This window comes from Silene latifolia, chromosome 11 (assembly GCF_048544455.1).
Source record: "Silene latifolia isolate original U9 population chromosome 11, ASM4854445v1, whole genome shotgun sequence".
NCBI classification, from domain to species: domain Eukaryota; kingdom Viridiplantae; phylum Streptophyta; class Magnoliopsida; order Caryophyllales; family Caryophyllaceae; genus Silene; species Silene latifolia.
Window position 1 is genome coordinate 202430092 of NC_133536.1, and position 60948 is coordinate 202491039.

General features: G+C 39.9%; 2 protein-coding genes across 2 annotated transcripts; both read left to right on the forward strand.

Moving 5' to 3' along the window:
- The first annotated feature begins 32687 nt into the window (after positions 1-32687).
- Positions 32688-37981, forward strand: LOC141615331 (sister chromatid cohesion 1 protein 1). Its single transcript, XM_074433731.1, has 20 exons — positions 32688-32908; positions 33560-33628; positions 33716-33774; positions 33889-33933; positions 34038-34057; positions 34151-34227; positions 34309-34429; positions 34649-34718; positions 34836-34914; positions 35051-35163; positions 35350-35444; positions 35550-35714; positions 35825-35987; positions 36121-36203; positions 36332-36524; positions 36607-36685; positions 36821-36975; positions 37162-37246; positions 37336-37448; positions 37550-37981. Exons 1-20 carry the CDS (start codon positions 32856-32858, stop codon positions 37630-37632), a joined length of 1920 nt encoding a protein of 639 aa, XP_074289832.1. The 5' UTR covers positions 32688-32855; the 3' UTR covers positions 37633-37981.
- A 17330-nt stretch (positions 37982-55311) lies between these two features.
- LOC141612337 (uncharacterized) lies at positions 55312-60548 on the forward strand. Its single transcript, XM_074431088.1, has 4 exons — positions 55312-56009; positions 57797-58282; positions 59053-59565; positions 60143-60548. The coding sequence occupies exons 1-4, from the start codon at positions 55500-55502 to the stop codon at positions 60224-60226; spliced, it is 1593 nt and encodes a 530-aa protein (XP_074287189.1). The 5' UTR covers positions 55312-55499; the 3' UTR covers positions 60227-60548.
- The last annotated feature ends 400 nt before the right edge of the window (positions 60549-60948 follow it).

Below are 60948 nucleotides of genomic sequence, written 5' to 3' on the forward strand. Positions count from 1 at the left end.
TCTGAACGGAGTGCTTTAATCTTTCTACCCAGTTGGTTCTGTACCCTATTCTGGTATTCCTTAAATTTCTCAAAGGACTCACTTTTATGCTTCATTAAGTAGACATATTCGTATCTACTCAAATCGTCCGTGAAAGCGATAAAATATCTATAGCCATCTCTAGCGGTAATTGACATAGGTCCACATACGTCCGTATGTATGAGTCCTAATAGGTCACTAGCGCGCATTCCAACACCTTTGAAGGAAATTCGAGTCATCTTGCCAATGAGACATGATTCACACGTGCCATATGCAGAAAATCCGAATGAGAGAATAGTCCCATTATCGACGAGTTTCTTTACGCGTTTCTCATTTATGTGTCCCATTCGACAATGCCATAGATAGGTTTGATATTTGTCACCAACCTTTAATTTCTTATTATTCATGTGTAATACTTCCGTAGTTTGATCTAAGATATAAATTCCATTCATGGAAACTGCTTTGCCATAAATCATTTCATTAAAAGAGAAAATACAACTATTATGCTTTATTGAAAATGTAAAACCGTCTTTAGCAAGTACGGAAACAGAAATAATGTTCTTAGATAAACTGGGTACATAGTAACAGTTATTTAAAGATAACTCAAAACCACTAGGGAGTTGGATTACATATGTTCCCTTCGAGGCGCAGACTACTCGTGCTCCATTCCCGACTCGCAGGTCCACATCACCTTTTTCGAGAGGTATGATGTTCTTTAGGCCCTGCAAATGATTACACAGATGAGAACCACAACCAGTATCTAGTACCCAAGTTCCGAAACTTGCATGGTTAATCTCAATCATATGAATATAAGATGACATACCAACAGAACGACGCGGTGCCCTTAATGTCCTCACGGTAGACGGGACAGTTCCTCCTCCAATGTCCAGTCTTGTGACAATGGTGGCACTCTATGTCACCGCCCTTGCTCTTTGTCTTGCCCTGTGAGCCACTAGTCTCACCAGGCGCACTATTACCGTTTCCTGGCTTCTTAAACTTTGGTTTACCTACAGCTAGGTCGCCATGAGCCTTGCCCTTACCTTTACTCTTGTTGTGAATCGTGAGAACATCCTGCTTCATGTTCCCACTCAATTTCATATCCTTCTCGGTCTGTACGAGAAGGGAGTGTAGCTCATGAGGACTCTTTTTCAAGTCATTCATGTAGTAGTTTGCCCTGAAAAGGGCAAAACCATCGTGAAGAGAATGAAGCATTCGGTCAATGACAATGCTCTCACTGATTCTACAATTCAGTGACTCCAGTTTCTCGACATTCTCAATCATGTGAAGAATGTGTGGGCTAACCGGTTGGCCCTTCTGGAGTTTCGCATCAAAGAAGCGACATGTATGCTCATATGTAACGATTCTCGGTGCCTTTGAGAACTCGTTAGTGAGCGTGGTGAAAATCTTGTTTGCACCTTGGGCAATGAAGCGTCTCTGCAAATTGGTTTCCATTGCAAAGATGAGTACGTTCTTTATCGCACCCGCTTCCATAACGAAGTCACTATAAGCGAATGACTCGTCGGCTCCTGTATTTGGGCCTGGGTTGACCGGTATTGGCTCAGTTAAATACCCGAGCTTACCGTCGCGATGGGACATTCCGTAGTGCCGCCTCCCGATCCAAAATTGGACCCATCATTCTTCAGTCGAGTGGACTGATTCATTTGGTCCATGAACATTTTTAGCCAGGACGAACGATCTAGTGTGGCACTAGGCATTGGGATTGCGTTATTTCCAGCCATTTGTTATAACAGTATTATCGATAATAAACGTGTTCTACACTGCGAAAGAAGAATAAAATAATAAGCATGTGCATCGTTTTAATTTTAAGTCTAATGAGCTAATGTCATAACGCGAAGACTCAAAAACATTTATACAATTGACCTCCCTCAAGAATTATATAAATGACCCCAAGACTCAATTCTCTGTAAATTGATAAGCTAACCTTTTAGCTAATTCTACCGTTAGAATTCTTGGTCGATAAATTTCTGTAAATACTATCTTTAGTCCATCATAATCACGAGAAACTCTTCGGACTATGATGTTGAGGTAAACTAAGTCAACACAACTACTTACCCAACGTAGAAGGGGTCATATTAGGCCTACCGACGAAGAAGGGGTTCATAGATGTTTGCTCTTATAAAGACTAATCTCAATTTCCGTTTTAGAGAAAGATCCCATCAACTTTTTAATTCATTTTAAGTGAACTATAATCTAGCATGCGAGAATGATTTAAACTAAGGTGATGGCTTAAAGACTGTGACATATGCATGTCCATGAAAAGTGAAAACTAACATACAACCTATATGAGTCAATTTTCATGCATTTTAGTAGTAGGTGGTTTGGTTTTAGGCGGAATATGATGCAATTACTAGCATGTGAATGAAAAGCAATAAAATGAAAAACGTAAAGAAACCAGTAAAAGTCTTAGTGTGGCCTATCCTATCAAAATGAACAATAAATGCAAGTTTGGAATCCATCCTTGGACCCGAGAAGCTTGTCTTGATGTTCCATCTTGATCCATGTAGCGGGAGTGAGCTTGAATCTTCATCTTTAGTCTTCTTTGAAATTACAATAAATAAAATTACATAATTGACCTATTAATTACATTCTAATTTCAAAACCCAAAACTAAAATAAAGGAGATTCGAGATCTCATAATTACATAAAAATTATGTTTCCTTCATTACGAAAACATAATTGATTAAGGTCACACTAAGTATTACAAATTACAACCGATTGCAAAATTAAATACGTAAATAAAATTCATTCATTCGATTCATTCAACATAATTAAAAGCATCAACTAAAATAAATTAAACATACATAATACAATATATTAATTATGTTTATTAATTTATCCAAACCACCTATTTAAATTAAATTAAGTGACAATTCCGCAATTTAATCACATTAATTTCATTTCAATCCATATTAAACTTGTAATATGAATTTTATCCGTCAAAATTTTAAACCGCTTTAAAATAACTCGGTATCTTTAAATTGTGAACCGATTCACAATAACTAATTTGCCAAAAAAAAAACAAAAACAAAAACAAAAACCAATTAAAATTGGTTCGGCTGAAAAATAAACAAATTTTTTTTTTTAACAGCTACTTCACGGCTGATCATAAAAAAAACAGCCCCTTCCCCCTTTTTTTTTTAATTCGGCAATTAAGAAAAGAAAAAAAACTTTCCATAAATTTTTTTTTTTTTTCGAAAAAAAACTTTTCTTCTTTTTTTTTTTCTGATTTGGTAATAGAGAAAAAAATTAACCTAAAAACGTTTTTTTTTTCACGGCATACCTAAAAAAAATTGAGCCGTCAAAATTATTTTCCTTTTGCGGCAAAAAGCCCTAATACAAAAATTGATGAAGAACAAAGTTTATAGTTGCTAATAGAACATGGTTTAGCAAATGAATTAACAATCATGATTAATCTAATATGCTAAAACTATATAGCAAAAACAAGTTCTTGTATCAATGACATGATGATACTATATCTATTCTAACTTAATCTGCATTAAATCAAAATTTCCCAATACTTCATATGATAATTTTAACCGATTAAAACAATGATATGATCAAAAGAAATTGAATATAAATCATCAAACAAAAGGAAAAAACAAAATAAAAAAAAAACAGGCCGAAAGAAAAAAAAGGTCTCGGCTAAAGAAAATTTTCAACCGAAAAAAAACGAAACCCTAATTTATTTTATCGAAAATTAGGTTATAATTTACATAAAAAATTTATGAAAATCATCAAAATTAAAATCGTGGCCTAGTGCTCTGATACCACTTGTGGGAAATAAATCTGTATACTTCCTTTAAACTAGAAGGATTATAACGATTTAATAAAGATGATCTAAGGTCATAAAATAAAATACATAAACATAAGTAAAAAGATTTAGAATTAACCTTCGGTCCTAGCAAATATGGCCTAAGAACAATATCAAAATTGATATTCGCCTATTAGTTGCACCCAAGACGATCTGAGATATGCCCTTTGATTATGCTAGAAATCAATCTAAAATTTTCTGTAAAATTTAATTGTCTTTGTGTTGTTGTGATGAGAAAGAGGAGGCTAGGTCAAGAAAAAGCATTAGGGTAGAAATAATTCTCTACCTTTCTTTTTATACAGACCGAAACTTGGAGTCAATTAGGAAAAGAAAAACTTTTCCTAATTTCGGCCAAGTGAACCGAAATAAGGAGTATTTTTCTCCTTATTTTGGTCTTTCCAAAAATATATAAAGCGTGTTAAATTGTCATCTAGTGAGGATCGAACCCATGACCTCTTGGCTTGTGTACCCTCACTATTACCACTATGACACATTCAACTTGTTGATATTAAATACAACTGATTATATTTAACTACGAATTAACAGATTAATTCGTCCAAGCTAACATTATATATATTTAATTAAATATAACTTATTATATTTAATTTACGAATTGACAGTTAATTCGTCTCAACTTAATATTATTTAATTTTCATTAAATAATTATCTCATCAACACATTGACTAACTTTTTAGTCATTTTGGGCATCAATGTAATTATATTTCTATAACCACATTTCTCAAACACGTCCTATAGGTGTGACCTTTAGGGACCAGTTGATCACCGCCATCTGTATGATAATAACGTCAAACTTTCTAGCAAGCCAACCGTTATTAGGTAAATGTTAATCAACTGATTAAATATACGAAGTATACCCTTGTGAACCTGTAAGAGATTTACAAATGTTATCACACTAATTTGTGGAGGACACAAGCTCCAACATAATCAATATAGATGAATTAGTATTTACCAATAAAAAATCGACATGTGGGAGTAAAACTAAAAGTTTTAAGTAGCCTTTTAACTATATTGTATAGATACAAAAAAAAATTGTTTTCAACTTCATTTATTCTTTTTCGTTCTTAATTTCATGTATTCGGTTTTTTTTATTTCAAATAGATATAATACTACTCCATATGAAATATCTTGAAATTATTAACTTATAGTTAATGCGTATTTTTCTATTGTAGTTTTTTTTTTTGCGTTAATTAAGTTTAAAGCTAATGGAATATGGGTGGATTTTTAAAGGAAATAAGTGAATTAAATTAATGCAATATAATAATAAATTGATAATCCATGTCATATTAGTTTGTCAAGTCACATTGTTATTGCGTATGTGGCTTTTTTCATCCCACGTGGCATTCTTTACGTGGCTTTTTTAGGCTAGCTTTTTAATAATATTTTATAGATACGTATTTTTGTATTGTAGTTTTTTTTGAGTTAATTAAGTTTAAAGCTAATTGAATATGGGTGGATTTTTAAAGGAAATAAGTGAATTAAATTAATGCAATATAATAATAAATTGATAATCCATGTCATATTAGTTTGCCAAGTCACATTGTTATTGCGTATGTGGCTTTTTTCATCCCACGTGGCATTGTCTACGTGGCTTTTTTTAGGCTAGCCTTTTAATAATATTTTATAGATAGTATTTTCTTTGAAAATCTTAATTATAATATTTTAATTAAAGAAGAAAAAAAATAAAAAATCATTAACATAATTTGAAAAAAATTATTATTTGTAATCATTAGTTTTATGTTAAAGAAAAAAATCATTAAACATATTTTATAACTTTACTAACTCTTGAAGTTCATAGTTCATTTTTTTCTCATATCGAAATACGATGAGGTATATGAAAAATTAATAATGTATCAATTTAAAATATTTAAATAATAACTAAAAACAAAACCTCTATATATACCACAAATATGCGGAGTTTACACTATTAAATACCAATAGTATAATTGTTACATTCTCTAATATTCCTATCTAAAAAACCGCACATTTGCGCGAGATCTATACTAGTTTTAAGATCAACACCCTATGTTAACTCCTCCCTCGACCTTTATGTACCGTAAGGTCGTAACACTGTAGATTTGTGAACTTGTATGCACATGTGCATGATAGAGCCGAATAGCCGATATCCGCCCTCTACGTTCAATATTTCATTGTCTTTTTTTTTTCTTGTTATTGATAGTGAATTATTTAGTACGGAGTACATCATTAAGCTTTCTATTTGTAGAAATGAGTGACTGCTCTTGGACAAATTTACTACTGATTCAGTTGCTTGACGGAGATAAAATCTACAGGCACTGCTCGTTGCTAACGACTACCGCTTCCCTGACCAATTTCTTATTGCTTAACATAAGAATCAAATCAAACTTAATTTCACGATAAATACAATACTTGAGTGAAACGAGTATAACCCAAATATACATGAGATGGTTTTACGGAATAGTAAGACCCTGTTTTTTCTGGCTTATTTTCAGCTCATTTCGATTCAAATCGGCTCTATTCGATTCGATTCGGCTCGATTCGATTCGATTCAACTTCATTCGATTTAGTTCGATTCGATTCACTCCATTCGTTTAGTTCGATTGATTCACTCCATTCGATTCGATTCGATTCGATTCACTCCATTCGATTCGATTCGGCTTTCACTCCATTAAATTCAGCTCATTTCAGCTTTACTAATTTAAATAATAGTTATTACTCCCTCCTATTCATTCATTTTGTCCCCCTTCTATTTTGCACAAGAATTAAAAAAATGATTTTGGACCACACAAAACACTCTATTCCACTCTACCCCACATATAATTAAATTTGGACCACACAAAAGTTACCAAAAAAGGAAAGAGGGACAAAAATCCGACTAGCTTCGATAAGGAAAGATAGACAAAATGAATGAATAGGAGGGAGTATTAATTTTTCTAACAAAAATACTATTTTTTAATATTAATATTATTTATTATTTATTATAATTATAATTATAATTAATAATATTGTTAATAATTTATTTATTATTATTATTATTATTATTATTATTATTATTATTTTTATTTTTATTTTTATTATTATTATTATTATTATTATGATGATGATGATGATGATGATGATGAATATTATTATTAAAATGAATAATAATGTTATTAATGTTAATGTTAATGTTGTTGTTGTTGTTGTTGTTGTTGTTGTTGTTGTTGTTGTTGTTGATATTATTATTATTATTATTATTATTATTATTATTATTATTATTATTATTATTATTATTATTATTATTATTATTATTTTATTATTATTATTATGCGCGCAGCTTTCATTATAATAAAAATAAAAGGTTTACATGAAATTGGTGGGGAGCCGAGAGACAATCTGGGCTCCCACACCCTTAGCAATAGTAAAGCTAATACGAGTAAAAATGTAAGCGGCTACCCGAGCCCCAGCATCCTGAGATACCGAGAATTTCTGGATCCGCTTGAGCAAGGCAACAGCATCCGAACTCAACTCCCCGAGTGAAGAGAAAGAGAAAGGTAGGAAACCATAACCCTCTACCGCGCACAAATCCCCATACTTAGCACACTTTCGCTGAGCAGCATCAGCGACAACCCGGCCCGACACAAAATTATTATTATTATTATTATTATTGTCGTTGTTATTATAATTATTATTGGTATTATTATTAAAATTCATAACATTTATTGATATTATTATTAAAATTCATAACATTTATTATTAATATTATTAATGAGGCACACCGAACCGACTTGACTCACTTGCCAATACGGGGTCTTACAAGTCAACACGCTTGCCAGCATGGTTACAAATTCGCTTGGTACCCTACGAATCACAAATCGTTAAAAGCGAATTCTATCAAGTTGATTTCTGAAAATACATGTAACACATTTTCTATACGCGAATCGCGAATCGGTAAGGCGTATTCATAGCGAATATGGTAACCGTGCTTGCCAAACCATCATTTGAGGTACACATAAAACCTATAAATATCTCACTATTCACCAATCAATGGTAAAAACTTCTCACCAACAACTTCCTCTCTCTAGAAGTAAGACTACTCGAGCTACTACAAGAGGGCACATAGACCTTTGCTTAAATCAAGGTCCCGACTATCCACCATTACCGTAAGGCATTAGAGAAGGACCTTTTGCATACCCTCTGAGGCCTTTGTTACGCGTGAAAGATCCATCCGAAGAGAGCAAGCATTGGCTCGAGATGCCATATGAGAGTAGGGCGTTGACTCGACCTGAATTCGAGCAACGCTTACTTGAGTGTTTTTATTCTAAACAATTATTTTACTAATATCATCATTAATATGACATTATTTATTATTGTTATTAAAAATATTATTAGTATAAAAATACTATTTTTTCATTATTATAATTTATGATTATTCATATATAATATTATATTTTTTTCTTATAAATATTAATTTTAGTATTACTATTATACTATGAATATTAATATATTATAGTTGATAATAACAATAATATTGAATACTATTATTATTATTAATATGATTATTTCAGTTCAATTCACTCAATTTCAATTGACTTTATTGATTCGATTCGATTCGATTCATTTCTCGCTCTATTGATTCGATTCAGCTCCATTCGATTCGATTCGATTCGATTCGATTTAGCTCCATTCGATTCGATTCGCTCGATTCAGATCCAGCTCAGCTCCATTCCATTCGATTCGATTCGATTCAGCTCTCTAAAAAGCCAGAAAGAACAGGGCCTAAGGCTCTGTTCTTTCTGGCTTTTTAGAACTGAATTGAACTGAGCTGAACTGAATGGAGCTGAATCAATCAATCGAGCTGAGGCCTTGTTCTTTTCTCGGCTTTTTAGAATCGGATTGAATCGAAATAATCAATGGAGCTGAATCAATCAATCAATCGAATCGAATCTGAATCAAGTGAATCAATGGAGCTGAATCAATCGAAGTTGAATCAATCAATGAAGCCGAATAATCAATCAATGGAGCCGAATTTAATCAATCGAATCAACTTAATAGAGTGAATCAATTAAGCTGATTGGAGCTGAATTGAACTGAAATAATATTAATATAAATATTAATATTAATACTAAATATAATAATAATAATAATAATAATAATAATAATAATAATAATAATAATAATAATATTATTATTATTATTATTAGAAGAAGAAGAAGAAGAAGAAGAAGAAGAAGAAGAAGAAGAAGAAGAAGAAGAAGAAGAAGAAGAAGAAGAAGAAGAAGATTAATAATAATAATAATAATAATAATAATAAAAATAATAATAATAATAATAATAATAATAATAATAATAATAATAATAATAATAATAATAATAATAATAATAATAATAATAATAATAATAATAATAATAATAATAATAATAATAATAATAATTATAATAATAATAATAATAATAATAATAATAATAATAATAATAATTTGAATGATTAACTAGGTAGCCACCATGAACCACAGTTCACCATTAATCTAATTAGATGAAATAATAGAGCACCGATTTGCTAGATTGATATTCAAAGTCTAGTCGTTTATCATCCTAATTTGACTGATTATGTAGCTATCACGAAGCACCAACAATCCTAATTAAATTAATTAGATAAATAAAAATTGACAGACCCTAATTTCATTTTTAACAAATAAATAAAATTTGGTTGATTAATTAAAACTCAACAAATACTATTAGTAATTGATAACAAGTAAATTAATTTCTTATTTGATAAATTAGAATCCATCTTGTAAGTTTTAAGTCATTTGAACAATTAAATTAAGTTTTAGGGAAAAATATTGATTTAAGAGTTCACTTGGTTCAGTTTTAGGTGAAAAGGGTACAAAATAGAACATTATGAAAAAAGTGTATGTGAAAGAATAAATTTCGTATAAATTAGGTATTAATAATAGTAATATTAAAATTAAAAATGTTATTAATAATATTATTATTAATTAATATTCATATTCATATTAATAATAATAATAGTAATAGTATTAACTATACTAATATGAATATTATTGATTTTAATAACCATAATATTCATAATAATAACAATAATGAGGATGATTAAGTAGTAATAATAATAATTGTTCCGGGTGTAATTTCGGAGCAGGATTTGTTACCACGTAAGCTTGATGAATGACGTCTTCGCTTGACTCTTCCTTTCGGCCTCTCCTGAAACGATGAACAAACTGAGGGCTCGGCTTGGTACCGAGCGTACTCACTCCGACGCTCAAGTCAGTAAACTTAAAGAGATTAAGTTGTGTGTTACTTAGCAAAGTATATTGTAGAGAGATAAGGGAGTTTATACCAGATTAATAGTGAGTTTTAGGTTGAATTATGGATTATTGGATCGTTTTCTCAATGAGAATTGAGGAGTATTTATAGACTTTCACCTTTTGTCACGTAGTGGCCAAGTGGCCAAGTGGCTAGCAGGTGGAAAGACTGTTCTACCCTCGGCCGAGGGACCCATGGCAGGCCGGCTGGCCTGGTTGACTCCATGCCTATGGGACTTGGATGTGAGTACGCGGATATGTCTCCCGGCTGGCTAGTTGCTTAGCCGAGACCCAAGTGACAGGCCGGCAGGCTGAGTCGGTTAGGCTGTCTAATACGTTGACTTGCTGTGAATGTCTTTGACCTTGCTCAATATGTTGACTCGGTCAGCGGGTGCAGAATATGCCCCATCAATTTGCCCCCAGCGTAGTCTATGCCGTGGTATGGACCTTCGATGAGTGTTGAGCGTATTCTGCGCAAGTTGAAATTCTTCCCCGGCTTCTTCTTCCTCGGCTTGGTTCTGCCCAGGCCGTATCATATCCCCCCTCCACATGGATGTGTAATGGACATCAAATGTGGAAAAGAAAATGGCGCTGGCTGAGACCGAGGTTGAGAGTGCCGTGTGCTTTTGATTGCCCCCGGCCGGTGCTGCCAAGCTTGGTTGAACAGCGGGCCGTTTGGCAAGTAGATACCAAGGAGCGTGTTGAAGAAGATACATCGATTGGCATTCTGTCAAGGAGCGTGTTGAAGAAGATACGTCGATTGGCATTCGTGGCTGCATGCTTGACACGTGGCTCGGTGTTGATTGGTTGACGCTTCATGGGCTTTGCCCTGATTGGTCCGTTTCATGGGCTTTGCTCTATAAATAGAAGCGATTAGCCCCCGATTTTGGCCACCAAAAATTCATTTTCTCAAAAATTTCCTCTCTCTTAGTTTTCTTGAAAATTTCTCTCTAGTCTTCAAAGCGTTACTCGGCGTAGCACTTTTCCAAGGTAATCAAACAAATTTTTCAACTTTTATTTGTTAAGTAATTGTTGTCATGTCTTCTCGATGTCTTTGGACCCGATTTCACGCCGGGGGCGAACTGTCGCATCTCGATGAGCGAGGAGCCACTTGCCACCCCCGATAAGGTTCGGGGCCCCAGTCTCCTTCTCCTGAAATTGATGAGAGATATTTGGAGGGTATTGATGATGAGGATGATGAGGCGACCCCTTCCGCCGTAGAGAGGCCGCTTGTTTCGTGGCACGGTGATGCCTCGCCGATCGATCCCCCGATCGTGCACAGACGAACAAGTTCGCCGATTGTTCCGGTTCGAACTTTTTGAACACCATTACTCCTTCGGCAGGGGGTATAGAATTGTTATCCCTGAGGAGGGTCAGGCCGTCTGTTGCCCTCCCGAGGGTTGTATCGGCGTATACATCGGACACCGGAGTATGGGCTCCGGTTTCCTCCGAATGAATACGTTCTTTGCCATTATTAAAGCCATGAATGTCGTCGTGGCCCAACTGCATCCGTTGGCCATCAGGACGATTGTTGGTTTTGTATGGTTGTGTCTTTTCAAAGGGGAGGCCCCAACGGTGAACCTCTTTCGCCGGCTCCACCACCTTCGGGGACTACCCTAGGCGGCCCGGCCGGTACGAAGATATCGACCGAGCCGGGTTATATCACCGTCTCTAAGCTTACTTCTTGCAAGGACTGGAAGGGGCGGTGGGTATACGTTGAGGTTCCGGTGGACTATCCGCTGCCCCGGTCCTTCCAGGACCGCGTCAATTTGCGGTGCGAGAATCAAGAGGAGCATGACAGATACGTCTCCCGGAATAAGCTTAAGATGGACGTCTCGAAGGTCTATCTTAATGAGGACGAAAAGCGGGCAATGAGGTTGTTTGAGGCTGAGAAGGACGGCACGCCGAAAGGATGGATGCCCCCGACGCAGATCGTTCTTCAGGATGAGCTGCTTTGCCACGTCGGCCTCATACCGGCCCTCGAACAGGGTGAGTGGGGTCGGTGTGAGGCCCATCTTTGCTTTTTATGTTTCTGTATTTTGAATTTTGGTTTATTTCCTTTACTTAACTCCTGCTTCGTTTCTTCTGCAGACCGATTTGGCCCGGAACTGCCTGTCTCCGTCCTCGAGAGGTTGGGACTTGACGAGAACGGGAAAGTTGTTGAGCTGCATCCTAAGGCCGGACCACGTGATCGCAGACCGGCTCCTCACGAACTTATGGAGCAGCAATTGAAGGCATTGGATGTGACGGCGGCTCAGGCGCGGATTGCCGGTAACGTGCCGCGCCGGAGATCAAAGACAACGTCTGCGGCGGCAACGGCGTCAACCCCAGCTCAATCTTCAGTCCCTGTGGTCCAAAAGGAGCAGGTGGTGGTAGTCGTCGATGTTGAAGAGGAGGTCACCGTTGCGGAAGGTCCTCCTTCTTCAAACAAGAGAAAAGAGTCCGAGCCTGCCGTTGCTGCTGTTACCGAGGCTGGGAAAGGAAAGGGACCAGCCAACCCTCCAACCAAGAAGGCCAAGACTGGTACGGATCTAACTTATGGCTCGGATTTAGCAGGTTCATTAGGCATTCCTGATGACAGACTTTCTGACATGTCAATGAATGTTGACATGGATGCTTTGTCAGGGTTTTTTGTAGATCAGCCGCCGTCAGCTGTCGCTCTTACTGAACGGCAAATGGAGAAGCGGCCTGTGCAGAAGGGTGATCAGAATGTTACCGTCGACTCCTCGTCCCTGAAGCCTTCCCCCGCCCAGATTGCGGCGGAGGGTGCTGTAATACCCGCCCTTTTAGGGACCCTTTGACCAGCGTTGACTGACCTTGGGAGCGGGAATAGCCTTAGAGTTAAGTGCCGAGGTCATCGGAAGTTGAGTGAAAGAGTGGTACTCGATAGAGTAGAGGTTACTCGATCGAGTAGCTAGGGTACTCGATCGAGTAGGGGGTTACTCGATCGAGTATGTTGGGTACTCGATCGAGTGCCTGGTTTTCATTGGGGTTATATATCGCGTTTTGTTAAATCCGCAAATCACTTTCGCCACTTTCCTCCTATCCTTCAGCCGCCTCTTTCCCTTCCTTTCACCTCAAAACCTCCATGGATGCCTCTTGAAGATTCTTATGCCTTAGGAGGGCGTCCCTTGAGTCGGGTAGCGGTCTTTTGCCTTGTCTCTCCCTAATAGGTATGTCATAATCATCATCTGTGCCTTTGTCTCTATGGTTAGGGTTTGCTTGTAGTAATAGATATTTGTATGGTGATAATAGGCTTTGCTTGGTCGCTGGATATGTTGTCTGTCAGCGTGGATTGGTTGCGGTTGCTTAAAGGTAGGTTCGCCTACTCAGTTGCTGTAGATCGTCTAGTGTGTCGGTCGTTGTGATAGTATTGTGGTTGCTTGACATAGCAATTGTATTGTGTTGTGGTTGTGGTTGCGATCGTTGTGATGGTTCTCGAGATGCGTTCTCGGCTGAGTGGGGTCACTTGCGGGAGTGACTTCACGCCCTAGTTTCGCCCTTCGTGGAACCCGCCACGAAAGGGGATGTGCACATTAATGAGCAGGGTTATCGCTCGTGTGATGAGCGGGGCTTAGGTGGGAACGGCTGCGGTCCCCAGCTGCGGGGCCTGTCCAGTGGACGATCGATGTGAGTTTGGTTGGATTGTTGAGGTTGTAGTTGGGACTGGTGTCATTGTTTGTGTTGTCGTTTGTGGTTGTCTCGTCTTGTCTCAGTACTGACCTTGTGTGTTGTTTGTTTGTTATGTGTCTGCCGTGATCCCTTATGGTGACTACTCGGGGGTTTTCCATTCCTACGGGGTGGATCAGTCGACGTGGGGGACACCTCAGTCCTTCCCTTACGGTGGTTTGACCCCATGGTACTCGGGCTCGGCGAGCGGGAGCGGGGAGGGGATGCGGGGATCGGGTCATCGGGGGCAGGTACCTCGGGTGGTGGTGGTGATGAGACGATGTTCGAGCAGCAGCAGCAGGAGGAGTGATACTCCTTGTTTCTATCTTCATTCATGTTTGTTAGTAATAGTTGGTTCTCGATGTGGATATTGTTGTCAAACTTTAGCGGTTGGTTTTCCCTAGACTTTGTTAGACTTGTATTGATGGCCATAAGGCCGGATTTAGTACTTTGTCAGGTAGCAGGATGTTAGAAGTCGGGGAAGTCGTCCCGACTTGATCTTTATGAGACCAAGATATGCATTACATGATCCGTCGCAGTTTTACAAAACATCTCGACTGTAGGTACTAGATAGAGTACCTCGTACTCTATCAAGTAGTCATGGGGAATTAGAGAAGGAAAAGCTTCGACACTGTAGGCGCTCGATCGAGTAGCCAAAGCACTCGATCGAGTAGCATGGCACTCGATCGAGTACCGATACTTACTCGATCGAGTGTCATCATTCTGAGGGTTTTTGAAAATTCAAAATGTTCAATTGTTTTATAATTGCAAGTTTAATGTTTAAAGTTGTTGCGAGTGCATAGTAACGCCTTTGAGCCGTTAATTTCATACATTACAAGTCATGATTAGAATTTTATAAGCATAATTGTTACAATTGGTGATGTGGTGGTAATTTCTTGTTACGATTAGTGAAGCGGTAATCATTTTCTTGTTACTTTAATATGGCATACGCCTCATTACGATCCACTTATCGGAGTTGTAAATCCGCCTATAATTGTGCATATCATCTTTAACATGTGTTGTGAACGGTAACTAGTTATTCCGGTGACTCGTGTATGATTTCGAGATTAATGAGTATGTAATTAGCAAGTAATGTCCACAACAAATAATATGGTTCTCCTTAATGGTTAAGATGCAAATAATAATTAATATGCGTAATAGTTTAGGTGGTGAACTTCGGGGACGAAGTTCCTTTTTAGAGGGGAAGAGTAATGTCGCGGAATAAAAAAAAAAAAAAAAAAAGGTTGTTTTCGTACAGTGTTTTGCTGGTTAATAATATTGTTGGTAGTTGTTTATAAAGGGGTTGGTGTCATGTGTAAAAAAAAAAAATGAATAATATATATTTTGTTGTTGAATTATAACGACTTATTTTCTTTGGTTCTTTAAAGTGAGTGTGACTGTATCTGAATCATGTTGCCAAGTAACATGGTGGCATTAGTGGTACCACATGAAAGTTGATATGAGATATGCTCTAAATTGACAATTTGATAGTTGTTATGGTACGTTGGGGGATCATGAGTGACGTTTCGCATTGCGCGTTGAATGTTTTATATATATATACAAAATAAAGGTTAACTGTGATTAAGCTTGCATGATAGTAATAAGAGTCTTTAGATGTATGTGGTCGGTGATGATGATGACATGGGGGGGGATGGTATTTTCAAGAGGTATTGGTTTGGCCGGGAAGTTTGGTAAGGTCGTGTTGTTTCCATGTCGTGAGCAGGAGATAGGTGAGGTGAACTTCGGGGACGAAGTTCTTTTTAAGGGGGGAAGACTGTAATACCCGCCCTTTTAGGGACCCTTTGACCAGCGTTGACTGACCTTGGGAGCGGGAATAGCCTTAGAGTTAAGTGCCGAGGTCATCGGAAGTTGAGTGAAAGAGTGGTACTCGATAGAGTAGAGGTTACTCGATCGAGTAGCTAGGGCACTCGATCGAGTAAGGGGTTACTCGATCGAGTATGTTGGGTACTCGATCGAGTGCCTGGTTTTCAGCGGGGGTTATATATCGCGTTTTGTTAAATCCGCAAATCACTTTCGCCACTTTCCTCATATCCTTCAGCCGCCTCTTTCCCTTCCTTTCACCTCAAAACCTCCATGGATGCCTCTTGAAGATTCTTATGCCTTAGGAGGGCGTCCCTTGAGTCGGGTAGCGGTCTTTTGCCTTGTCTCTCCCTAATAGGTATGTCATAATCATCATCCGTGCCTTTGTCTCTATGGTTAGGGTTTGCTTGTAGTAATAGATATTTGTATGGTGATAATAGGCTTTGCTTGGTCGCCGGATATGTTTCCGTCGGCGTGGATTGGTTGCGGTTGCTTAAAGGTAGGTTCGCCTACTCGATTCTTTGTAGATCGTCTAGTGTGTCGGTCGTTGTGATAGTATTGTGGTTGCTTGACATAGCAATTGTATTGTGTTGTGGTTGTGGTTGCGATCGTTGTGATGGTTCTCGAGATGCGTTCTCGGGTGAGTGGGGTCACTTGCGGGAGTGACTTCACGCCCTAGTTTCGCCCTTCGTGGAACCCGCCACGAAAGGGGATGTGCACATTAATGAGCAGGGTTATCGCTCGTGTGATGAGCGGGGCTTAGGTGGGAACGGCTGCGGTCCCCATCGCGGATCGGTCCAAAGTGGACGATCGATGTGAGTTTGGTTGGATTGTTGAGGTTGTAGTTGGGATTTGGTGTCATTGTTTGTGTTGTCGTTTGTGGTTGTCTCGTCTTGTCTCGATCGACCTTGTGTGTTGTTTGTTTGTTATGTGTCTGCCGTGATCCCTTATGGTGAGCAGTCGGTCTTAGCAGGTGTTGATGTCGTGGTTAGCTGGAGTCCGGGCAGGGATGAGTCTTCTCGAGATATGATAGTCATAGCATGTAGTCCTTGAGTTGTACCTTGTATTGTATTTTGGTTTGAATCACTTGTAATAAAGCTTAATAGTTCTTTTATTGACGTTTGATAATTACTTACCTCGGCAACCGAAATGCCGGTAACGCCCTCATATGCTAAGGAAGGCCTAGTTAAGGCTCCTCTGAATATCGGGGTGTTACAAAGTGGTATCAGAGCGACGATTTTGGAACCTGTAACAAATGAACATAATGGATGTAGAGAGTCTAATAAAATGAACCTGGTGTATGTGTAATGGGAGCCCCGGCTGATGCTAGATTTTGGGTGAGTAGGCGCCCTCACTTCAAAATTTTGGCCCCATGACACTTAAGCCGATCACATGGGATGGTAAGGTGGAGTCCGTGTGTCTATGTGTGTTATGTATGTTAATTGTGCTGGAGCTACCTCCGGTTAAGTTTTGTTAGAATTAATAGAGGTGTGATAGTAATGTTTGGGCCGAGTATGGTAATTATTGATGAGATTTCTGAAGCTCGTTGGATGATTAGTGAGCTTATATGATAGCTAAGAGTTATGTGACGAAATTATACGTCATGGAGATGCGTGAAAGTGTGCATTTGAATGTGTAGTGTGAGTAGCGAACATGTAAGAGTTTGTCATAAAATTAATGATAATTATAGTATGGATGAGTAATAATCCGAATCACGGGATAGGGCAATGTGTATATGCTTCGCTATTTGGTTGAAATTTTCCGCTTCGTAATATTTGATTTGGGCAAAATAAATTGTTTGTGATAGAATGTGAAACATGGTAGATTAGTTTGTTTTGAAAAGTACGCATTTATGTAATACGTGAAAGAATGAACTAATATTGACTTAAATGTCTCAATTTAGTAGTAATATATATAAAGTAAGCTTAAAAGTAGTACGGTGATGTAATTATGTTTACGGAAAGTCGGTAGCAGGTAAACCGAGTAGGGTAAAGGTTGTAGTGTACGTGGGATAAGCTTCATTTGTTTGGCAATATGGTAGACTTTGTTAATAATGGTAATACGTGAATAAATTTGATAATGAGTGCCGAATTCGAACTTAGTGGAAATCGACACGCGCAAGTTGTTTTTTTGCGGAATCTTCAAGTTACTTCGTACTTTTGATCGAGCACTTAGCCATACTTGACCGAGTGCGAGTGCGTACTAGACCGAGTAGACCTCACTCGATCTAGTTAGGAGGCTATAATGTCGGAATGTGGGAAAATTTCCGCAGCTACTCGATGATTTAGCTCCTACTCGATCGAGTAGGGTGGTACTCGATCGAGTACCCAAGGCACTCGATCGAGTAGGTTCTTGTGCGCATAACTCCTACGGGTTTTCTTAAAACCCTTCACCTTTCTATTTCTCCTTCTATTTCCTCTATATCTCGACACTTTTACCCCTAAACTACTCTCAATTCCTTATTTCCTCTCAAATCCTCTCTTTCTCTTGGGTTAATAGTGATTCTTGGGGTTGATTTTCTTGTTAATTCGTTTCTTTATCTTGTTAATCAATCAAGGTATGTGATTCCTCTTAATTTATGTGATTTGTTATTTTTAAATGTGTTAAAAAGGAGTAATAATCTGAAATTTTCGATTATAATGGTCAATTTGATACTTTTAATTGTTGAAATATGATTCATATGCCTCCTTTTTCATGGTTGTTGGTGATTGTATGCTGTAAATTAGAGTAGGGATTGCATAGGTTGAACCCGAAATTTTTAGGGTTTCCAAAATTGAAAACGATTTTGATTGTTTTACATTGATTAGATGATGGAATTAAGTACTAAACATTGTTTACATCATGTGGAAGAATGAATTTTGATGATTATCACCTTAGAAAGTTGCCTTAAAACTCCGTCTTAAAAGTGCCTTATGGGAAATTCGTGACTTAGAATTGGAAAATTGATGTGGTAATTGACAATATAAGTATAAGTTGAACCTCAGTATGATAGTAGGAACGATTGATGATGAAAATTATGCCAAAATTGTCTCAGCTGTAAAGACCGTCTGAAAAATTTGTTTGGATTATTAAACATAATATGGAAGTGATGATGATATGCTATGAAATTTCTTACTATTTCTCTTAATTCGGTAATATGTGATTGGAAATGTGTTTGGAGTAACTTTAGAATCATGCTAGGATACTCAATTTGTCGAACATATGTGACCGCCATGATAATTTCCTTCACCACCGTGGCTTGTGAAGTAGTAGTAATTTGACCTGGTATGTTAAAATTTTAGAAACTATTGATAAACATGAGTACTTATCTTAATATTCAAGGTTAATAGCATGAGTTATGTGCTTCACATGTCAAATTTGTTGGAAAATTGTATGCTTAGCTGGGTGGGTAAATTCAATTACATGAAACAAGTGTTTGGATGTTTATATAAATTGTTTGAACTTATGTCTAAAGCAGATGCCGAGACTAAACCTTGGAACCCGTCAGAGTAAACGGGGAAGGGTTGATCCACTTGAGAGGGGGGAGGCTAGTGGACCGGTAGTACCCGCAGTGTCTGAGTACCCTTCTGTCGTTTTTGTCGACTTTAAGCAAAGAGAGCGTTTTGTAGCTTTACAAAAACGCAAGATGAGACCTACAAAGTGTATTGACACCGGTGTGCTAGAAGAGTTAGAAATAGAGACGGATGTCCGTCACATATTTGAAACCTTGGGTTTTACTGGTTTGTACCGGCTGAGGAAGCACACCTACCCTTTTCTTACCCTAGAATTCATGAGTTCCTTTAACTATGACCCAGCGGGTCAGACTGTGGAGTTCAGACTGATGAATACCAGTTTTCTTTTGACCATGGATTTGTTTGCCTCTCACCTTGGGTTGGCCAAGCCTCCCAAGGACTCCATCACCGACATTCCAGCTGAGTGCGGCGTCTGCCGCCTAATGCCTTGCTTGACTGGGAAGCAAGCTCCCACCGCGAGCAATATGCTGATTAATGACGTTCAGCACATCACCTTGAGAATCTTTCTCCGTTCTCTTTCAAACCTCCTCTATGATAGAAAGGATATCAGTAAGTTGAACAACCATGAGGTCTTACTTTTGATGTCGTACCTGAACCCGGAGCGGACCAAGAAAGTGGTCTTCAATGCTCCTTCCATAGTTTGTGCTGCTCTTGCCTTAATGGCTTCTTCTAATTCTCGATACCTGAGTTGTGGTGCCATTGCCACTCGGTTAGCTGAAAAACTAACCTCCTTTGAGGCTTCTTCGGCGCGCGTGCCACTTGCTACCCCGGTGCCTACCATGGATCGTGAATACTACCTCGACCTGAAGTGGTTGAGAACCTTGGCTGACGGCAGCCTAGCATGGAGAGTGTATGGCATGAGTTGGATGAAGATTCCAGCTCCTGAGCACCTCCCAGCCATAGAGCCCTTAGAGCCGGCAGTGGTGACTGGGGATGGGGACGACGACGAGGAGGAGGAGGAGGAGGAGGAGGAGGATGAGGATACACCCCGCCAGCTGCAGACCTATCTCATTGATGGCACGATCCTCCAGGAGATGCCGGAGCCGACGAAGGGCGAGAATGCGGAAGTCCAGAGGGTGGAGAGACCCAGAGTGGTGAGGGGACCCCGTCGAGTGAGGGAGAGGGCCTCGGGGACTAGGCCACAGCCGGAGGCGCCGCAGCAGCAGCAGCAGCAGCCTTTCCCGTACTACCCCTATCTTGATACCCCGGAGACACGGTCCAACTACTTGTCGGAGAGAGTGTCATCTACTTTGACACTCCGGAACATGCATGAGATGGCGTACACTCAGGGGATAGGGACCGAGGGACCGCATCCAGTTTGGTGGAGTGGAGTAGGAGACTACTCGGGGGTTTTCCATTCCTACGGGGTGGATCGGTCGACGTGGGGACACCTCGGTCCTTCCCTTACGGTGGTTTGACCCCATGGTACTCGGGCTCGGCAGCGGGGAGCGGGAGGGGATGCGGGGATCGGGTCATCGGGGGCAGGTACCTCGGGTGGTGGTGGTGATGAGACGATGTTCGAAAGCGGCGAAGCGGGGAGGAGTGATACTCCTTGTTTCTATCTTCATTCATGTTTGTTAGTAATAGTTGGTTCTCGATGTGGATATTGTTGTCAAACTTTAGCGGTTGGTTTTCCCTAGACTTTGTTAGACTTGTATTGATGGCCATAAGGCCGGATTTAGTACTTTGTCAGGTAGCAGGATGTTAGAAGTCGGGGAAGTCGTCCCGACTTGATCTTTATGAGACCAAGATATGCATTACATGATCTGTCGCAGGTTTACAAAACATCTCGACCTGTAGGTACTAGATAGAGTACCTCGTACTCTATCAAGTAGTCATGGGAATTAGAGAAGGAAAAGCTTCGACTGTAGGCGCTCGATCGAGTAGCCAAAGCACTCGATCGAGTAGCATGGCACTCGATCGAGTACCGATACTTACTCGATCGAGTGTCATCATTATTCTGGGGTTTTTGAAAATTCAAAATGTTCAATTGTTTTATAATTGCAAGTTTAATGTTTAAAGTTGTTGCGAGTGCATAGTAACGCCTTTGAGCCGTTAATTTCATACATTACAAGTCATGATTAGAATTTTATAAGCATAATTGTTACAATTGGTGATGTGGTGGTAATTTCTTGTTACGATTAGTGAAGCGGTAATCATTTTCTTGTTACTTTAATATGGCATACGCCTCATTACGATCCACTTATCGGAGTTGTAAATCCGCCTATAATTGTGCATATCATCTTTAACATGTGTTGTGAACGGTAACTAGTTATTCCGGTGACTCGTGTATGATTTCGAGATTAATGAGTATGTAATTAGCAAGTAATGTCCACAACAAATAATATGGTTCTCCTTAATGGTTAAGATGCAAATAATAATTAATATGCGTAATAGTTTAGGTGGTGAACTTCGGGGACGAAGTTCCTTTTTAGAGGGGAAGAGTAATGTCGCGGAATAAAAAAAAAAAAAAAAAAAGGTTGTTTTAAATGCAGGTGTTTTGCTTGGTTAATAATATTGTTGGTAGTTGTTTATAAAGGGGTTGGTGTCATGTGTAAAAAAAAAAAAAAAATGAATAATATATATTTTGTTGTTGAATTATAACGACTTATTTTCTTTGGTTCTTTAAAGTGAGTGTGACTGTATCTGAATCATGTTGCCAAGTAACATGGTGGCATTAGTGGTACCACATGAAAGTTGATATGAGATATGCTCTAAATTGACAATTTGATAGTTGTTATGGTACGTTGGGGGATCATGAGTGACGTTTCGCATTGCGCGTTGAATGTTTTATATATATATACAAAATAAAGGTTAACTGTGATTAAGCTTGCATGATAGTAATAAGAGTCTTTAGATGTATGTGGTCGGTGATGATGATGACATGGGGGGGGATGGTATTTTCAAGAGGTATTGGTTTGGCCGGGAAGTTTGGTAAGGTCGTGTTGTTTCCATGTCGTGAGCGGGAGATAGGTGAGGTGAACTTCGGGGACGAAGTTCTTTTTAAGGGGGGAAGACTGTAATACCCGCCCTTTTAGGGACCCTTTGACCAGCGTTGACTGACCTTGGGAGCGGGAATAGCCTTAGAGTTAAGTGCCGAGGTCATCGGAAGTTGAGTGAAAGAGTGGTACTCGATAGAGTAGAGGTTACTCGATCGAGTAGCTAGGGTACTCGATCGAGTAGGGGGTTACTCGATCGAGTATGTTGGGTACTCGATCGAGTGCCTGGTTTTCAGCGGGGGTTATATATCGCGTTTTGTTAAATCCGCAAATCACTTTCGCCACTTTCCTCATATCCTTCAGCCGCCTCTTTCCCTTCCTTTCACCTCAAAACCTCCATGGATGCCTCTTGAAGATTCTTATGCCTTAGGAGGGCGTCCCTTGAGTCGGGTAGCGGTCTTTTGCCTTGTCTCTCCCTAATAGGTATGTCATAATCATCATCCGTGCCTTTGTCTCTATGGTTAGGGTTTGCTTGTAGTAATAGATATTTGTATGGTGATAATAGGCTTTGCTTGGTCGCTGGATATGTTGTCTGTCAGCGTGGATTGGTTGCGGTTGCTTAAAGGTAGGTTCGCCTACTCAGTTGCTGTAGATCGTCTAGTGTGTCGGTCGTTGTGATAGTATTGTGGTTGCTTGACATAGCAATTGTATTGTGTTGTGGTTGTGGTTGCGATCGTTGTGATGGTTCTCGAGATGCGTTCTCGGCTGAGTGGGGTCACTTGCGGGAGTGACTTCACGCCCTAGTTTCGCCCTTCGTGGAACCCGCCACGAAAGGGGATGTGCACATTAATGAGCAGGGTTATCGCTCGTGTGATGAGCGGGGCTTAGGTGGGAACGGCTGCGGTCCCCCATCGCGGGCCCAGTCGGTCCAAAGTGGACGATCGATGATGAGTTTGGTTGGATTGTTGAGGTTGTAGTTGGGACTGGTGTCATTGTTTGTGTTGTCGTTTGTGGTTGTCTCGTCTTGTCTCAGTACTGACCTTGTGTGTTGTTTGTTTGTTATGTGTCTGCCGTGATCCCTTATGGTGAGCAGTCGGTCTTAGCAGGTGTTGATGTCGTGGTTAGCTGGAGTCCGGGCAGGGATGAGTCTTCTCGAGATATGATAGTCATAGCATGTAGTCCTTGAGTTGTACCTTGTATTGTATTTTGGTTTGAATCACTTGTAATAAAGCTTAATAGTTCTTTTATTGACGTTTGATAATTACTTACCTCGGGCAACCGAGCTGGTAACGCCCTCATATGCTAAGGAAGGCCTAGTTAAGGCTCCTCTGAATATCGGGGTGTTACAGGTGCAAGGTTGTCCAAGAGGCTGGCGAAGTGGACTGACATAGCCGGCGCTCACATTATGGAGCAAGAGAAGCTCATGGCTGAGGCAGCTCTTGCGCTCAAACGGCTTAGGCTTGAGCTTGCTGCTTCTAAGCAAGAGGCCGAGAAGGCGAAGAAGGACTTCCAGGCCGCCGAAAATGATTTCCTCGCTGAGCGAAAGTTCAGGGAGGACGCTGAGAAGGTGGTCCTAGCCGAGAGAGCCAAGCTTGAGGCTGCGTTGGCTGACGCCGCTAAGCTGCGGGAGGAGAGAGAGAAGCTTCAGGGCGGTTACGATGCTGTGGTTGAGCAGAGGGCCAAATGGAAGTCCCTGCATCTGACCGAGGCGAAGGAGCACAGGAACACAAAGGCTATCCTTGCCCAGAGGGAGAAGGACATTGAGACGCTCCAAACTGTCATCATCCCTAACATGTGTGCCCAGTACCGGGACCAGGCCGAAAATGCCACCAGGGAAGTAATCAAAGAGCTCTTTCCTAAAGACCCCTTCCCGTGGCAGGATTTTGACCGGCTTCTTGATGAGAAGGCGGCTGCTGCGGAGGCAAAGACTGCGGAGAAGGCAGAGGCGGCAAAGGCCGCTGAGGAGGCAGTGGAGAGGGCGGCCCGGGATGCCAAGGTAAAGGAGGCCAGAGAGGAGGCTGATAGGGCAAGGGCACGTGAAGCTGCCAAGCCTTCTTCTGGGCCGGCCACCAAAGATGATGCTGCTACTGCCGGTGGCGAGCAGCAACAAGCATAGGGAGACGGGCGGTCGTCACTAGACTCACCTGGCCCTTCGGATAGCTTCAGCTGTTCGGGGGCCAACTTTTGAGCCTTCTCTCCCTGCCATCCTTTTGGCGCTTCATTGTCTCAATGTGATAATTTTTGTTGTTCCTTCTTCTTTTTTTGTAAAACTTTGGTAGGTTGAGTTTAGGCTATCCTTATTGGGACGGCCGTCGACTTCGTTTTGTATCACCTGTAAACATGTTTAATAAAGTTTGTTTATTTGCCCTTGGCTTGGCCGGGGCTTTGATCACAATCCTTCATTCAGTTGTCTTCTTACGTTTTTAATTGAGCGCTTTTTTTTTTCGTTTTTACATTCGGCTTGGCCGAGGCAGTTAGAATGCGTATTTCAACTGTACTTAAACGTTTTTAAACATGTTGGCATGTCGGTCGCTTCCTCCTTCACTCTCGGTCTGGCCGAGGCGTCAGATTTGCGCTTCCCAACCGCCGTTGAGAACATGTTAGCGTATCGGTCGTTGTGTCCCCGTCACTCTCGGCTTTGGCCGAGGCAATCGGGGTTACGGCTCGACAGCGTTCGTATCTGTAGACATGTTGATCGCTTCCTCTTTCACTCTCGGTCTGGCCGAGGCGTCAGATTTAAGTTTCTCAACCGTACTTATACGTTCCTAAGCATGTTGGTCGCTTTCGCGAGTATCAACTGTTGTCGGCAAATCGCGTTTCCCTCGTCACTCCCGGCTTTGGCCGAGGCAACCGAGTTTACGTTTCGACTGCTTTCCGTATCTATAGACATATTGATCGCTTTCTCTGCCACTCCCGGATTGGCCGGGGCAGTCAGATTTGCGTCTCAACAGTGCTTATACGCTTTTATACTTCGGTAGTGACTGCCCGACTTTGGCCGCGGCGTCTATTCTGGCATGACTATGGAGGGGACAAGTATTTTGATGGAAAACTTGGATTATTCTTCATAAGGTGTAATCATGCGTTGGGGTGTCCACAACGGTCTCGGACACCTCCGCCGTTATACAAAATATTTCCTTAAGTTGTCCGTGTTCCAGTGGCTCATCAAAGGCACTCCCTTCATGTCTGTCAGCCGGTATGTCCCCGGCCTCATTTCTTCAACCACTTTGTAGGGTCCTTCCCAGTTGGCCGTCATTTTACCATGGATGTTTCCTTTGTTGGTTGCGGCTGACTTTCTTAGGACTAGATCTCCTACTCTTAAGTCTCTTTTGTGGACCCTACGGTTGTATGCTCTTCTCATTCGGTTTTGATATACTGCCAAGTTAAGCCGTGCCGTGTCTCGGCTTTCTTCGACCAGTCTAGGAGGCTCTCGGGCCTTCCTCATTTTCAACCGGGTCAAAGGTTTGCGTTCGAATGTCGGCACCGCCGCTTCAATTGGCGGGACGGCTTCGGACCCATAGACTAGGTGGAATGGATGCCCGTTGCTTCTTTCTCCGTGGTTCTAAGGGACCACAGACGCCGGTAGTTCATCACCCACCTTCCCTTTAGATCTTCAACCTTCTTTTTCAGCCCGTTTAGGATTGTTTTATTAGTCGCTTCCGCCGCCCGTTGCTCGAGGGTGGCGGACGGAGGAGTATGCGAACTTGATACCGAGCTCCTCTAGCCAGTTCATCACCATGTCACTCCAAAACTCTCGGCCGTGGTCAAATACCATGACTTGGGGTAACCCAAAACGAGTTATGATGTTCTCCCAGATTACCTTTCTTACGGCCGCCGTGGTCTTGGCAGGTACCGCGACAGCTTCGACCCATTTGGTGAAGTAGTCAACGGCGACGATCAAGTACTTCCTTCCTCCGGAGGCCGTCAGAAAGGGTCCTAGCAAATCCATCCCCCATTGTGCAAATGGCAGGGGACTAAGTACCGGTTGCAGGTCTCGGGAAGGTGCGTGTATCACCGGAGCATGCATCTGACAATTCTTGCACTTCTTGGTCTTAGCTCTGGAATCCTCAAGCATGGTAGGCCAGAAGTAGCCGGCTCGGAGAGCTTTGTGGGCTAGCGTTCTTGCCCCCATGTGATGTCCACAGATGCCTTCGTGAATCTCTGTCGGTATGAGCTTCGCGTCGGCTGGGCCGACACATTTCAAAAGTGGTCTTATCACGGACCTTCTGTATAGTTCTCCTTCGAACACCAAGTACCTTGCGGCGATCCTTCTTATCTTCTGGGAGAGACTGCGGTCCTCCGGTAACTCTTTTGTTAGTTTGTATTTCATTATCGGAGTCATCCACGTCGTCTCGGCTTCTATGTCGCCCACCATGCCGACGGTCTCGGTGATGCTTTTAGCATTCCCGATATCCACCAAAGACGGTTGGTGACATTCTTGATGGTTGAACTGCAAGTTTTGAGAGAGCGTCGGCTCGGTTGTTCTCGACACTGGGATGCATTGGATTTGGAAAGATTTCAATTTAGCGGTGTCAGCTTTTACCCTTTCCAGGTATCTTACCATCCCGTCGTCTCGAGCCTCATACTCTCCTCTGATTTGATTAGTGACTAAGAGTGAATCTGTTTTCACCACAACATGCTCCGCCCCGGCAGCTCTAGCTAGCTCGACTCCAGTTATCACCGCCTCGTATTCGGATTCATTGTTTGAGGCCGAGAAGGTAAACTTCAAGGCGTACTCAAACTCGTCCCGTTTGGGGCCGATGATAAGGATGCCGCTCTGAGCTGTTCGCCGTGGAGGACCCGTCGGTGTATACTTCCCACACTCCGGGATTTGGTTCTTCTTGATATGTGCACTCGGCCAGGAAATCTGCAAGTGCCTGTCCCTTTATCGAGGGTCTCGGCTTGTATTGAATGCCGAAGTCGGATAGCTCTACTGCCTATTTGATGAGCCTGCCGGATTTTTCGAATTTTTCCAATGCTTTCTCCAATGGCTGGTCGGTTAGGACCGTCACGGGATGTGCGTTGAAGTAAGGTTTCAGTTTCCTTGCGGCAACGACGACAAGAAAAAGGCGCTTTTTCGATCGATGGGTAATTTCTTTCGGCGATAGTGTATGGGTGATAAAGTAGATTGGGTGTTGCTTTGCTTGTCTTCTTCTCTCGACGATTACGAGATCGACCGTGGCCGAGGTAATCGCTATGTATAGATATAGCGTCTCCCCAAAGATCGGCCGGACAGGTCGGGAGAGTTTGAAGATGAGCTTTCGGTTGCCTGAAAGCCGTGCTCTGTTCCTCCCCCACCAAGTCTTTATTCCCCTTCAACACTTTGAAGAATGGGGTGCTTTTGTCGGCTGACCGAGAGATGAAACGGGCGAGAGTCGCCATCCTCCCGGTCAACATCATAACCTCTTTTCGATTCCTCGGCTCCGGTAGGTCCAGTATTGCTTGCACTTTCTCTGGATTGGCATCAATTCCCCTGGCGCTGACAAGCACGCCAAGGAACTTACCTGCCGGACACCGTTGCATTTCATTGGGTTAAGTTTCATCTTGTATTTCCTTAGTGAACAAAATGTTTCGCTCAAGTCGGCCAAGTGCTCGCTGTCAGACTTGCTTTTTATAATAGCATCGTCGACGTAAGCCTCGATGTTTCGCCCTTTTTTATCTTGAAACACTTTGTCCACCAGCCTAGTGTAAGTTGCGCCAGCGTTTTTCAAACCGAACGGCATCATTTTATACATGTATGTACCGTGTATGGTGATGAATGCGCACTTAGGCATGTCTTCTTCGGCCATGAATACCTGATGGTACCCTGAGAAGGCGTCTAGCAAGCTTAGCATAGTGTAGCCTGCCGTTGCGTCAATTAAGCTATCTATTCGAGGCAAGGGATAGTAATCTTTAGGGCATGCTTTATTAAGATTTGTAAAATCAACACACATCCTCCACCCCCTGATGACTTCTTCACCATTACAACATTTGCTAGCCACTCAGGGTAAGTACAAGGCATGATAAAGCCTGCCTCTAACAATTTGTCTACCTCGGCCTTGATGGCCTCGTCTTTCTCGGCCGAGGAGTTCTTCATCTTCTGCTTGACAGGGCGAGCGGTGGAGAGCACGTTTAGCTTGTGAACGATCACCTCTCGGCTCACGCCTGGCATTTCGGCGGCTGAGTACGCGAAGACGTCTTTGTTCTTCCTCAGTAGGTCTAGGAGATCGGCTCTGAATTTTGGCTCCAGGCCGACACCGACAGTTACGGTGCGCCCTGGGTCAATTTCCACTTGCTCGGTCTCGGCTCCTTCGACCATGCCGACGGTGTTCATCGGATCACCCTCCTGTTGTAAGGATGGGCTCTTCCCTTTCTCTGATTTCTTCGCCACTTTGAGGGATTGCATGTTACACCCTCCGCGATATTTGGACATTGACAATTTCGTCCCTCTCGTCCTTTGAGACGAGCTTTTGGCCTCCCCCGGTCCGAGACATACATCAATGTCGGGGCCCGATGGACATTACAAAGATCGGCCTCGCTCAAAGTAACTCGGCCTATCAGAACATTGTAGGCGGACGAACCATCAATGACCACGAACTCGATAAAACATTCTTGGCCGCATCCGCTGGCGAACATCACCGCAACCTGATTGACCCTGTGGGTACCAGTAGGCCCCGAGAAGTCGTATAGTGGGTTGGTGCGGGGGCTCGGTCCTCAATCTTGAGACCGAGATTGAGGAAGCATTCCCTGAACATGATGTTCGTGTAGGCGCCCGTATCAATTAGGCACCTCTTAACCAAGTGGTTGGCTATGTCCAGGTGGACTACCCGGTCGTCATTGTGCGGGGCTACGACTCCTTCGTAGTCTTTCTTTCCGATGGTTATATCGGGGACGGTGGAAGCGGGGATCGCTGTGGTGGGCACAAAGTTGATGGCTTGGTAAAGCTCATTTAGGTGCCGTTTGTGCCCATTAGCTGACCCTCCATTCTCGTTTCCTCCGATAACAACCTGGATCACTCCCATCCTCCGGAATACGATTTCTATTCGCCCGTCGAAGCTTGTTTCGGGGCCCCGCCTACGTACTTGCCGAGGGCCCTTTCGGATCGCTCCTCGATGGCGTTCTTGAGATCTTGCCGACGATTGTCGGTCTTATGGCCGGCCCGGCGTGGTAATCGCAAAATTGGCTTGCGTCGCCTTCCGCCCTCGTCTTGGGGGTCTTGCCCACTTCTGCCCTTCATTCTTGCTCAGGGCAAAGACCTCGGCCGGAGATTTGACCAGGGGGGTGAGACCGCCGTATCCGCTTCCGGGGTGTATGGTCCCGAACTCCCCGGCGCCCGCCGGTGTCAAGTTTCCTATTGAATTTCTCAGGTCGTGACCTATTCATGTCACGGCGTCCTTCGTCTACGTTGTCCCGGCGGCTCCTTCTTTCTCGGGTGCCCACTTCACCGTGGCCTACCCGGGTCTTGTGGTAGTCCTCCACCCTTACGGCTCGGTCGGCCATCTTTCCGGCGAGTCCGGGTTGAGGTCATCGCACTTGATCGGCTCATTTTTGAGCTCGCCTTTCGGGAGGCCTTTCATCGGTCTGCGAAGGCCGCCGGTTCGGTGTTCACTCACGGATCTGCAGAGCTTTTGCGTCGAACCTCTTCACATAGCTTCGTAGAGACTCGTCCTCCCCCGTCGGATAGTGAGGAGATCCGATGTCTCCACGACCCTTCTCTTGTTGCGGGCGTCTTTGGGCTATGAAGTTATCCCTTAGGTCGGCGTAGCAAGATATCCGAACCATTAGGCAGCCCCTTGTACCAACTCTGGGCCATCCCATGCGGGGTTGTTGGGAAGACTCGGCACCATACCTCATCAGGTTGCTCCCATACCGACATGTAAGACTCGAAAGCCTCGGCGGGGTCGGTTGGGTCACTTTGTCCCCTTTGTATGATAGGGACGGCGGCTTGATTTGGTCGGCACGGAGACTTCGAGGACATAGGCACCGAGGGGTTGGGCTGTCGACCACGTGTCGAATGACACGTGGCGATCGGCTCCTCGCAACCCTAGTCCTGGCTTCTCTCCCCCGTGGCGAGAAGGGCTTCTTGTTGTCCGAATTTGGAGAGTCGGACTTCTTTCTTCATTTCTTCGGGGGTGGCCTCGTTGTTGCCGCGGCGACGCTGTCCTCCCGCGAGTGGGGGAAGGACTTTGGTCCGCCATCGGCGCACGGGCTCCGCCGGCGTCCTAGTATGCATGGCTCCTTGTATCGCCCCGACAAGTTGTTCGCGGTCACTTTATGGGCCCCGGTCACTGTGGGTGTCTTTGCCCGTCACCGTCGTTGCGGCGGGGGTGATCGGCGTACTATCCATCGTGTCCAGGAATAGCTTCGGTTTGGCCGCATCGACCACATGTCCCATGACAAAGTGACTTGGCCGGTGGGCGCGGTGTTTCGCTCTCTTTGGCATCCCGTACTTCACCGGCTCAATGACTCGGCCGGTGAGGGACTGCCCGATCTCAGAATTAGGAAACGTGTCATCCTAGTAGAATGCAGTTTCGTCGCTCACTATTATTTCTTGTTGTTTTGACATCTTCTTAGCTCTTTGAATGGTTTTTGGTTTGTTTTTTTTTTTAAGGTAGGTGACCAGCTTTTAGTATGGTTTCCCACAGACGGCGCCAATTGTTCCGGGTGTAATTTCGGAGCAGGATTTGTTACCACGTAAGCTTGATGAATGACGTCTTCGCTTGACTCTTCCTTTCGGCCTCTCCTGAAAGGATGAACAAACTGAGGGCTCGGCTTGGTACCGAGCGTACTCACTCCGACGCTCAAGTCAATAAACTTAAAGAGATTAAGTTGTGTGTTACTTGGCAAAGTATATTGTAGAGAGATAAGGGAGTTTATACCAGATTAATAGTGAGTTTTAGGTTGAATTGTGGATTATTGGATCGTTTTCTCAATGAGGATTGAGGAGTATTTATAGACTTTCACCTTTTGTCACGTAGTGGCCAAGTGGCTAGCAGGTGGAAAGACTGTTCTACCCTCGGCCGAGGGACCCATGGCAGGCCGGCTGGCCTGGTTGACTCCATGCCGAAGGGACTTGGATGTGAGTACGCGGATATGTCTCCTACCGGCTAGTTGCTTAGCGAGACCCAAGTGACAAAGCCTAAGTCGAGCCTAAGGGTGTCTAATACGTTGACTTGCTGTGAATGTCTTTGACCTTGCTCAATATGTTGACTCGGTCAGCGGGTGCAGAATATGCCCCATCAATAATAATAGTAAATAATAATAATAATAATAATAATAATAATAATAATAATAATAATAATAATAATAATAATAATAATAATAATAATAATAATAATAGTAATAGTAATAGTAGTAATAATAATAATCTGGGTAAAGTGGGTCAATGCCTACATTCTCAAGGGGGGAAGCCTATGGGACTTTAACATCACCGCTGCTCATTCCTGGGTTTGAGGCAATAGCATCAAGGCCAGGGACATATTACTGCAAGCAGCTGGTGATAGGCTGCAGGCAGAATCTTTGCTTATGCAGCCGAGTTATAAGCTTCTGATCTATGATAAGCTAAGGAACACTGGGGCTAATTTCTTTGAGCATAGGACCTTTGGGGACTCCTTCAATTACCCAAAACATAGGGTGATAGGACTCCTTGCTTTCCAAGGAAAGCTCCCTACTGTTGATAACATTTGTAAACGGGGGCTTGTGATGGTTAACAGATGCGCCTTGTGTGAGAGGCAGGCTGAATCTGTCAAGCATCTTTTCTTTAACTGTGTATTTTCTTCTGAGATTTGGGCTACTATCTCTACCTGGATTCGTGTTCCTTATAGGAGGGATTTGAAAGATATTCTGTTTTGGTTCAAACACCATAATAGAAGGAGGAGTTGGCTGAAGAAACAAAGAAGGTGTGCCTTGCTTTGCACCATCTACTTGCTATGGAATGAAAGGAACAAACGTATTTTTCGAGATGCAGTTTCCTCTTCCTCTTCTCTCACGTGGAAAATCAAGTATCTAGTTTTGCTGAGATCACGCTGTTCTGACGAGGCTTTCAATTGTCTTGCTATCTAGCTTGGCTTCTTTGCATTTTATTTGTAGGTTATAGGGGGCTATACTGGCCTCCTTTGTAGATTGTAAGGATCTGTACCAAACACTCTAATTTAATTTTAATAAGATCCTAATTTTCTGCAAAAAATAATAATAATAATACTAATAATAATAATAATAAATTAATAATAATAATAATAAAAATAATAAAAAAAAAATATTAATATTAATACATATATAATATTAATAATATTAATAAAAACTATTAAGTTTAAGATTCGCAAAATTGAAATTGGCTGAATTTAGTGGAGCCAATTGAATAGAATTTGAACTAAATCGAAATTTGAATCAATCAATCGAATAAGTAGAGGTAAGTAATCAAATCAAATAGAAATGAAAATGAATCAAATGAATCGAAAATAAGCCAAAAAAGAAAGGCTAACAGTCCTAAAACACTAGAACCAGCTGAGTGAAAAAAATATGAAAACGGAGAAATAACCGTGGCACTCCTCTCTCATTATTGTTGGGTTAAAAAAAGAGAATCTCTACATTTATTACCACGCACTCACAACTTTCTGCAATTCAGTTACACAACCAATTCTGGTGTTTTCCCTTTTTCTTTTCTCTCTCCTTCCTCTCCACTTTCTCTTCTTCATCTCCTTCTCTTAAGCTCCATTTCCTTGCTCCACAAGCAATTCAACGTACCTAATTATTAATTAAAAATTAATTAATCGATTAATTAAGCGAGAAAAATGTTCTACTCTCACCAGTTACTTGCTCGTAAAGCTCCTCTTGGCCAGATATGGTAATTTATCTTCATCTTCGTTATTTTTACAGTTTTTTTTTTTGAGTTTACGGAGAATGATTTACTCGTACTTCGTATATGCTTAATGCTCTGTTTTTCAACGTTTTTTTTCCGAAATTTTGGTGAATCGTGCTTCGGAATATTACGAGCTCCATATAATGTTGATTTTACGTCGATTTCATTACATTGCTTGAAATTAGTAGCGGAGTGTTTGTTTCTGTATTATTTGTAATGTTTTGATGAATTTTGAAATATAATTTTGATTTTAAGTTTATTAAACTCTTATTTGCTTATTTGCTCTGTTTTTCAAAAAAAAAAAAAAAATTAACGGAAAATTTGTTGTATAATCGAACCTCGGAATATTAAAAGCTCCGTAAATGTTAATTTTATGTCGATTTCGTTTACATCGCTTGAAATTACAGCGATATATCCTTTCTGTGTAATTTGTGATGTTCCGACGAATTTTGATTTTTTTTAAGGATGATATCGTATGTTTAGTACAATTTTTATGAGAGAGATGTAGTGATTTAAGAATACTGAAGGTTAGAGAAGTGTTTAATGAAATGCTACTGAATAATGATGAATAATTAAGTAATTAATTAACTGTGTGAGGAAATTTAATGGTGTCATGGTGTGTGTGTGAAATGAAAGGATGGCGGCGACAATGCACGCGAAGATGAACCGGAGGAAACTCGATCAAATCGACATTATTCGTATCTGGTATAATTTTCTCCCTCTCTTGCTCAAGCTTAGTTATAAATTTTACCGGCTGTTAATAAAATTTCATGTGAATCCGAAATATTACAGCGAAGAAATCTTGAATCCGTCTGTTCCAATGGCGTTGAGGTTATCTGGAATTCTCATGGGTATAACACACACCACTTCATTAATTATTATTACTAATTTTATATTTGAATCGAGTAATTTTAGGATTTCGACTCGTTATTTGTTGATGAATTCTCTTTAATTTTAATTTGCAGGTGGCGTTGTTATTGTCTATGAGCGGAAAGTCAGACTTCTCCATGGTTAGCCCCTATTTAACCCTAAAAATACTCTGTTACAAAATTGATTTTCCTGTTAATTCGCGATTTTATTTGATAACTAATTGGCACTGTTTGGTGTTAAACAGATGATGTAAATCGATTTCTGGTACGTTTACTGTTGACGTTGTGATGATAAATGTTAGTAGTGGTTTGATATTTGAGTAAAACAGTAATTTGTTGTGGTAACTCTTTTTTCCAGCTTGAAATTAACTCAGCGTGGAAGGTGAAACCAGCAGTGGATCACACAGTTCTTCCCAAAGGCAAAAACCAAGCAAAGTGAGTCACACGCGCCATATACACCTCGATTTTACGATGAAACATCCGTTTTTGCTTAAGTTGAAATCGGTTGAGTTGCAGGTTTGAGGCAGTGACATTGCCAGAAAACCATGATAATGTCGGGGATATTGAGCAGTCCCTTGACTCCTCTAACAAAGTTGCGAGCAGTATGGGTTTTCAGCAAACTGCTTATATTGCAATGGTATAACTCAATTTTGGATTCCGTCATATCAATTGTTGGAAAATTAGTGCCAATCTCCCAATGCGACTGGGAATAACCAACCAACCATCTAAACACATGTCAATAACGTCTATTTCAGGACACTCGGTTACAATATTAGTTATTAACTATATTTCCGCAACTAGTTTATGGGATAGTAGTTTGTATCATTCTGACAGTTAATTATGTGTGATGATACAGCGATTGGATACTATTGATGAGCTTACTGAGAGCTTCAAAGAAAAAGAGCCAGACCAACAACACCATCAAGGTTTAATTTCTTTACCAATTTGCTTAATTGAACCATCTGAATGCTTGTGAAATTGTCTGTTTAGTTTGTAGTCTGTATAGTGACCATGTCCTAACTGTTCTGCATATTGTTTTTCAGTTGATGCTGCTACTATTACATTAGATGATCCCTTTGATTCATATCAAGTTGGCTCCGGACTTTACAATCGGTTTGAAAGGTAAACTAGGCATCAAATATGAAATGGTTTACAAGTCACTTGTACCAGATACTCACTGTTTATTTTGCTGGGTTACATGCTCATTTTTTACCCAAGTTTGGTCGAGTTTCATACAATTGAGTTCTGTTCTTTGCAGGTTTGACATTGAAGGGGATGAAGAAACGACACTATTTAACATCCCTTCACAAGAGCAAAATATCCCACCTCCAAATGCACACTCTCCACCTCCGGCCATGGAGCCTCAAACAGGTTTGTAGCACGGTATATGGCATATGTCCGTTTGTCATTCGCTACTGTGATGCACCATCAATCATTCAATATTGCAGTTGCACTGCAATGCTGACGTATTTTCTGAGCGTTAGGCAATAAGGAAAAAACATTTGAGTTTACATGGTTTAGTATGAGTTTGAAAATTATCATATTGTCTATATGCAGACTACAACACAAGGGACTTCTCTAGAGTAGACGATGTTCATAATCCGGAAAAACAGTATGATGAATCTTCTCCTCAGCTTAAGGACGGTGAGAAGGTAAACTGTTATTCCTCCGCTATGATCTATCTGTTATCCAAGCAATAACTGTTGTTGCTGATAAATAGCGACACTGTGCTAAAAGCAACTCCGTACCAATTTCAGCAACAGCAGCTAAGTGCCCAGAAGCAAAATCAAGCTAGAAGGAAAATAAGAAGAAAGGCCCATTTCATTATGGATAATGAACAAACCATGATCCCTAGCAATTTATACCAGTCTTGGCTTCAAAATGCTGCCGACATCTGTAGCAGCAGACCCAAAGTCGGAGAGGTTTTCCTTTTTGTCAACAATGTGTCTTTCATTATCTTGTTCTTACGCAATATGGAGAGGAAGTCTCCTGTATAACTTCAAGATGTTAATTGCAAACATAACTTTTACAGGATTCGGATCTAAAACCAACCGCAAAAATTGCAAAACTAATGAATCTACCGCCAGTAGCTATATGCTGTGGGTTAATCGGAAAAAACAATGAAGTCCATTACCCGATGCCACTTCTGAAGCTGTGGATGACAAGTACGCAGCCACCTCATGATTCACCGTCTGGTTAGTTTTTAAAAAGCCTCCTGTAGCCCTTCTATTATCTTCTTGTGAGAAATGTTGCAGCATATTCACCGTCTGGTTGATACTTGGTATTAGATGATTGAGTTTTTGTGAACATTTTGAATCTTCCATGCAGCAAGGACTAGCTCACCTCGTGCACCAGAGCCATCATCATCCTCACCTCCCAGTGGTCAAGGCTATCATGATCCACCTGAAATTGTAAGAACTTGTTCAAATAGGACGAGAAAAATTTGTGTTACCGACAACTGTTGGCTCAAGGCCTATAATAAAAATATTTGTGTTACGATTAATTCGTGTAAGGTGTAACTGATATTGAGATGGAACAGCCCATGGGAGACTTTGGCACTGGAGTGGCAGCTGGAGATTTTGGCACTGGAGTGGCAACTGAAGGGATGTCGTCAAGGGAAATAATTAGACGCCAAGAGCGCAGAACCACCGAAAACCCAATACCCAATTTTGACGGGGTGCTTTCTGCTGGGGGAACAACTAATAATCTAATGGCATCAGGAAACGGTTCTGGTATTACAGCTATCTTTTGCCTGTTTCCAAGAGAGTCATTGTAGATTCAGATTGAATTTTACGGCTTAATTTTGTATTACAGATAAAAGTGTAAGATCAGTGCCTAGCCCAACACATGGAGACGATGTCTTTGTGAACACTTCCGACAACAATTCAGGGCGGTCAGTTCACAGTTTTCCATTTCAGTGTATCAGACTGAGAATATACTTTGATTTGACTAAGGAAGAATTTGATTATAAAAGGATTTAGTACGCTTTCAGAAAGTGATTTCTGAAATTTTTGAAATTCTCATGTAGATTGAACAAAAGAAGGGCTTCATCCAGACTCACTGATACTGGCCTTGAGGCACTTGATGAGGAGAACCCATGGTTCGAAGCAGGAGAACCCAATTTTGAAGTGCGGAATTCCAAAATGCCAAGACGCTCTAACTATGGCCCAACTCCTGATCATGGTAATCAATAATCCACATAAAAGGTCCCATTATCGAATCCCTGGGGTCCTCATACACTGGAATACTCCTTTTTTTCGGACAATCTTACCACTATCTTTCAACGGGACACTTGGGAGTCAATTTTGTAGGTGCGCGACCTGTGCTAACCAGAAAGCGGGCATTTTCATAATTGTTTGAACTTTGCAGAAATACTAGTAGAAACGGGAACTACTCAGACTCAGCGTCCTGTAATTGATGAGGAGGCCGAGATAAGGACTAATAATATTGCAACGTATGTCAACCTTATTGAATTCTCTGAGGTTATACTCTCGATTTGTTATAGTCAATACTGATTACTGATGTGTGCTAAACATGATGTAGGCAACTGAAGACATACTTTGAGACGACTGGAGCACCTCAGACCGAATCATTAAACCAGCTTGCTCTTGGGATGGTCCGAAAACAAGCAGCTCAACTATTTTATCAGACTTGTGGTGCGCGCATCAATCTTTCTACTACTACGCATTCATCCTGATCTTCAGTAATTTCACTGGTGCCAAGTCAGTGTGGTTAACTTTCTTCATTTACCTTGCAGTTTTAGCAACCCGTGATGTCCTAAAAGTAAAGCAGACATTGGCATACGGAGACATTATCCTCTCTAGAGGAGCTAAGATGTGACCAAGTAACATTCACAGCTCTACATCATGGTACAAAATAGCATACTTCTACATTGCAACATGGATGAGTAGGATGACCTCCTTTAATTAACATATATACTCCCTCCGTTCTAATCATTTGTTTACTTTTGATTAAAATACTCTTCACAATGAATATAAAAGGTAAATAAATAACTGAGACGGAAAGAGTACTTAACATATACCAGAATCTGGCTTTTTGAGGCAGAAACAGAAGCCTAGCTACATTATGTTGCTTGAATTTTGGATATTGGATAAGTTAGAGTTGAAACCTACACATTTCAGCAGCTGATCATGAATTATTATTTTAATGCTTAATCATGTCTTCATGTTATTCCATTAATTTTGCATCATCACCACAAGTTCTGCCCCTTATATTGACATATATAGGAGTATATATCAGTTGATCTCACTTGTGACGGTTCACAAATGTGATCATTTTTATGATAAAAGGTAATCATTTACAATTTTTATTTATCAAATAATGCTTACATTTTATCATTAAATAGTCACATTTCTCCGTCACAAACGAGAATTTGAGTGTATATTAAGACGTGCCATAATGATGAAACCAACACAATGATGTATATGATCCTCATTTTGCAAATCATTTTAGCATATTGTGTTCAAGTCACTTTATGCAAGCTCTTCTATATGTCATATTGTCATGTGAGTGACACATGTTAAAAAGCATTATTTTGTGGGTGTAGGGTAATTAAGAAGAATATTCAGTCTGATTTTACACGGTTTAGAACAACTCATACCTTCTAATCTAGTTGGGATTATATTAATAGAAGATGTACTTAGCTGGCTGCACATGTTCCTTTTCTTGCTAAATTTTACTTCATCCAGGCATCCAGCTCAAGTACTATTCCTGATTACAAGCATGTATATATTTGAGTCAACATTATCTTAGCTAGCTAGCTAGTCAAAGATCAAGAATCAAGTTTATGAATTTTAAATTATATACTTTTGAAACAAAAATCGAAATATTTGTCTTAAACTTAGACGAGTCAAATATATATTAAAAGAGCTAAAAGTAAAATGCTTCGCGAGTCATTATTTATCTCATCTTTACAAATGATATACTGCATATTATTTACCCCTTTTTTATTTAAAGATGGATAATCCATTCTAAGAGAAACTAGTTGTAAAATATGATTCAAAAAAATTCTTCCAACAATACTTAGCAATGTGGTTGATCCATTGTGCTTCCTTATATGGCACGACACCAACTGGTGTCAATAATCAATAATTCAAAGGAGCTGCTTCAATGGTGCTATACCATAAAACTTATAGTAGTAAAATTTACTGTTTATATTGTGGTCCTAAAGTATTCCTAACCAGACCAGGTAAGTGTAACCATTTATGACTTATTGACTTTAGCTCAATTTTATTTTATGGTGTAGCAACTTTTTTCAATGTTTATGGCTTATTGACTTTAGCTAAAATGAGATTCGTCTCATTTGTATGTATCAACTCTTATCTTGTGTTCCATTAACTATATTTTTTTTATACATAATCATCCAAAAAAGCTACGGTTACACCCGGTTAACTGTAACATCTTCCCATAATCATCTACCCATGATATTTACATGATTATTTTCTATGGTTAATGTTTATTAGTCATTCTGTCAAATAGAGGGATAATGAGACACAAGTGGAGACATGCAAATGGGACATGTAATTCAGACTTAGACACAACTAAGTTAAAAGAAGCTCTGAGTCGATTAACATAATATCTTTGAGATCCACTGAGGATTTAATTAAAAGAAATTTCAAGTTGTTGAGAAATTACGATTTCCTAAATTAATAAACTTGATTTTTTACCCTTTTAACATATTATCTTGTATAGAACAATTTTGGTTAGAAATCTATATCGATCTTCAAATTACTTTCTAAGTTTGCCTTGTCTTTCCTAATTTCCTTATATCAAGATTCTAATCCATTAAAATATACAACAAATCAATCAATAAATCATCTCATACATTATAGGAGTACATACAACCACATCAACTTGCTGAGACATTTTCCCACTAGTTAATCTTCGTGTCTGATGGGGCATATTTTGCACCCGCTGACCGAGTCAATATATTGAGCAAGGTCAAAGCTAAAAGACAGCAAGTCAACATATTAATGACCCTAACCGGCAAAGCCTCGTCGGCTGTCACACTGGGTCTCGGCAACTAGCCGTGAGAGGCATAATCCGTGTACTCACATCCAGTCCCCTCGGATGGAGTCAACCAGGCTCGCTGTCATGGGTCCCTCGTCCGAGGGTAAGACAGTCTTTCCACTTGCTACGCCACTTGGCCACTTGGCCACTACGTGACAAAAGGTGAAAGTCTATAAATACTCATCATCTCTCATTGAGAAACTAACTGGAATATCTGGTATAAACTCTTTTATCTCTCTACAATATACTTTGCCAAGTTCAACACACAACTTATCTCTCTAAGTTTACTGACTTGAGCGTCGGAGTGAGTACGCTCGGTACCAAGCCGAGCCCTCAGTTTGTTCATCTTTACAGGAAAGAGTAAAAGGAAGAGACGAGCAACGACATCATTCTACAAGCTCAAGTGGTCACAATCCTGTTCCGGAATTACACCCGGAACAATTGGCGCCGTCTGTGGGAACAACAGCCGGCGACGGCTGATCTATAAAAAAACCCAGACAAAGCATCCATGTCAACATTCATCGACATATCAGAAAGCCTGTCATCAGGAATGCATAAGGAACCTGCTAAATCCGAGCCATGGGTTAGATCCGTACCAGTCCTGGCCTTCTTGGATTGAGGGCCGGCTGACCCCACCTCTCTCCCTGCCTCGGTAACAGCAGCAGAAGGCGTTGTTTCTTTCCTCTTACCAGAGGGAGGAGGACCCTCCAGAACGGTGACGTCCTCGTCAACATTGACGACCACCTTATCCTTTTGGACTACGGGGATTGGAGATCGAGTTGGAGTTGACGTCGTAGCCGCCGCAGACGTTGTTTTTGGTCTCCGGCGCGGCACGTTACCGCCAATCTCTGCTTGAGTCACCCCCACATCCATTGCCTTCAGCGCCTGCTCCATGAGTTCGTGCGGGGCCCATGCATGATCACGCGGCGCGCCTTAGGGTGCAGCTCAACAACTCTCCCGTCCTGGTCAAGTCCCAACTTGTTTAGGATGGAGACAGAGAGATCCCGGCCAAATCGATCTGCAAGAAACAAAGTCAACAGTTAAGCGAAAGAAATAAACCGAGGCCCAAACATCGAAGCATAAAAGCAAAGAAGGGCCTCATACCGACCCCACTCACCCTGGCTGAGAGCCGGTATGAAGCCGACGTGGCAAAGCGGCTCGTCTTGAAGGACGATCTGCGTCGGAGGCATCCATCCCTTCGGCGTGCCATCCTTCTCAGCCTCAAACATGCTCATTGCCCGCACTTCGTCGTCTTTAAGATAAACCTTCTTGGCGTCCATCTTAATCTTATTACGGGAGACATATCTTTCATGCTCCCCCTGACTCTCACACTGCAAATTGACGCGCGCCGGAAGGACCGGGGCGGTGGATAGTCCTCCGGAACCTCGACATATACCCACCGCCCCTTCCAGTCTTTGCAGGATGTCAGCTTGGAGACGGTCACATAGCCCGGCTTGGTCTGCACGCTGTACCACCCCATGGCGCCTTGGGTAGACAGCCGAAGATGGTGGAGCCGGCGGAAAAGGTTCACCGTTGGGGCCACCCCCTTAAAGAGACAAAACCATACGAAGCCTATAATCGTCCTAATGGCCAACGGGTGCAGTTGTGCCACGACGACATTCATGGCTTTGATTATGGCCGAGACACGTTCATGAAGAGGAAAACGGAGCTCATACTCCAGATGCCTAATATACACGCCTATACAGCCTTCGGGAGGGCAACAGACTGCCTGATCACCCTCAGGGACAATAATTCTATACCCCCTGTCGAAGGAGTAATGGTCTTCAAAAGGTTCAGGCCCGGAGACACTAGCGAACTTGTTCGTCCAAACACGGTCGGGTTTAATCGAGCAGGCTTCGCCGTGCCACAAGTAATGCGGCCTCTCTGAATCAGATTGGGTCTTTTCCTCCTCATCATCATCAAAATCTTCCAAAAATTTCTCATCAATTTCAGGAGAAGGCGACTTGCGACCCCCGAACCCAACCGGGGTGACAACCAGTGGCTCATGTTCATCAGGATGCGGCGGTTCGCCCCCCGGGGTTGAGGTACTGGCCGGAGCGTCAGCAGCAGACATGGTGGCAAACGAATACTTAACAAATAAAAGTTGGGGAAGAATTTGTTTTTACCTTGAAAGAAAGTGTTACGCCGAGTAACGCTTCGAAAATTAGAGAGAGAAAGAAACTCTTCGAAAACTAGAGAGAGAAAATTTTTCTTGAAAATGAAATTTGTACGACAAAATGAGGGGCACACTGCTCTATTTATAGAGCAAAGCCAACTAGCCGACCGAGAGGCATAATCCGTGTACTCACATCCAGTCCCCTCGGCATGGAGTCAACCAGGCCTGCCGGCCTGTCATGGGTCCCTCGTCCGAGGGTAAGACAGTCTTTCCACCTGCTACGCCACTTGGCCACTTGGCCACTACGTGACAAAAGGTGAAAGTCTATAAGTACTCATCATCTCTCATTGAGAAACTAACTGGAATATCTGGTATAAACTCCCTTATCTCTCTACAATATACTTTGCCAAGTTCAACACACAACTTATCTCTCTAAGTTTACTGACTTGAGCGTCGGAGTGAGTACGCTCGGTACCAAGCCGAGCCCTCAGTTTGTTCATCTTTACAGGAAAGAGTAAAAGGAAGAGACGAGCAACGACATCATTCTACAAGTTCAAGTGGTCACAATCCTGCTCCGGAATTACACCCGGAACAGTGTCTTTATTGTATCACTTGAATATTTGTTCACAATAACTAAAATTAACATTCGTCATTATATGTTGAAAGATTTAGACCTTGTTATTTTCGGCTGAAATAAACTAAATTTAATGGAGCTGAATTTTACTAAGGTAAGAGTTAGGCCCTGCTTTTTTTTTACTGAAAAAAACTGAACTTGAAATGAATTAAAATTAAGTCATAAAGAATACCCACGTTGAGAAAATTATTCACTATTAACACTTATGACAATAGACACCTCTCTCCATTTGTTTTAAAAAAATTGAACTTTGAAATCAAGTCCACCTAAATGCAAGTACACATTTAAACACTAATGACTAATGATTCACCTAAATTAGTTCTTGGCAACAAACGCTCGTGCATAAGAATTGAACTACACTACACTACCCAACAATAATAACACTACTAGTCTGAAGTTTGAAATGAAGAGTAGTAGTCTAAACGTTAAATGCTGAAAATGCTCTCTAAAGTCACGAGGATAATGAAGCACACGCCAGAACTGGTACCCACACACACCACATTACCCCACGCCCGCCCCACGCTATTCCAACACCTTCTCATTAATCACTCCCTTAATTATTAACTCCCCCTCCCGCTAATCTTGCTTATGACGAAACTATCCGTCTTAATAATAAAACAGGTTAAATACTATTTCACATTGATATACAAGTTTTTTCAATGTATATTTTTTTTTTCAATGCATTTTGTTTTTCTTATCCTTTCCACATAAATATTATTTAATCCGTTTTCAGCTCAAGACGAATATACCCAAGATTTTACCCTCTTGCTTATCACAAAATCTTGTTTGTGACGGCACATATCCGTCACTCTTGAGTGGCGGATACCATTTTACCTCACAAAGTACCCACTTTTTCTCTCTCTGCAATACTATTCATGTGGTCCCCTTTCTCCACTAACCCATTTTGTTACCATTTTATCTCACAAAATATCCGCCACAAATGGTAACCCGTCACAAGGGGGACCAATTGCTTGCTTATATATTAACACTCAATTTGGATCATTTTCATTACTTTCTCTTCATTTCCTCTCTAATAGACTCTTATTCTAATATATTTTCTCTCTCTATTCATTAAATCATTACTTTTATTAAATAAGTACAACCATTAGATTGTCCCAGAATTTTAATCTGGACGGTTCAAAATAATGGAGGTTCATTTCTTTTCAAGTAATGAAGAGAATCAGAAGCGATTAACACTATATACACCCAACACCCTTCGCTCCACCCTCACACCACTTTCATAACTCAACCTCTCAAATCACTTCTCTCTCTAAAACCCCCAAAAAAAAACCCAGAAAAATCCCCAAAAAAACAGAAAACCTAATTAAATGTTGGTACAATGGATGAAGAGATCATCCTCTACACGCGTCCACACCAGATCTCCTTCCTTCACCGACAACCACCACCACAACCACCCTCCTCAAACGACGCCGTATCACTCCCCTTCCCCAATCCACAAACACTCCGTCTCTTTCAAAGACATTGAATCTCTCCTATCAAATTCCCCAAACTACCCTTCTAGTCCACTCTCCTTAAAAGACATCCATACCCTCTTCTCCGATCCGGATCCCCCGACCCGGATCCACCCTTCCATCTTCCACCGTGCTCGCGCCTGGGCCCAACGCCAAACCCAACCCCAAACCCTAACCCTAACCCAAACCGAACCGCCAGACTGTCAGAACAAAGTCGTCATTTACTACACCGGTCTACGGGTTATTCGTCGGACATACGAAGATTGTCGGGCTGTCAGATGGATGTTAAAAGGATACGGAGTGAAATTAGACGAACGAGATCTATCAATGGATTCAGCCTACGTGGATGAGCTGGTTAAGGTTGTTGGAGGTGAAAGGAAGGAGAAAGTGGTAAAAATGTTACCGTTGGTGTATGTGAATGGGAAGTGTATAGGTGGTGTTGAGGAAATAAGAAGGTTACATGAATGTGGTGAATTGAAGAAGGTATTATCGACGGTGCCGCGAATCGAGAAGGGTAGTAATGGTGGTGGTGGTGGTGGGTATGGTGGTGGATGTGAGGTATGTGGTGGATGTAGGTATGTGGTTTGTGAGTATTGTGATGGAAGTCATAAAGTATTTGTTGGGAAAATTGATGGGTTTAGAAGTTGTAGTGTTTGTAATGTTAATGGTTTGGTTAAATGTCCTTGTTGTACTTCTGCTCTTTTGTTTTGATCATTTTCATGAATTACAATTAGTTTACAATTAGGGATCAAATTAGGGTTTAATTGACTTTTCAGATTACTGATTAGAAGAAGATGAATGTGTTTTTTAGGGATAATGCTGATGAGATGATTAATGTAAGTACAGTACAATTTTTGCAATTATATCCAGTGTTTTTTTTTTTTTTTTTTGGTTATCGTGTTGTTTGTTGTCTTGATTTTGCTGTCTTTGTTATTGGATTGTACTAATGGCGCCTCTAATTTTAATGAGAGCGGATTTTCTGTTGCAGAAATGTGTTTCATCTCGTCTCCCACTATTTTGCTGTCTTTGTTATAGGGATGTGCTAATGGTGCCTCTAATTTTGAATGAGAGCGGATTTTCTGTTGCAGAATAGTGTTTTATCTCGTGTCCCACTATTTTGTTGTCTTTGTTATTGGAATGTGCTAATGGCCTCTAATTTTGAATGAGAGCGGATTTTTTGTTGCAGAAATGTGTTTCATCTCGTGTCCCGCTATTTTGTTGTCTTTGTTATTGGAATGTGCTAATGGCCTCTAATTTTGAATGAGAGCGGATTTTGTGTTGCAGAAATGTGTTTCATCTCGTGTCCCACTATTTTGCTGTCTTTGTTATTGGAATGTGCTAATGGCGCCTCTAATTTTGAATGAGAGCGGATTTTCTGTTGCAGAATAGTGTTTTATCTCGTGTCCCACTATTTTGTTGTCTTTGTTATTGGAATATGCTAATGGCCTCTAATTTTGAATGAGATCGGATTTTCTGTTGCAGAACAGTGTTACATCTCGTGTCCCACTATTTTCTTTCGTTGATTTCTTTAAAAAGAGAAGAGCGGGACATGAGATGGGTAATTTGATCATCTAATCGGTAAACAAATGACCCGGACAGCTGCGATTGTTTTTTGGGGGTGCGCTCCGGGACAGGTGATTAAGATAGTTAGATTTACTAATAATAGGAAATGTGATTGGTAAGACATTTGAGGCAAAATCATGTGCTAGTGTTATCAGTATGTTGGGTATCAATTTACTGTCAATATCAAGTTAGGTGCTCTTGTTGTAACTAAGATCCTCACCATTTCTTCCGAGGAAATACTGTACATGATTAGTCTCGACTCCGGACCATTGATTTGGTAATTTAGAGAGGAAATGGAGAGAAAAATAAACGGTCTTCTTGTTGTTAGACTCCTGCACATCTCCTCGTTTGAACTTTTTCATAGTTAAGTTACCAGTAGAATTGCTTGACGTTTGAAATTTGAATAGGGAAGGTTATGGATACTGTATATAGTTAGTTAGAAATGCAAGTATTATTAGGTAATGTAAGTGGTTGGGTGGTTGGTTACTGTGAATGTGATTGTATCAGTCTTTTAACTTTTACTGTGTTTATTTATTTACTCAACTGTTTACTTAGTTGCCTTGAGAGCTTGATATACGGAGTATTCATTTTTGGGACATGCAGTAAATAGTTCATCTGAAATCTGAACATGAGAGAATGTTGATGTTTACTGGGTTTTACCCGACTATTTTTTTTTTTAGTATTTTAGTTTGGAGCGTTTCGGAGAATTGTTTGACTTCCTTTTTCGGAAATGTACTTTATGTGTAAATGGATCGTCTACGAGTAATTTTTGTCGACTTATCAACCATCAAAAATAGCTACACTTGAATTCAATATTGCTACTCCGTATTTTGTAATGCGGTTTTTAGGAGACGAAAAACATCTTTTAAGTTTTTAACTTGCCTTTTGATACGGATTTTTGAAATATGGGGGATTTTGAAAGAGTTTGAAGTAAGTAAAAGGATAAATTACAAATAACCACCATGTATTTACGTATTTTTACAAATAACCACCTTGTATTTCTGTTTTTACAAATAACCCCCTTACTTTAACGTATACTTCCCAATCACCACCGTATATTTGAACCGATACTCGGTTTTATATTTTCCTACTCGTTAACAAAAAAATTATACTTTCAAACCCTAAATATCAAAATCCCCAAAATCAATTAATCAATTCAATCCATTGAATCAATGATAGGTATTGAGTCGTTTTCTCTTGTAAAACCGTCCATTGATTAATATAATTGAAAATGAATATATCTACAATGAAATCAGATAGATGAGGAAACGGTTCCAATGAAATTGTTTTACGGTATAATATATTTATGTAAGGCATAACAGAGAACTGCCATTTTTTCCAACTGAACACATGTCTAAAAACTTGATCAGTACAAACAAAGTATTGAATACCACATGGTTTAACCATGATGGTTATAATCAGAAGTTTGCGCGCAAAGTTTTGGCATTATTGATAATGTTTCTTCAGGTTCCGGTTTTTATCTTGTACTACTAATGTCTTATGATGATAATTGATAATTATTGAAGAAAAAAAGATGGATGTAAAGCAGCAGTCTCATGATTGGTGGTTTGATTTGGAGGATTTTGGGATTAGGATTTGAGAGTATAAATTAATTTGGGGTAATTGGGGAAGATGTAATTGAATATGTTTGGCAAAGTTAGTGAATGTAAGTAAGTGGGGGGTAGTATGGGTATTCCACGTAAATTTTTCATTAACGAGTCGGAAAATATGAAAAACGAGTATCGATTTAAATATACGGTGGTGATTGGAGAGTATACGTTAAAGTCTACGAGTTATTTGTAAAAATAGAAATACATGGTGGTTATTTGTAAAAATACGTAAATACATGGTGGTTATTTGCAATTTATCCAAAAAATGTAGAGGACCGTTTATATACAACACCATGCATATGTGATTTCTTTTTTACAGAGTTGGTAAGTAAAACTAAAACCAAAACCAAAACCGATAGTCCTTCCTTTGCGACAACCTACCCTCACTTTGAGTTTCGAAAGACAAAAACTTTTATATGATATCATCGATAAATAAATTTATTGGAAGACCAACTCATCTACACATTTTACCGCACTTGTGTAAATGAATATTAAGTTGGTCTAACAATAAATTGTTACCATACGTCTTACAAAAATGGCTCGCCGGAAAAGAAAACATCTTGACGATACCCCATTTCCATTTGCGATCAACAGCTCAGTGTAATTATGGAATAACATTTAAGACATAGTGGAATATTAGTCATCATATACCAAAAATACGTGAAAGTGGATGTTGGTTGAACGGATAAATTTAAAGCAGGTTGTAATAAGACAACCCTATATATATACCCCCCAAACATCTCACCAATTTATTTGTCTCACTCTCTCTGAAAACACTCAAACAACACATCCCACAAATATTGTGGAATAGACTACAATTTAATTGTAGTCTATTCCACAATTAATTCCACAATTTAATTGTAGTCTATTCCACAATTAATTCCACAAATATCCATGTATAAACCCACAAATTTGTAGCGATATTTATATTGTTTGTTTTTTATTATTTTCCATATATTGTATTTATTATATATTATATACTATATACTATATACTATGTTTCATGTTACAACACCGAATTTGTGGATTTATACAGAGTATTGAAAGCTTAAACTACCCAATTTTATGGGTTCTATGTATGTTGTATCACTTGTATGTATGAGTGTATGACAACATCATCATAACCTTAGTCCCAAAATGTATCATTGTTAAGAAATACTGCAAGTAACCACAAGTTAACTAGTTTGGGGGAGAGACGGTGAGCGGCTTGCAAATCTTCATGTATGCATCTGAAGTCTGAACAATCGATCCTTCTGGTTAACAGTTTTGCTTTGCTCATTCTGAAAAAGGTTTACATAATTGACTGTTTTAGAATTTTATTTTATTTTCTACGATCCACGTAATGACTTTCACAGTAGTTTCAGATCAAACACAAATTGTACTGCATTTATACAAGAAGCGTCAGCAGGGGCGGAATAAGGGTTTAGGAAATTAAGTAAATCGAATTGGCTCAATGGCTCAGCCACTGCACGTCAGGCCGTCAGCAGCAATCCATTAAATAAAAAATCAACGATAAGAGAGTCGATCCAAATAGAGAAAATAAACAGATCTGGCAAATTTATGCGCTCTGAATTTTCATTATGCAAGTTTTTAACATTCACAGAAGTAAACGGTAAGCTGGAAGTGTGTCTCCCTCAACTACAAACATTCTAGTATCTATATGTGTACATGAAATTGTTATGCACAATTGTGCATAAAGAATGATACTTTTCAAAAAAATATACCATCTAATGACGTGGAAATGCAAATGCTGCAGCAGGTTGCTCCTCAACAGGAGGAATACTCACGTACTCGTGCTTCAGCTCTTCAGAATGTTGAACATACAATCTCAGAACTTAGTGGGATTTTTACACATCTGGCTGGAATGGTAGCTCACCAGGGTGAACTGGCTATTAGGTTGTCATATTGCTGTTTGAGTTTAAAGTTTTATGCTATTCATATTTTTCTACGGGTCTGAAACTGTGAATGAGAATTCAGAAATGCATTAGAGTTTCCACACTTAATCCTGGTCCTCCAAAGTTGGGTGAGGCCGGAGTCCCAAACCATTACAGGTTTGAACGAATCGGTTCATTTTAGATGCACTTTTATTTCAAGTCATTTCTTGCATGGGACGGATAGAGTTTGAGTCATTTTTATGTCATTTTGAAGGGAGGTCAGTTGGATTGTTGTTCAGCTTTTCCGTATTGTATTTATTAAGAACTTTGTTTGAAAATTAGTCAATTAGGTTTGAGTCGAGTCGAGTCAGGTCAATGAGTATTCTGGTTCTTTTTCTGGTTTTGGTCAGGTCCTCTCACTTTAACTATCCAGACTACTAATAAGTAACAAAGTTCTTAATAAATACAATAGTAGTTTTTCGGTATCAGAGACTCGATTCCCTTAATGTAAATCCACCAATGTTCATTTTGGCTGTTGTATGATATGGAATGTTGTCTTTTTTAGATGCGACATCATAGACTTGTCTGTCGAGATAGATCGCATTGTGAGACCCGATGGGTGGATTTTGATTGAAGAATCCAAGCCAATGATCAACAAGCTTGGTGCAATATTTCATTCTCTCCATTGGTCTGTCAATCTCTACAATGATAGATACCTTGTAGGCAAGAAAAGTTTCTGGCGTCCACAAGGCGGTCAGGTGCATAGATGAACGAACCTTCTCCGCGGCATTCCAATTTTATCCGATGTTCCAGAAGGAACTGTATAGATGAACCTTGAGATGAAGAGGGGTATCTGAAATTCTGAATCTTACCATTCTTTTTTCTTATCAAGTGTATAGGACGATTTTGAAACTATTTGATTTAATTATAAATTTATTACGGAGTATGTAAATTTTGAATCTTCCCACAAATTCGGTGTTGTAACATGGAACATAGTATATAGTATATAGTATATAATATATAATAAATACAATATATGGAAAATAATAAAAAGCAAACAATATAAATATCGCTACAAATTTGTGGGTTTATACATGGATATTTGTGGAATTAATTGTGGAATAGACTACAATTAAATTGTGGAATTAATTGTGGAATAGACTACAATTAAATTGTAGTCTATTCCACAATATTTGTGGGATGTGTTGTTTGAGTGTTTTCAGAGAGAGTGAGACAAATAAATTGGTGAGATGTTTGGGGGGGTATATATATAGGGTTATCTTATTACAACCTGCTTTAAATTTATCCGTTCAACCAACATCCCACTTTCACGTATTTTTTGTATATGATGACTAATATTCCACTATGTCTTAAATGTTCTTCCATAATTACACTGAGCTGTTGATCGCAAATGGAAATGGGGTATCGTCAAGATGTTTTCTTTTCCGGCGAGCCATTTTTGTAAGACGTATGGTAACAATTTATTGTTAGACCAACTTAATATTCATTTACACAAGTAGGGTAAAATGTGTAGATGAGTTGGTCTTCCAATAAATTTATTTATCGATGATATCATATAAAAGTTTTTGTCTTTCGAGACTCAAAGTGAGGGTAGGTTGTCGCAAAGGAAGGACTATCGGTTTTGGTTTTGGTTTTAGTTTTACTTACCAACTCTGTAAAAAAGAAATCACATATGCATGGTGTTGTATATAAACTGTCCTCTACATTTTTTGGATAAATTGCAAATAACCACCTTGTATTTACGTATTTTTACAAATAACCGCCATGTATTTCTATTTTTACAAATAACTCCCAGACTTTAACGTATACTCTCCAATCACCACCGTATATTTAAATCGATACTCGTTTTTCATATTTTCCGACTCGTTAATGAAAAATTTACGTGGAATACCCATACTACCCCCCACTTACTTACATTCACTAACTTTGCCAAACATATTCAATTACATCTTCCCCAATTACCCCAAATTAATTTATACTCTCAAATCCTAATCCCAAAATCCTCCAAATCAAACCACCAATCATGAGACTGCTGCTTTACATCCATCCTTTTTTCTTCAATAATTATCAATTATCATCATAAGACATTAGTAGTACAAGATAAAAACCGGAACCTGAAGAAACATTATCAATAATGCCAAAACTTTGCGAACATGCAAACTTCTGATTATAACCATCATGGTTAAACCATGTGGTATTCAATACTTTGTTTGTACTGATCAAGTTTTTAGACATGTGTTCAGTTGGAAAAAATGGCAGTTCTCTGTTATGCCTTACATAAATATATTATACCGTAAAACAATTTCATTGGAACCGTTTCCTCATCTATCTGATTTCATTGTAGATATATTCATTTTCAATTATATTAATCAATGGACGGTTTTACAAGAGAAAACGACTCAATACCTATCATTGATTCAATGGATTGAATTGATTAATTGATTTTGGGGATTTTGAGATTTAGGGTTTGAAAGTATAAATTAATTTGGGGGAATTGGAAAGATGTGATTGAATGAATATGTTTGGGTAAAGTAAGTGAATGTAAGTAAGTAGGAGGGTAATATGGGTAATTTGCGTAATTTTTTTTGTTAACGAGTCGGAAAATATAAAACCGAGTATCGGTTCAAATATACGGTGGTGATTGGGAAGTATACGTTTAAGTAAGGGGGTTATTTGTAAAAACAGAAATACATGGTGGTTATTTGTAAAAATACGTAAAATTTGTAATTTATCGTAAGTAAAACATTAATTTAAAATTCTAAATGAGTTTGTATCATGAATCACAATTCATGGACTATACAACCAGTTGTATATGTTGTACCGTGTAGAATCTGAGCTTTGTGTCAAAGTATCCGAGCTTTATATTAAAAAATATGAGCTTTATTAGAAAATATTGAGTTCATCCATCTAGACATTAAAAACATGAACTTTAAATTAAATTTAAAAAATACACATGTTCTCGAATTTATATCTTGGTTGTCTACGCTCTTGTGACAACCTGTTGGATGTATAATCCTATTTGTGCATGAATCATGATTCATTTGAATGATTTGTGAAGGAAAATAAAGTGACAAGGCTGACAAGTTGCATGTTTAATAAGTTTGTGGTAAAAGTTTAGGCCCATCTGGGAATTGCACGTTTGGAGTCGGGAGACAAATGTAGTTGCTTTTTTCTCATGATAGATCGTCTATGACAAAGTTGATTTCACTTTCACACCACAAACAAGGCTTTTGATGATTTTTGAGTAGTGAAATACATCAAAAATACTTGGAATCCAATCTACCCCAGATATATGACATATCTGAGTTATAAGGTGCTGTATTTTAAAATGAGAGTGATCAATGGCCAATAGTTGATCACTTGATCAACAAGTCTTTTTTGTGACGTGTCAAGTAATACCCATGTAATTAGATAAGACAAAATAGATTGCTACTCCTTAGGCATTTTACTTTTGTCTTATCTACCCCCACATGGGTAATACTTGACCCGTCACAAGCTTAAGGCGGATATGTCCGTTACAAATGAGAATTTGTGATAGTTAATATATATCTCCCCATTAAACCACCCATTCAACTCAATAAAAAAACGATTTGTTTATGGGAGTTATGGGGCAAGGAGCATTTGATCTTATCATTACAAATACTTGTTTAAGGCGGATACGGCGAATGTATCCGTCTTACACTTAAAATGAGTTAAGTAATAAAAATAAGACAAAAATAAAATGCTCGAAGAAAATCAAAATATTTGTCTTCTATGTTCAAATGGGATTATATGAGACGTTTTAATGGTAGAGACGAATACGTCCATTTAAGGGAGATTTCCGGATTTACCATATTTGGATGAGGTTAGTCAGGTTACTATTGTCAATAATGTGGGCTATTTGGCAACCAAAAAATGGGCTGGTCATTAGAAGTGAACGAAAAAATCCAAGACTCCAAGGTGTTCTTGATCACGCAATAACAAGTCTATGGATGGCAATGGTCAATGGGTAGAATCTTGATAGGATCCTACAAGATTTATATCCGGATCTTTAAATTGTATGAGGAATCAAGATTCGGTTAATATTCATACTATCTTTATATAATTCGTTTTCTTCTGTTTTATGGTCGTATATTCGTCGTGTTAATATGGTGTGGCGCATGCTTTAACTCATAGTTTTCCTAGAGTTGTTGGTAGAATAGTGTGGTCGGATGTCTAACCACCGATCGCGAACAATGATGTTGCTTTTGATTCATTATTAATGCAGTAAGGCCTTTGGACTTTCTCTCTCTCTCAAAAAAAAAAAAAAAAAAAAACTCATATCTATATCCAGGCCCATAAGATTTGAACTGAATCTAGATCTATCCCATATTCCTTTTATAATAAAAAAACTCCTCATTAATATATAAAAGTATTAATTTTTGGATTTTATTGCGATGTAAAATAATTTTATTTATTAGAATACAAATATTAAGGCCGTTTGACAAGACATTTCAGGTACATATTTTGACCGAAATAGCTTTTCGATAAAAATTTTAGGTAGCTTATTTTTCTAGAAGTGTTTAACAGGTAACTTATTTGTCCAAATAAGCTACCTGAAATGAAATGCTACCTAGAGTAGTATTTCACATTTCAGTTAAATAATATATTAAATAATTATTATATCCTTTTACGTCATTTTATCAAAATAAGCTACCTTTTCAGTTAGTTTGCAAACAGATTTTTAAATAATCAGTCACCTTATCAGCTCCTAATTTTCAGTTACCTTATCAGCTAACTTTTCAGGTTTCAGTTAGTTTTTCAATTTCTAGGTTTTAGCTACCTTTTCAGTTCTTTTTACCAAACAAAGCCTAAAGCTAAAATTTTAAAATATCAAAATAAAATCTTATAAATCTACAATAACACTAAAAAAGAAAGTATTTTTTTTTTAAACCGGAAAATGTTAATCAGAAAAAATTATGGTTTGATTTATGAAAACAGATTAAACAATAAAGGATATAGTTTTACTATTTGTTTAACTTACTTTATTTTTTAATAAAATGAAATAAAAATGGAGTTAAGGGTTGGATATGGATCTCGACCGTACGATTCATATCTAGATTTGTTTTTACACGTATGGATTCGATCTATATCCTTATCCATGGATCCAAATTATTGTAATCACATATCCAATCCGCTGGAGCCTGGATGTGAATCCCAGGATTTGGGCAGGATCCGGGATCCATTGTCATCCTACATTTGTGATACATGTTACTGGAAGGCTAGCCTCTAGCCAACCTTTCCAAGATAGAAAAGCAGAAATCAATTGTGATGCTTCTATTAATGGAGGTGCGGATGTAGGACTTGGTTTCATTACGCGGGATGAGTGGGGCGATATTTTTGTTGCAGGGACGAAGATGATCCCTAGTACATAAGATGCATTATTAACGGAGGCTAGAACGATTCTCTTTGGCATGGAAATCACTCTACACAACGGATTTGAAAAGTTATTGTTAGAAGTGACTCGGAGATGATTATATGAGCACTTCATAAGCGCATTATACGTTTTCTATTGAACTCAAATCAACTATAAAGGATATTATCTTTGTAAGTGAAAAAATTGTTTTTGGTAAGTGGTCTCATGTTTGGCGGGAAGGAAATCAGTAGTGTATCACTTAGATAGGTTCACTCGGTTGAACGAGAAGGTCGAACTTCGAAGTTGGCTAGAAGGGGGTCTGAGCAACATTGACCGCTTATGTATCTTTCGACATTATTGTTAACTCCTAACTCTACTACACCCCACCTTAGAGACCATTATGTAAAGGAGTATTTATGCGTCATTGACAAATTTTTAATTATAGTCGACACTTCTAGGTAAACTACCTAAAATACTTTGCTGAATTTATTATTTTTTTATCAGGGGCATTTTAAAATAAATGGAGGTCCGGTGCAACACAAAAAAATGAGGCCCCAAATATGAATATACAAGTGTAATATACTTCGAGGTTTGTATTGAATATTTGAATTTCATCAATAAAGGTTTTAAATTCGGTAAAGAAAATTAGAGGCCCGGTTTCCGTGCCCGTGATTGCCCGGAGACTTAGACGCCCCTATTTTTTATTTTAGTCTTACTTTTTTTTTGGGCTTTTTTTTGTAAGAGACGGCCTTATAGAACAATTTGTAATAATTGTATATCGATTGGGTTATGTAAAGTAGGGAAGTAGCCCATAAACCTTGGCTTCATACAGCACACAATCAATCACACCTTCACGGTTCACCCAATTCAACCGAATCAATCTTTATTTCTTGTTCCTCAATTCTTCTCTCTCTCATACGAAACCACCCCACTATCTCAACAACCACCACCACTTCCTTACTCCCCCTCACGCGCCGCCGCATCCCTTACGCGCCACCTTACCTAATCCAACAATGACCGCCTCAGAACATCAATTGCACGACAATCCTCCTGCCGACGACGACGATATCGTCAACGGCGAAGACGCCGACGACCGCGATTTCGACGAAAACGACGACGAAGAAGAAGACGAAGATTACGAGATTAAACCGCCGCCGCCGCCGCCTCAATCGCCGGAGATTATCCGGTCAAAGCTAATGAAACTATCTGCTAAACTAGAGACTGAGCCTGTACCTCTTCGAGTCCATGACATCGTAATTAAAGGAAATACGAAGACGAAGGATTCGGTTATCGAAGACGAGATTATTGAAGACTTGCAGAATGCATCTTCACTGCAGGAAATATTTAGGGCTGCATCGATTGCGCATATGAAGCTTAGAAGGTTCGGTGTGTTTGATGAGATTAGCATTACCTTGGAACCTGGACCGAAGGAGTTGCCGGAGAAGACGACTAATGTCGTTGTTCAAGTTGTCGAGGCGAAGAGTCCGTTTACATTTGAAGGCGGTGTTTATGCTAAGCCTGGGGTATATCTCCTTCTATCAAAGTTCTTTCTTTTAGGTTTTTGGTTATTTTGATAAATAATTGTTTTTTATTGCGGTTTTTGGATGCTGTTGTTTAAATTACTGAATGAGGAATGCAGGTTACCGCTAGAGCATTGCATTGTTGTTATTGTATTTACCGAATTAGGGTTCAGGCTACCCTGAGGTGTCTGAATTTGTCGCAATGTTGTTGTTGTTGCTGCTGTTATTATTGTAAAATGTCTGAATTTGTCGCGATCTTTTTGTTGTTCAGGTTAATGTGAGGTATCTGAATTTGTTGCCATATTTGAGTATGATAAGGATGTATGTAGGGGAGCATTAGTTTGCTAGAGTTTGGAACAAAAAATTAGATATTAAGGGTGTGTTTGGATTGAGGAATTTGGAGGGAAAAGAAAGGGAGGGAGAGTAGGGGATTTAAAATCTTTTGTTTGGATAACAAATGAAGGTGGAGGGAGATGGAGGAGGGGAGATTTGGAGGGATCCAATTTCCCTCCTCCAAGCCTAATCAAAATCTCTCCACTATAGGTAAGATTTGGAGGGAAATTGTATCCAAACACCCACACCCCATTCCCCCTCCCCTTCCCTTCTCTCCCTTTCCTTTCCCCCTCCCCAGTCTCCTCCCTTTCCCTCTACTTTTGCTATCCAAACACACCCTTAAATTTGTTGTGGTAATTCAATTTACAATAGGCAAGTTTATATTTTGTATTCCCTCCCTCTTGAATTTGTTGTGGTAATTCGTTTTTAGTGTTCAATCGTGTCAACATTGACCGTAGATCTCTCCAGATATATGTCGAGATATAGTGTAAAGGGATGGACAGATGGAGGTTAGAATGATGGCTTTATATATTATGGAGTATATTCAGTTTAGGTGTAGGATGATGTGTGTGCATCCTCCTCTGTACTTCTCGCTGCTTTTAGAGCTAAGGAGTGGCGGTGTGATTCAGCAATATATTATTAAGTTAAGACTGCTTTCTACAGGATTATTGCCATGAGAGAATTAGTTTTTCTATAATTTTCCAAGATGTTGTGGCCTTGATTATAAACTTCTTCATGATCCTGTGGTACGCGGGTGAAATATTGAAGAAGTGTGTTTCCATTGTTGTCATATGGATTTATTTGTAACTGAACATGTTCATATAATCTTATGGTTTTGAATTTACTGATCCTGACTTGGGTGCTTAAGTTGCTGAGTTAAGACATTATAAATCATATAACTACTAGCCTACGACTCTGTAATTCTGAATGTATCTTATATGCATAAAATATCTTTTAGCTAGATGGAAGTCGTCGACTCCTGCAGTAAAATGTTTTTATTGATTTGTAGTAGTTTCATATGGTGCTCTAGTTAAATAGGCTGATAATTTTTCTCATACATGAAGTTGGCAACACGCTAGAAATCATTTCATATTTATGCAGTATCCACCGTCCTGTTTGGGGTCTGGCTCAACATTGTTTTGTCATCGCGAGCTTCAATTTTAGTGACTCATAGCTGCTTAGCCATCCTTGCATGTCTTATCTGGATGCTCTAACTTGTAATTTTAGTTGACGAGTATGTTACTTACCATTGGAGGAAAAACAGCTATAAAATGGCAAATGTTAGTTCAAAGAAATGCTATTTGACAAAGTGCAGAATTGTTGTGAATACATGTGCACATATAATTTTATCTTCTTGTTTAACAGACATCTAATTCTTTACATTTCTGTTCTATGCTGATTCTTGTTATACTCGTGAGTCGTGTGATTGGTACTAACCTTGAGAATTGCGCTTATAGGCTAGAACTTGGTCAGTGGAAGGATGTGGAAAGTTCAAGAATCTGTTTGGTTTGGCTGATATTTTGGATGGTACAATATCATATGGTTGGAATCAGTCAACGGAGATTAGTGTTGGTGCTACAGTGCCCCGTATAAGACGCTGGGCCACTCCTATGTTTGCTCGAGCATCTTTGCTCTCTCAGGACTGGCAAGTGCTCTCCTCTTATAAGGAGCAGTCACTTGGGGTCGGGCTTGGTTTACTATCAACAAAAAATCATGACTTAACGTACAATTTAACGTGGCGTACCTTGATAGATCCATCCCAAATGGCGGGCGCATCAGTTAGACGACAGTTGGGACACAGTTTAATTTCTTCTTTGAAGCATACATTCAAGGTGGACAAGAGAAACTCGCCGATGAGGCCTACTCGGGGATATGCTTTCAGTTTTAGTACTTTATTAGCTGGACTTAACCCTGACAATCGAAGTGGAAGGTTTATTCGCCAGGTATTGCTTCATTTTCGATTGGATGATAAATTTGATATATATTCTTAAGTGCAGAACCTTTACACCCGACTGGACTCATAATCATAACATATACAATAGTTTTTCTTTATTTGTGCATGGTAAAATTGGCCTCTATCTGGTGTAATGGACTAATGGTTACTTCTAGAGGCATGACCGTATGACAATATTAAAACGAGTGTTATATTCTTCGAAAAATACATAGCTTTGTTTTAGCATGTAAATGCTGAAATCTGAATGCTTTCCTTTTTGGTGAATGTTTCCACTTGATTTCTTTCTTTAGGTTGACTCAAGTATTACCATTTTACCTCCCATGTATTTTCGAATATTTGCATCTTACGAAAATACTTCCCTCCTCTCAGCTAATTCTGTACATAAATTCTGTGTATTATATTTTTGAGTGTCATTCAAAATGGTTTACATATTCCATTCTAAACAGCTTTTACCCTGTAATATTGCCAAATAGCCCACATAAGTTTTTGAATTACAATCCATGTGCAAGTGGACCATGGTAAAAAAAAAAGGTAAATTTGTACATTTGTTTCTTACATTGATCTTTGTACAAAAAGCAAATTTAGACAATTCACTAAGGCTTTGACCTAACTTATTGTTTTGTCAATTCGATTCTTAGCTAGTTAGCTATGATGCGTTTGAGTGACTATGTGGCTTAGACATATACAAGTTGATTTATTTGTCCCATTCTCTACTGAGCATACTAACGAAGTTTGCTAAATGCTTTGTATGGTCAACAGGAGCTTGATTTGCGCTATGCTTTGCCTTTGGGCTTTTACAATACGGCGCTTAATCTCGGGATTTCTGCTGGCGTCATTTTCCCATGGGGAAAGGGATTCTTGGATCGGCCGTCCTCTCTACCTGACAGGTTTTTCATGGGTGGCAACTCTTCTCCAGTTTGCTCCTTGTCTGGGCCCAATTCGTTGTTGGGATTCAAGTCCAGAGGATTTGGGCCAACTGAACCACGGAGACAAACCAGAGAGAACGCCGAGAGTGACTCCAGTGCTGCTGCTGCTAGGGATGTTCTTGGTGGAGACCTTGCTGTCTCTGCTTTTGCAGATCTATCATTTGATCTTCCCCTGAGAGTTTTCAAGGAAGCCGGTATTCATGGGCATGTCTTTGCTGCTGCCGGCAACCTTACCAAACTGACTGAAAATGAATGGCGTAACTTTTCAGCTAAGGGCTTCTTAGATACCTTCAGAAGTACTGTCGGATGTGGAATTATTGTGCCCACTAAATTGTTCCGCATGGAGGTAAGCTATTCTTAATCTTTTCACCATCTTCTGTTGTGACACTGTGACAGTCATCCTACTTTGATGGATTTGTATAGTCCCCTGACTCCCTTGCATGTAGACCTGGCAAACAGGTCAATCGGGTCGGGTCGGGTCATTTCGTGTTTTTCAAATTTTCGGGTCAGTTCGGGTCGGAACGGGCCAGTTCGGGTTTGTTGGTCGGGTCCGTCGGGTTATTCGGCTCGGGTCATTTTCGGGTCAATGATTAAGAGAAAAAAGGCATTTCAAGTCTTTTAGGGTAATGTTTTGTCGGTTCATTTTCGGGTTGGGTGGATTCAGATCGGGTCATTTCGGGTTGGGTCTGTTACGTGTCCATGAAAGCTCGGGTCAGTTTCGGGTCGGGTCAATTCGGGGCCGGGTGTCATTTGTGGCAGTTCGGGTCGATTTCGGGTCTCGTGTCAATCGGGTCGGGTTGATTTTGCGGGGTCAAACGGGTCGGGTTGATTTTGCAAGGTTTAAATTAATGGTTGTAGGACAGTTTTGGAATAAAGCTTACATATTGATAACACCTGAAATTGCCTTATATTCTGATTTGCAGATCAACTATTGTCACATAGTCCGACAATTTGAGCATGACCATGGAAAAACTGGAGTGCAGTTCAGCTTTTCTTCTCCTTTGTGAACAATGGCATTGAGTTAAGATGTTTATGCTATTCCGTCACTGTAAGCATCTTTTGACTGGTTTGATACCCTGTTTTTGTCACGGGGATGATATGTTTTGATTTGAAGTGCATTGAGGTGATGTTCGTAAGAGGCGTATAAGTAGTTAATAAAAAAAAACTTGCTTTGGTATCTGGACTTGCTGAAAGATCCACATCATTGTTCTTGTTGTTTCAGAGTTCAAACCTAGAATTGTTAGACCAAGATATTGACGAGTGTTAGTCAATACCTTAGCTCCTTGAATACGATCCAATCATTAGTAAAAAATATCCGTGTTAACTCCATTCATCGTATTTATGTTTTTTCTTTGATTGGTTAAAGTGTGAAACGATATTGACTTCGACTTCTACCTCTCCACAATACAGTAATTATAACTTTTTTTTTTTTTTTTTTTTTTTTTTTTTTTTTTTTTTTTTTTTTTTTTTTCTTTTGAAGGATACAGTAATTATAACTTTTAAGACATAGATATAGAGTGGAATTTCGTAAGACCGTTTTAAGTTAAGACTTCTCACAAACTCCTTTCATTTTCACTTCTATTTTAATCAGGTGCGAGAACCGTCTTAAATTAAGACGGTCTTAAATGAGAATTGATGAAGGTGTTATAGCAAGTATTCTCTTTTTGCCATTGTTTAAATGTTTGCATAGTTGTATACTGGCATTGACTCATGTAGGTTGCCATTGCTA

Coding starts and splice junctions, on each gene's coding strand:
- LOC141612337 (XM_074431088.1), top strand. CDS start 55,500: ATGACCGCCTCAGAACATCAATTGCACGACAATCCTCCTGCCGACGAC. Junction 58,283..59,052: donor GTGGAAGGTTTATTCGCCAG/GTATTGCTTCAT, acceptor TATGGTCAACAG/GAGCTTGATTTGCGCTATGC. Junction 59,566..60,142: donor CTAAATTGTTCCGCATGGAG/GTAAGCTATTCT, acceptor TCTGATTTGCAG/ATCAACTATTGTCACATAGT.
- LOC141615331 (XM_074433731.1), top strand. CDS start 32,856: ATGTTCTACTCTCACCAGTTACTTGCTCGTAAAGCTCCTCTTGGCCAG. Junction 34,719..34,835: donor AGACCAACAACACCATCAAG/GTTTAATTTCTT, acceptor ATTGTTTTTCAG/TTGATGCTGCTACTATTACA. Junction 36,204..36,331: donor ATCATGATCCACCTGAAATT/GTAAGAACTTGT, acceptor GAGATGGAACAG/CCCATGGGAGACTTTGGCAC.